A 72,089-nucleotide genomic window follows, 5' to 3' on the forward strand; every position below is an offset into this window, starting at 1 on the left:
AATTGATAATAATAAAATATTGAGAAAAAAGTGAGGGAAAACTGTTGCCCGTAAAAGTGTGTAATGAGATTAATTGAGATGTATAGAATAGGTGATTTGGCGATAATATGGCGACGATGAAGAGGTGAGAAAGTGTTCATTATTGAGAGAAACTTTAGATACGATACGTTCTAATCTATAGATTATAAATTGTAGAGAACTTTATGTTTGATAGATATTTTGAAAATGGGAAAGGCTAGGTAAAGTATGCAGAACCTATTTTAAGTAAAGCACGGTGGAATTATGTAAAGTTTAGGGAGAGATTATATAAAATTCAGGGGGAATTTTGTATGTTTATCAAATTTAAAGATTTAATTTATAACTTTTTTTTTAATATTGCAGTACCTAAGATAGGTAAAACGGTGCAGTACGGATTATTTTCCCTTTGAAAATAGGCTGAAAAATATTGAAAAACAATCACGTGAATATTTACATATGTACACATGAATCAAATACTTGTTCTTGTTTTCTTTGAGTAATGTAAATAGATATAAGGCTATTTCTAATGCTAAGAACGTCCTTAGGTGTCTTTGAGCTGTCACATCATATCCTTACAAATCCTTATACATCCTTAAAAATCCTTCAAATCCTATAATTTTATCTCCAACAATACAAACATCCTTAAAAATCCTTCCATATCATTTTATCTCCAACTAAAAATAAAAATATATTAGGTAAGGACAAGTAAGGGCATGCTCTTAGATAAGAGAATCTTTCAAAAAAAATTTAGTTTTGAACAAGCTTCAATGACAAAGGATTTCCAATGACACCTAAAGGCACCCAAAGACACCCCAATTGGAGATAGCCTAAACAGATTCTTTTACCCAATTTATATACTCAAATGTCTTTTACATAGTTTTATTACTGATTTTCACATTTATAACTAACTATTATATATATAGACGGTATAATATAATACAATAAAAATATTGATACATGTATCATTCCTTATTAAAATATAGGTAGACATTAGAGACGAGTATATGACCTGAAAACTTGAGACCTTACCCAGACTCGTCCGAACCGATTCATCCATAAGGTAACTAACGGGTCGGGTTATGGGTTCAATTTTGTTGCATTGTAAACTTCGTTTTCGGTCGAACCAGGTTTTGACACTTGATGAACAAATATCTATTAATTCTGACAGAGCCGAACCCATCCAAACCCGAACAGAAATCACCTACCCGATAAGATAATTGGCCAAGTCAAGAGATCAATTTTATTACACTAACGGTGTCGGGTTTGCACTGGTCATGCCGGGCCGGATCGAATTTTGACTGGTGCTGATGTCAATGTCTAATACACATTCGTTAGAGGGTACCCAATGGTTAGTCCCTGGGTTCGTTTGAGGTGGACGGACGAGTACACACCATTGGGTGGGACTAGTCCTCCACTCGTCCGCCTCACTAGTCCCTGCAGGGATGAGTCTTTTGTGTGTGTGTATGTTTTTTTTTTAATTTTTAATCTTATATATACAAAGAAAAAGACAAAAAAATTAGTGGGTCCAAGACTAGTCCTTGGAGGATGAGTGCATTGGGTGTATTTTGGGGGATTAGTCCTTAGAGTGTTTTTTTACTGATGTGACGCTGACAGGGACTAGTCTTTGGAGGATGAGTGGTCACGATTAAGTACCCCTTAGGTAAAATGTTTACAAAAGATAAAGGACAAAAGGGTTATTTTGAATGAGAATTAACAGTAGAAAAGGAATCCAAAGGTGATGACCAAATCAAAAAAGAATGACACGCCAGCAGACGGTGGGACCAGCAGTAAATAAGTTAGCACCATACCCATGTGGGGGTCACCGTGTCCCCTTTTTCGCCCTCTTGTTTCCCCACAATAAAACAATCCACTTCTATTATCTCTCTCTTTTTCTACTGCTTCTTTTCAAGAGTAATTATACAATTTTTAACCTTTTAACATGAAATAGTTTTTGTATTATAACGTATCTAAGATTTTATAGGACACTATTATATATCAATACATGCTAAAAAGCGTTAAAGTTATATATTTATATATATAATATATAATTATTCTAACAATAAGTTAATAACAATGAGTATGTTATACACAAAGAATCAGGATTTCGGGTAACTCGTAAAACAAAATTTTTTAGCATTCATGTAAAGTAATGTTAATTACTAGATTGTCAATGTTCAAAAACAAAATTACTAGATTGTTACAATTTTTAAGCATTTCATAAAAATTTTTGCTCTTTGAAGCATTTCCTAAGAGTTTTAACATTTTTGTTAGTTTTTATTTTTCATTTAGTTACTAAAATATATCTCTATAAACTTGTTGCTATAAAAATATTTCAAAAGTTTAAAGTCATCTACATTGACCGGTATCCCAAATTTCGTTAACTCGTAGCACTAATAAAACAATCAACGTATTTTGGAAAAATTTACACTACAACGGTAGAGCGGACCCGTAGCTCGGGCTACCCCTCTCCTTAGTGTAGTTCCACCCCTGATTATACATAAATAATAATCTTAATTTAACATAATTATTATATATCATTATATTCTTACATGCATGGTTGTTAAACTCTTACGAGTCGAGTCGATTTACACTGAAAACGAGTCAACTCGTTAGGTGACTCTTACGAGTCGTTGTTTGAACTTGGACCGAGTTAATACGAGTCATAAACTTATGACTGTTGTAGTTAAATACTATGGTTATATATTAGATTATTATATTTATAGTTACATTATTTTGTGTATTATATATGTATTTTTGATACTTTTAGTTCGATTTTGGAAATAAACTGTATGTTTATGACTCAAATTATCGAATGTGTAATATTTTATAAATGAATTAAGATAATCAACTTATATTTTATTTAAAAAAACATCACATATATAAAAGTATACAACATTATGTACTATATAAAAATATCCTAACTCTTACGAATCAACTCACGTTTCGAGTCATGAGTCAAAAAATCATGTTTCTGAGTCAAGTCAAAAGTTACAAATCGACAACTATGCTTACATGTACTAATGGTAACTTTAAAGATTTTCAATTTTGTCATTCATAGCACAATGGGTTGCTAGTCTTTTAATTTTGACATCATATTGATCTGGTACTGATCTCATATACACTCGCATTGTTTGGATCGGTGTGTATGTATAATTGAGAGAGAGAACCGCCTTATGATCCGATAATATGTATCCACTTGTTACAAACAATTTAATTAAATCATTTAAGTTTCTCAACCGTTTGCGAGTTTTGCAGAAGAATTCAGGATTTTTATTAATTTTGATTCATGGTCAAATCTATACGTACCTCACCTACATTGAATATATATGATTCAATATCTTGTTACATTTATAGATACGTTTGTACAATTCTATTCTTACAAAATTACCATTCTAACTTGGCCGGATGACCGATCAACTGTCTAGAACATCAATATTATATATAACCTCTTATTGAGGTCAATTCTTACTTTAAAAATATAAATATAATACGAATACTAGTACAAATGGTATTCACGATACACACGTATCAACCGGTTCGATACTAGGGAAATCGATTTTTGATATCGGAAAAAGGTAACTAGCTTGGTAGTTATTCGAAACATAATTAAAGTTGATCTATAATATCTTTACGTGTTAACAATTTCATCCGTAAAGAGCCTCAATACTAGAACGAGTGTAATAATGAATATTGCTTTAAACTAGTATTAATTTGGCCGTGAGAAATTCTTGGTTTGAGAAAAATGTCAATGAACCTGTGAGATCGAGTATATTACCAAGTTATCAGATTGTGATAGAACATTAGAATTGATAAATTCTTATTGATGTAATGATGTTACCATATATTTTGCAATATAATGGTGGAATTGGATTTATGAAAAATGGATAATTCGGTAGCAACCAGTATATGGAACCAAAATATACCAGTAGGGATGTGTAAATGGCCCGTCCTGGCCGACCCGTGAATGCATGAAAATCGAAACAGTGACCCGGCCCGTGAAGGTCCGGGCCGGTTCGGGTCGGGTATGAACGGGTCGCGGCGGGTTACTAGTTTCCTTCATTTTTTTTTGGTTTTTGCTTTCACCCGACTCGGCCCGGCCCGACCCGCGTGACCCGTGACCCGTGACCCGCGAAAACCTAAAATGCGTGACCCGTGACCTGACCCGTTTGAACTTCGGACGGGTCGGTTCCGGGTCGGGCACGGGTCAACGGTTTTTTTGCTCATCCCTAATACCAGTATCATATTGGTGTGGTACCATATATTATCTCTTGATCCACCTCAACACTTTTAAAACTAATTTAATTCAAACACATATTATTACTAACAATATTTCATGACTTCCTCTTCATATTTAAATAACACAATAAAAAAAAAAACCCACAAGCTCGTCGCTCTGACGTCAATTTATCAACAAAGCAAATCGATTTCATAAAACGTCGAGACATTGACGAGCTGAAGCGTCGAAAATGAACTAGCTAAACCGTATTCATTGTTGATATCACAGATAATCCCTAATTTCTATGTAGACAAACTTTGTTTGATATCTCTTATTTGTTTGACATCTATTATTACTTATTCTAATAAAAGAATAGGTTGTGAATAGTGATTTTTGTCTTTTTGTGTTAACAAACATTACATAAGTTATATATTTAATGAACAGTAAACAAAACAAAATTGAAGATAGATGGAGTGGTAAGCTTCCTTCTCAACATATAAAAGGTTGTAGGTTTGAATTTTAGTAGCACCTACACTTTTTATTTTTCCTTCTTATTTTCTGAAATTACCTAAAGCCCCCTCATTTTTTGGGTAATGTTTACCAGCAGCCCTCTTATACTTTTTTATTCATTTTAGACCCTTAAAGTTTATATCTCATGGAATGACATGTACTTTGTAACTTTTTTACTATAAGTTTTATAATTCATAAAAATGACACATGAGTTGTAACTTATTTTTTTTCTTCACATTTATTTTATACATTTAGTCTGCTTTTTTGGCTTGTATTTTATAATTTTTTTTATACCTTATAACATTATCTTTTCTGTAGCATTTTTTTCAAAATTATGTTTTATTTAATATTTCATTTGTATATTCACAGTTTTTAAATTTTTTGTTTTCTACAATGTTTTTAACAAAGTTTTAGCTATTTTTTTTTTGCAACGTTTTGTTTTACATATATGTTATTCAATTTTCTTTTTGTTGTAACTTCTTTATTCTCTTTTGACTTTTGAGTTTTTTTTTTTTAAAGTTATTTTATAAACAAATAGTATTGATATGTGACAACGTTATATATGTTACCAATTGTTTTTATATTGAATTAAATAGATACCACCTGTTTTTTTGAAAAAGTTTATGGTTTCATTCCTGACACTCAGCACATGCCTTTGATCAACACCGGTTCCGTCACTTTTACCCATACACATAAACGCTTTTCTAAAACCCGATGCAGCCCGGGCTACCTAGTTATCACTATACCTCCTATATTTTCTAAACAAGTTTTCTTCTATTATGTATAGTTTGCGTCACTTGTTCGCCAACTACCTACATGACTTCATTTACTACCATTTTTTTTTTTTTTACTTTCACTTTGGTTTATTCCAGTCAACACTTTCACATTTTCACAACCCCCAACACCTCTCCCCAAAACACATAAAATTACACAAACAACGCTCTTTCCCAAAGAAAAAAAAAAAAAAACTCAGACAAACCAGAAGAAAAAAATCACTCTCTTCACACATACAAAAACACACTTATCAAGAAAAACTCTCTATGAACATGGATTCTTCTCAATCCCATCATCCTCATCAGAATCAAAACAACAACTGGCTTGCCTTCTCTCTTTCCAACACTAACAATAACAACACTACTACTTCCTTCTTCCAACATCCACATGCCTCTCATTTTCATCCTATCCATAGTATGTTTATATATAAGTGTCTACATACATATATATATATAAAGATAAAATTTATCAGAATTTTTAAATTATAACTTAATGTTCATATATATTAAAAATATTAATTTATATATGAACAATCAAAATTATACTGAATTTACTTATGTTCATATCTGAATGGTTCTGAAATATTCTATATACATATACTATTACATATGTAACTTTTTGATTATTTTGCAGATGAAATAGATACAACAACAACAACCAACAGCCACCATGAGTTATCTATTCTGACGGATGGTAGCCCAAAGCTAGAAGACTTTCTTGGTGGCTGTTGCTCCGCAGCTTCAACTGGATCCGCTAACTGTCATTTCTCATCAGATGATCAATCTATGCAACGACCGGCCCATGACACTACTACTGCTACTCCTACTGCTGTTGCTTCTATTAATTATGATTCTGAGTTGTTCCTCCGTGGATTCTCAGCCGACACCCACCAAGCGGCGGTAGTTACTTCTCCACCGCCGCCGCAACAACAGCAGAACCAAGATAGCCCACCTGCCAAGAAAGCTGTTGATACCTTTGGCCAACGCACTTCCATTTACCGTGGTGTTACAAGGCATGTATCTATCTATCTATATATATATATACACTTATATAAACACATATATAAGACTGTTACGTATCTAAGCTTAGGTTTGGAATACTTACATATTGTTTTTTTAATCCATAAAAATCATGACGCATGTGATTTAATTAAAACTCAAAACAAATATTAAAGAATTAGTACGTGAGGGTTACACACCTAAGCTTAGATGCCGGACAACCTTATATTCACCTTTCCATATACATATATATAATTTATCTTAAACCAATTTTCTATATTATATACATAAATATGTTTATCTTTTGGTCGGTTTTTATAAAAGCACTCTTTTTTTTTTTATCATTTGGTCAGTTTTTATAAAAGCAGTCTCTTTTTTATCATTGGTTAACGATAAGACTGTATCCAGAGGCGTGCCTAGTAGGGGAAAGGGGGGCTAATGCCCCTTCCAAATTTAGATTTTGTTATGTATTTTTTAATTTTTCATAGATTTTAAAAATTTTACTATAGGTTTTTAACATTTTGCCCCATTCTAAATTTATATTTCATGAATTTTTTAATTTTGCCCCTTTCGAAATTTTTTTCTGGTATCGCCTCTGACTATATCGTTATTGTTTTCTAGAAATGGAAATGTCTTATGTTAATGTCTATCTTTCAAAATTAAGATGAACACTTTTGACGTGCAATAATTTTCAAGATTGTGTTTTGCAAAATTCTTGTTTTAAAGATTATGTCAAAAGGATTTTGCTAAAATTACTTGATCACTAATTAATGAACACCAAACTTTTCATGTTATCTAATTATAATGAGTTTCAATGCACTTTTTATTGACATTGGTGTTTTGATATTTTTATCTATATATCGTACATAGGGTACGTGCATATTAAGGATCAAATGAATTATTTAATTATCATTATTATATGGTTTAACGATAGCCTTATAGAACTATGATTTGTAAAAGCAAATTTTGTATCTTTTAACAATTGTGGAAAATCATAAAGTCAAATTAAATTACGCAGTATAGTTTGTTGCTAATGTTGTTAATTAAAGTTATTGAATATTGAAGATATTTTTGCTAGATGTGACTAGCAAGCAAAACGTAATGAAAAATATTATAATTAGTATGAGTTACGACTAATAACAAAATTTGACATGGTTCAGTGACCTAGCTAGTTTAATTTCATGTAAGCTAATTTTTATTGTAAAAAAAATTATTTTAGGCATAGATGGACAGGGAGATATGAAGCACATTTATGGGATAATAGTTGCAGAAGAGAAGGCCAAAGTAGGAAAGGAAGACAAGGTAATTAATAATTTATTATTTTATAACTAACGTGTCCCGTTATTGACACCAAAGATATGACTCATGGTTTGATATATCGTTTATTTTATTTTTATAAAGAAAATGAAAATCTTATCTCGAGGAAAAGAATGTATACCCATCAATGGGTCAGATTTTCTGGTTTCCATAAAACTACAGGCTAATTATGAAAAGAAGGAAATTCTTGTATAAGCTATTTATTTTTTCTTTTATAAAAGAATAGTAAATATAATGATGCGTTTACAAATTATTTACAAACAAATTTTTACAGATGCACATGTTGTATGAGATTTTAATTAGCTAATAGAATGATCATGAGTTAAACAAGTACTAATTTAGTAAAGTTAATCAATCGGTGACACGTGTAATTAAATAAGGATTTTGTTGAACAATTTGTTCAAATGTTTTTTATTTTATTCTTTTTCTTGATTATGATGATTCTTTTTGTTTGATCTTGTTACATGTTCTGCTTGATGGATGAATCTTCAGTTTACTTGGGTGAGTTTTCAACCTTCTACTCATGTAGCTTTCTTTTACAAATTATTATTTTTATTTATATATATTATTTGCATGCAATGTATCACTACTTTATCTTTTAGATTATTTTAATTGAACAATCTTTTTTAAATTATTAGTATTGTCAGTTATCTTGTCGAATTTGTTCAAGTGGACATGCAACGCTTTCTCATTATTTATAATTTGCGTTTTCGAGTATTGATTTCTAAATAAAGTAAGCTTATACCTTAGATTACATAGTCATACGATATTAATTATATATCTAATGTCTTGATTATTAATTAGGCGGATATGATAAGGAAGACAAGGCAGCTAGAGCTTATGATCTTGCAGCCCTTAAGTACTGGGGTCCGACCACCACGACTAACTTTCCCGTATGAATTTGTATATAAACTTATAGTAGTGTTGAAGGAACCTAGCTTCATATACTACAAAAAAAACAGGCCTTCAGAGACTGAAAATAGAGACTGATTTTTCAGTTTTTTATAGGATGTTGCTTTCTACGACTAAGCTTCAGTAACTGAATAATCAACAACGACTGATTTTTCAGTCTCTGAAGACCTCTTTTTTTGTATCATGATTTTCATAAACATGAAATCAATGATTTACATATATATATATACATAGGTTTGCAACTATGAGAAAGAGCTTGAAGAAATGAAGAACATGACTAGGCAAGAATTTGTTGCTTCACTTAGGAGGTAATTAAGTTAAACTCAAGTTAACATTCCGTATATAAACTGTTGTTTAAGAGTGTTTATATTACCAGGCAGACCGTTTTGACACCAGATTTCATGCGTTTGTATATTATCGCATCCCTGATTTTAATTTAAGACCATATGTTTGATCTATCAAAAAATTTGCAGGAAAAGTAGCGGTTTTTCTAGAGGAGCCTCTATTTATAGAGGTGTCACAAGGTAATACTCGTATCTGTATATTTTTTTTTGTTATAGCGTAACAATTTGATTTGCCATTGATTAATTTGCTTGTGAGAATTCTATCTATACAAATAAGAAATTATCTATAGACACGATGAATTAATGGTTTAACATCATGATGTTGTAAGATTAATTATTTTCTTTAATTATTTAACATACAGGCATCATCAACATGGTCGTTGGCAAGCTAGAATAGGAAGAGTAGCCGGTAATAAAGATCTTTATCTCGGAACATTCAGTGAGTCCCTTTTGCTCTACTAATTGATTAGCACATACAATTATATTATTAAGTCGAACTTATTTTTGCGTATTCGCGTTGGTAAATTTGAATTATTTTTTGAAAGGGTCGTTACGACGGGTAAGATTTTGTTTATATTAGGTACACAAGAAGAGGCGGCCGAGGCTTACGACATCGCAGCCATTAAATTTCGAGGGTTAAATGCCGTCACAAATTTTGACATGAGCCGTTATGACGTTAACAGTATCGCAAACAAAAATCTCCCAATCGGTGGCATGTGTGGAAAATCCAAGACCTCTACAGACCAATCTCGACCCGACACCAACCAAAGATCCGACGGACAAGGTCTCTCCTCAACATCCGAACAACCAACACAATCAAACATCCTTAGCTTCGCGTTGCCAATGAAACAAGACCCGTCAACCGACTACTGGAATTCGGTCATAGCGTACAACCAAAACTACCAAGGTACAACACCTTATAGCATGGATTACCCTTCAAGTACAACTAACAATGGGTACTACAATGGGGGAGGATTTATTCAACAAGAAAATAATAATGGTACTACTAGTGATGTTACTTTAAGTACCATATCAACAATTCCTATGGCTACCCCTATAGGTTTGAATGGACCTACTTATGGAAACTGGATAGAACAGTCTTTTCACTCAAATCAACCTGCTAAGCAAAATCTATCAGTTTTTCAGACACCCATTTATGGAATGGAATGATTTGAATAAAGGGGGAGGGGGGTAAAGTGAAGAGTTGAATGTGGGGTGGGGGTTACTTTAGTTTTGGTAGCAGAAGTGGACAGAAGATAGTACTACTAACACCAAGTTATTTGTATCATTATTTTAGGCTATGTTTTTTTGCTTTATTTATATTTTGCTTCTTCATTTGGTTTTTTGCTTTCTTTGTCTTTAATGAAGTACCCGTATGATTAAATAGAAAATGTTCTCCATATCCATATGTATTTTTACATGATTGTCCACATATAAAAATGTATTAATTATATATCTCAAATTGTGAAACTGGATATCGATATGGGATGATTTATGGTTACGATTTTTTACCATAGTTTCTTGACATTTAAAATTTGTTGTTTTGGTCTTTGAGCTTGGGTAATAACAGTTTTGTCGTCTATTTTTCAATTTTAAACCCTTAACTTTGATTTAGTTTTCATTTTCATCTTTCAATTGTGATCATTTAAACGTGATGATTTAATTAATAATTAAATATTCGATAAACCTTTGATTCCTTGTATTTTCATTTTCATCTCAATCACCAGTTTGATTAGCGGTGGCGGTGATTAGTTTGAACCAATCTACGTTTTTTGTCAAGAAAGCCTACTCGATATAGACTATGGTTCGTAGTGTTTTTCTTATCATACTTTTGTCAAATCATGAGGTTAGTTTTGCTTTAAACGCAACAAAGTTGAAGATCAAACAGGCTTTTACGCATACGTACCTTTATCTCTGTATAACTACTATTGAAACATCGCATTCTGAAATTTAATTCGTACATTTGTGTTCCTGGAGTTTTAATATATTATGAAAAAAATCAATCAATCTAACGTTTTAAAAGGAGAAAAATGTTTAATGTAACTATAATACTTGTATGGATATGTGTTGGTTTTGCTTTATGGCTTTCTGGGTGTACTAGATTATTCTCTACATAAAAAACCTTTGACCAATTTACTTTGACTCTATCAATATTCATGAAGCACGGGGAGTTACCTTATAAGGAGTCTAACTCAAATAAGAGAAGATGGTGTTCCTTATTCAATCATTTTCTTTTGCAGCCTTTCTTCAAACCCATAAACACTAGCTACTTTTCTTTGTACATAAAAAAAAATAAATAATAAATATATAAAAAAAGAAGTTGTACGTGCTAGGCATAACATAGGCCTCTTCTTGTAAGGAACTACTTCTAACCCACTTCTAACATTATTCATCACTTCTAGACACATCAAGAACACCCCCTCCTTATAATCCTGACTTCTAACCCGCTTCTCACACTATTTAAACAACTTTTACATTCATTCAGGCCCACATGTCTACCACTTTCGTGCGTCTAAAAACAGAAGTAAGCACCAAGACGCAACCAAGAAGCGGATGGTGCTTATAGTGTCTGCTGCTTCTGGTGCGTCGGACGCGGGCTAGAAGCCCTATAAGGAACGGCCATATAACCGCATATTAGTTTTAGACAGGTATGCAAATATCGTAGTTTCAAGTTATATGACTAAAAGATACTATAAAAAGTTTTAAGAAAATTGTTAAGGTTAAAATTGAAAAATCAATTGTTTAGTTATAGCTTATAATAAAGGAAAGACGGTATTTATTTTAGGACGAACAAATATAGTAAGAAAGAAAATAAAAGTGAGTCGGGTATACGAGGTAAGCTAGCGAGTAACATCATAATATCTTTTTGAGAGAGGTTTTAAGTTCAAAACCTAATGGCTACCGTGAAAGTAGCTTGGGAAAATTCAGAAACGGCTACAAAATTCATAGTTAGGCAACACACATCTAACTCAAAAAAGCTTTACTTCGCCGTATAATAACTAAAGAAAAAAAAAAAAACTCTTCCGGCAAGGAAAAAAAAAGTTTTTGAAACAATTCTTCGAAACTATTCTATTTTAGGCATATATGTATTAATAATTGTAGTTCCTAATGTCGTAAGTTTAGAGTTGCTTTGTTTATAATTTTATGTTAGTGTTAGAATTGTTATAATCGCATCTTGCTTGAGGTTATTTATTTATGGGTTGTATTCACTTGGATACTTTAAAAATGGTGGAAACCAAGGTACTAATCTAAGTCCTTGGATTAAACAATCATCAAAATCCAATCAAACATGATTGCTTACTCCGATGAATTACTCCGGCGACTGTGCAATCATATTTGATTGGGCAAGCCAATCAAACTTGATTGGTTACTCCCACGGATTACTCTGGTGAATTACTCTGGCGACATTTTCTAATCATATTTGATTGGCCAAGCCAAATCAAGCTTGATTGGTAATCACTAAGACACTAACACCGTCGAATCTTCTCCAACGACTTCTCCGGCTAATCAATTTCGTTTTCGGGTGGATAGGGAACGAGCCAGAGGCCCTTATCCGTTCTAAACTGATCGTCAAGGGACGCATATGAGAATGGTATGGATTTGACGGACGGTGATCCAAGAGATGGGGGAATGTGATTTTTCCGGCGAGCTCGAAAACAATGTTTATTGGCTAGGGTTTGTGCGGAATGTGTTTCTGAGTGATTTGGTACAAGTTTCATGCATTACTTCAAAGAAATAACAAAGCTATAGTGTTTTTAATTTTTCCGGTGAGTTTTTCAAGTTTTCCGGCGAGTATAGATCGGATTAATTTCTGGCCAGGGTTTGTTTGCGGTGTGATTGTAAGTGTTTTGGTGTAAGTGTGATGTTCTAATTCGAAAGAACGAAGGTTTTATCGGCGTTTGAAGTTTTTCGGCGAAGTTGTTGCATTTTTCGGCGGTTGTATCGCCGGAGAAAAAGGAGGAGGAGTTGGCCGCCGTCGCCGGTCAGAGATAAAGTGTGTGTTATGTGTGTGTGTGTGTGTCTGGGAAGAAATGACGGGAGGAAGGAGGGAGGGAATGAATTTGAGGTGAGATCTAAGCCATTGGATGAAATAAAATCAACGGCTAAGATTTAGCCTTTAATTTCCAAGCAAATAAGAGGATCCAAATGAACAAACTCTAGATACTATAGCAAGAATTAATTGTCTTCAAAACGATCTAGATAACTATATATATTGAAACACTAAGGTCCATTTTAAAATAGACTATATATATATATATGATGAAAAAAGAAACGTATATATATAGTAGCAAGTAAAGACCAAGTAATAAAGCAATAATAAAGCTTAGAATAGAATGAACGAAAACTAACTCTAAGCCCTGAATGGTAAATGTATCTAAAGATCGAAAATTAATGACGACTGATGAGTCCCTATATATAGTTGTCTTTTACATCATATGTCGGCCTTGCATATAGTTGATCGATATATATAGGTTTCCAACCATCACCCGGCTCGTGACTATACATTATTATTGGTATATATATATATATATATACTAGTCATAATACCTGTACGATGTACGGTTGTTATATAGATTGTATCATAAAAAAATTTGAATATGCCTTATACATGATTAAATAAATTGTGATAAAGTAAATCGATAATCGAAACTAAATTATAATAAACAGTAATGATAAATATAGTATATTTTTAGTTAGAGTTTTAGATTTACCTTAAATTTTTATAATTACATAAAATCGGAATTTGTAAGCATAGTGGATGACGAAAAATAACATTGTGATTTCGAATTGTAAATTCAAATTTTTTAAGTATCCATGTTAATAACTTATTATAACTATTAGGAGTTGAATAATAGAAAAAAAAAAAAAAGATACAATTTATTAATGAGAAAAAATGGTCAATCAAATAAAGTTATAATGTCTTTTGTATTAATAATATTAATTATAATAATAACAATAATAATCAACATATCAATACTAATAAACATGACCAATTTAGAAAAAAAGATTAAACTTACCAGTTATAATATGATTCATAAAGCTTCATAATAGCTATGATTCATAATAACTGTTAAAGAGAAATAAGCAACTGAGATGATTCGTAATATATGTAGGTACTGGATTTATAAAACTTCTAAGAACTTTAGATAACTAATAGATGTAAATATCTATACATATTTGAAAACTAGATTAAACCCGGACGTTGTTCGGGCCTGACCGAAAACATAAATAAAATATTTATTGACAGTTACAATATTATTCATTTACTTGTCATGTAAAATTACATAGAATTTTTAAAGATATATAAAAAAGCCCAAACTATATATTAAAGATATATAAAAAAATCTCAAACTATATATTAGAGGTGCTAGTTGAGTTGACTCATTTTAGCTATGGATTGAAAGTTGAAAAAAAACCATAAATACATTCATATATAGCACTTTAAATTTGTTTCTTTCTTGTATGTTAAGTCTATCGATATAATCAGTTATGCATATATAAAATCACATTTTAAATATAAATAAATATAAAATCACATGCATATAAATAAATTTGTTTCTTTCTTGTATGTTAAGTCTATCGATAAATGATTACTTTGTGGAAAACGCAACGTACCCGCCATACTTCTTTAAGCGCCGATTTCGAATGCGAAAAGAATTGTTCATACGAATAGCTAACGATATAGCTTCTTTTTCCCCAGGTGGTAATGAGCTTGTCCCTCCTCATTTTATAGAGTTGTAAATCAGCGTGTTCCTCCTCATTTTATGTTTTTTTATTAAAAAATTAAAGTTGTATAAATTAGAGGGTTAAAAGTGTATAATTAAATCAACAGTAGAATATCGGGTTTAAAAAGTAAATAAAATAAATTGTGAGTCCTAGAACAATCCTGACATTATGGGTATTTTTGGGAATTAGTCCTTGGGCTGATGTAGTGTGGACAGAGACTATTCCTTGAAGGATGAGTTCTGGACACTGTGAATACTCTAAGTTAGAGGGTGGTGAGTTATTAATCCGTAGACAAAGAAAAAATAGGAAGAAATAAAAAAGATGAGGACAAGTAGAGATGAGTGATAACTGATAAGGTCCCTTATAAGTCGAGTCGCAATTGTAATTTCATGATCCTAATAACAAACTTTTGTTTTTTATGTTGTTTTCTTTTTTCTTTTACATCATTATATACAGGGAATGGGTTATTGGGTATGACATTTTATAGTTCAATATCAGTTGTGATATAGTAATCATAGCCTCATTTCAAGAAACTAATTTAGATTCTTTTGAGATACAGGTGTATGTTTTTGTAAAAGAAAAGATAAAGATATAATTATTTCGTCGTGTAATGAAGCAAAAGGTTGAATTCAAAGGTAAAAATGCTAGTGGTTGACCGGATGGATCAGCGGAGCGTTGCGGTTGAATATTGCCACGTTACTAATACAGTGCCGGTCCTGAGTTTTTTTTGTTGTTAAGGGCAATATAGACAAAATATGCCCATACAAAATAATGAAAACCAAAATTTATCGTTGATCCGGTCGAGTTGTAATTACAAACATAAACTAGATGGTCTTATTAAGTTGAATATATTACTATCTTCCAAAATTTCAAATTCTAAAATAACACATTTACACACCGATTGCTTAGTCTCTCATTGGTTTTATTTAACAAAAGTTTAACGGAGATTTATATAAATGGGTCGTTAATGAGGTAGTTTAGTAAGTAAAAGATGTATGCTGTAAAAATTTTTAATAGATTAAGAGATTTCAAAAATATAATATGTATTTTGGTTTATAAGTAGTTATAGATTATTATAATTAAAAAAATAAAAATAAAGATGACAATATGTTTAGGTTCATTTAAGAACATATTGGAACATATAAGTATATAACACTGTGTTTAAAATGAAATTTTAGTCTGCAGGGATGTATTTAACAAATTCAAAAGAATAGGGTTGCTAGAAAAATGAAAGAGAAAAAGGCATCATATTGATTATTGACTTTGTCTTCCTCACGCCTGCAAATCTGCAATACGTAACCGACACTCCGCCATTGGAACTCAGACTTTTTTTTCTTCTCAATATTAGCCTTTATAATGTCTAAATGAACCTTATATACCAAAGTTTTGATGCCTAAAAAACCTACTATAACATAACTTCGACGGAAAGTTTTATGCCCTCAAGTTTTTCGATTTTTTGGGCTGTCACCCTTTTCGCCCGGCATCAGGGCCGGCCCTGCACTTACTAATCCTTCAGTTATACGAATTACGAACCACTTTATCGAGTTTGCTAAATACAGTCCTTAGGGTTATGTTTAATGTGCCTAAATTATTTATACATTTACCATAAAAACTAGGGGTGAACTTTTAATATGGAAGGTACAAGTTGTTTTATGTACGTTAAATACAGCTATTAGGGCTGTATTTAACATTTTTCTATCTGTATATCTATATAGTACTTGGATATTATAAAACAAGTATTATTATAAAATAAATAGGACAAGATCTTGACTTTAAATCATGGTTAAATTGATGCACGAAGATTCAGGAAGCAGTTGATGCACGATGATTTTTATGACGCACGGTGATTTTCAGTGAAAAGAAACTTTTGTTTTATTTGTTTCACCTTAATACTTGTTTTATTTTACCTAAAACCTAAATATATATATATATATATATATATATATATAAAACCTCTTTTCTTTTTGAAATACCTAAAATACCTTTAAATTTTAACACATTCTCTGTTCACATACTAAATTTACCCAAAATATCTCAAAAATATTTTCCAACCATATTTATCCAAACTATCTCTACTTTATTCATTAATTCAAATATTTCTACCTAATATCTCTAAAAAACTCTTAATAAAATTATTTACAATAGATACATCCGTTAACATAGTAACTACACTAACATTTACATCAATTACTTTTAGATTAATAACCCATTGTTACCACCACCACCCGTTGTCACCGCCACCGCCGCATTGTGTGGATAACCATCTCGTGTTACAATAAACTTATTTGGTCCATTTTTATCTTGGTTTCATAATGCAGAAGAATCTCAAACACAATTATTAATAGGTAAATAAAACAAATTATAAGTTTATTTAGTTCGTTTTTATCTTATTGTGAATTTTTACAATTGTATCCTTGTAATATTTTCTATGAACTATTTACAATTAATGTAAAAAAGTTATATGTGATTATATATAGCTTGCTTCTGAAATAGTTAACTTGATTTATATTAATAATAATGTGATAGTGGTTATGGCAACAACAGTATGGTGATAGTGGCGAGTGTTGGTGGTGGAGGTTTCGGCGAGTGGTGTAGATAATTAATGTAAAAGTAATTGATGTAAAGTGTTAATAGTCCAATGACCACTAGCCATCACTTTCTCGGGTATCTTAGGTTTGAGTTTTTTCAAAAGCAAACTTGAGATAATCAGATATTATTAAATGGTTGAGATTTGACACTAACCTGGCTGAGGATTTAATGAGTACCAAATGATACATTGGGTTAGACTTAGATAGCATAAAATCATAATATAAATTGTTACATAAAGTTTAGTCGATTGTTATAAAGTCATTACAAAATGATTCTTGCAAAACCTTTTCTTTTAAATTAATTTTAAATTAATAAATGAATAAATTTGATCATTTAGCTTAATGTGAATGTTTAAATAAATTCTTTTTCCTTTAAGTTCTATATGCGGCCATATATACAATATGAAATTAAAAGAATAATAATTAACCGTTTTATAATATTTTTTTAAAAATTAAATGAATGCATCATTAATACCCTTACTAAATATAAAAAATAACATATTTATCAACTCTATTTATTATAATATTACCAATAGTTATGATATTATTGTTTAACGGACGAATTTAATTTGGTATACAATTAAAATGTGAGAATATATTACTAGTAATTAACTTTTTAAAATTTTGAGAGTAAAAGATAAATCTTTTATTATTGTATTTTAGATTTATCTTTCTGATCAATAAAATTACAACCTTGTTTTTGAAAAACATATATTAACAACTATTGTTATACCTAATCGTTGGTCGGAGAAACACCGGACATAAGACAAAGATTTGAATGTGGATCGATAATTTAAATATGCAAACCACTAACATCGGACCAAAGGAATGCATCTTTAAACAATAGAACGGAAATCTTAGAACACAAAACTTTAGCTCGAAATCAAAAACTGCAATCTTTTTTTTCAAAGATAAAATTAAGAAAAAAATTCTGACGGTGGAAAAAAAATATTAAAACTGTAACACCATGAATATTTAAAAATAAAACTTTAATAATAAAAATAAGAATGTCTGAAATTATTTAGTGGCTAACGTGTGAAACACTAAAACATTAACACCCTAAACGTAACGATATAAATCAAAAATTAAAAATAAAAACTCAAAAAAGGTCAACGCAGACATGTATCTACACAACACTGAAAAGAAAACCAAAAAGACAGGCTGGACTAAATTGGGCTGAAGATGAAGATAAATATTACCAAATGAACTATGGGCTTTGTAAACACTACCCAAAGGAAAATGACGAGACATATAAAGGAGAGTGAATAACTTGAGCAATCTACTTTTGGCCAAGATGATGAATCCATAACTTTTAAGCAGACAGAGTCATAGAGATTTCAGTATTTTACAAGGACTAATACTTAATTTATGCACAAATTCATATTTTTTACTGGTTTTGATAACTTGTCTTTCTCGGACATAAGTTATGATGCAAATAATGAACTCACACTTTTGTAAAATGCGAAATACATAAAATGATTCATATAAAATCGGTAACTCTTGGAGTGCATAAATGAGTATTAAGTGCCCTTGTTGAAAATTTATAAAATACAAAGTTAATCACATATAAGATATATAGCTTGTGTCGCAGGAGACAAGTTAATACAATAACTTTATCTACTTTCGGTCACAAAGTTTTTCCTAATCCTAATTCTTATCATCTTTTGTAATTCTTTCACAACATCCTCATGAGTCAAAAGGTGTTGCGATAACATAATATGTTTTGCATCCCTCATCTCCTTGGTCCCATCTCTTCTATTTATTTACTTGATCATTAATCAAACCGTCTTCTTAAGTGCGATGTCAACAAGGTTGTAATCATGTGCCAAAAGTAAAGAGTTTTAAGTTGAAATATTTCGTCTTTTGTGATGTTTAAACTTTAAAGAGATAAATCCTAAAACACAACTACAAAGCAATCAGAAAAAGTCTTTTGTCCATGACTACACCAGCTATTTTTGATGATTTCGTAGGTAACAAAAATTTTGATAATCTTCACAATTTAGATTTAAGTTTATGTTTCATACCTAGGCATGTGTTTATTTGACAATAAGTATTCACTTATGTTGATATAGTGGTAAAAAAGAACATCATCATAAATGAATATAAAAAAATTGAATTAAAACAAAAGTTTTTTGGTAGAGACCAGTTGACCAATGAGAGCACTCTTTCAGTGGCAATCATTCATCGGCATGGCATCTTTTTAGATTATTGCACGAATTTTATATTGGTTAGAAGATTTTATTATTTTTTCTTTTACTCTTATTAATTATACCACACCCACTACAATTGTTCAATTTATAAAAACATAATAATATGAAAGATACGCCACCCATAGGCCATAATTCCACAACAATCTTTTTAGTTAGTTTGTGGCCTATTTGGACCCATCAGTCACTATATAGTTACAATTTTGCCTTTTCCCTCAAGCCCATAAAAAAAGAAATTTGCGTAAATACAAATTAATTGATAAGTACATGCAATTTCCTTAAACCGTCCGGTCTGACCGCGTATTAACTTTCATATCTTTTTGGTACAAAAACGGATCGGTTTGCTTGTTAACGGGCCATTTAAAACCGGACAAAAACCGGAGGCAATTAACTGGTTTGCTTCGTCATATGGCTAGCTAATAGATCCCATTCCCAGTTACATCATTACTGACCGAAATCCTTGGATCTCTTGTGTTGAAGTTCAAGTTTTTGCAATATATTGATGATGGAAACAAATCAGTGATCTAAAACAAGAAAGTTGTGAAGAAAATAGTCCACCGATTGTGTGCGATTTTGGTGTGTAAAGGAAAAAGATGGATAAAAAGATAAGAGAGATTGAATGATCAGAGAAAAGAAAAAGAAGGTAAATTAGAAAAACTGTACTTCAACAATTTTTGCACAAACCATTCCTTTGTGTGAAAATAACATAAACCATCTATGTGGTGGTGTTATTATTAACCTAACGACATAAAAAAGAAGTTATTTAACATCCTACATTAAGGGTGTAGTGTCAACTTGTCAAGTTTTTAAGCCAATAAGTTGCCAAATGTCTGTCAATTGTTTTGTCAAAAAGTGTTAAAATGTGCCAAAATGAGCCGAATTTTATATTTTCTTAAACAAATTTATTAAAGCATATAAAAATTAACATTACATTATTAAAACATAATACAAACACATAATTAAATTAAAAAGATCACCAAACATCAACGTGTAGATTTAGGCTCGTGATGTGCCAAGCATTATCACGACGCAATGTGTAATGCATATCTTTGTTCGTTACTGATATCGGAAGTTAGGGTTGATATTACTAGCTTTGCTTAGAGAATCGCTAATGTAAACCGGTGATATCGTGTTGTCCTAGTTCTTGAGGATCATGTTATGTAATATAACACATGCATAGATGGTGTTAATGATCTGATCTTTTCTTCTTCATCCGTGTTGGTCGTCCTATTCTAACCTACTTGTTTTTCAGAAGACCAAATGCTCGTTCAATGTTTTTTACTACAACCTCTTGGAGTCTTTTCATTATCTTGTCTTTATGAACAATCAGGTATGCATATGCTTTGAGAAAAAATGACCAAGTGTGGTAAATAGCATCCCTTAGATTGTTTAGCTTAACGCGCCAGGAAAATGATATTTAGCTTCACGCGCCTCATATAAACATGCAACATTGTGGCTAGCGGGTGAACATAGATACTCCTCACCATCTAGTTGAAGTCTAGCGCTGCAAAAATAGCCTTGACATTCATGAGTAGTCCTAGTAGAGAGTGACAACTTTCATCATAATTATCGGTTATGTTACCGTACAGTAGTTATCGTAACGCGCATGTGCACTTTTAAATTGCCGAGAAACCTATTTCACCGGTCGTGCTCACTCCATTCCGAAACCAAAGGAATCTGGCTGTCATATCCTAAACAGTTTCTAGAAATAGTACGACTCAGACATACACCTCGAACGGAAAACCTTATCATCAAACATCAGGTCATCTACAAAGTACATCCTCGTCAATTTCTCACGAGTAGCTTCCTGGTCTTTCCAAATATATTTTCTTGTTACAGAAGATGAACCAGTTTCTTTTTCTAAAAGTGAAAGAGCAACCGAAGCCATGAACTCGAACTCGCAGAATCATACGGCCATGATTCATCATCCGAATTTGAGGAATCAGGAATGATCTCTTTAAAAAGTTGTTCGCTGTAAGACATTTTTGATATGAAAATCAGTATAGAAGTGTATGTGTTTTGTGTATGGAATGTATGTGTTTGTATCTGGTTTATATAAAAGTTTTAAAAAAGGATATTCCTCCAACCCAAAAAAGAAAAAGATGATCATGAATATGTGGTCCCACATGTCCCTACGTTCAAATGCATCGCCACCCTTAGGTCGATTATACTTGGGATGCTCGCTCCTTGCCTCTTTTTGCCAAATAATAGAGTGTAGGGGAACTGGTTAACAAATCGATAGAAAGAACCGATTATACCATTGGCCCTAAATTCCCTTTAAACATTACTCATTTGATCGAAAAATAATAATTGTACCACCACAAGTGATATATCCACCATACATAGAACACTGAATTGTTAGTATGTTGAAAAACGTATATCTTGTGGTAGATTAATACTCCTTCCCTCTCATTTTAATTGTCTCATTTTTTACTTTCAAAGTCTTTTTTCTTTTTTTGTATGTAATTTATAACAGTTGATGAAACTTTATCATTGAAAAGTACAATAATAAAACTTAATTTGTTCATATATTTTATATTAAGTGTTATATAACACAACAAAACATAACTATAATCAAATATGAAAGAAAAAAACTTTAACCATCAAACTAAAACATTTAAAATTAGATGAAAAAAATAAAAGACAATGATACAATTATCATTTCTCATATGAAAATGAGTTTGATATAAATTGGGAGGATATAATTTTATGAAAAAATGATTAATATAGCCTAAAATTTCGTTTAATAATAAGATGATGATAAGTGGCAAAATCGAAAGATAAAATCAAAATATATAAAAAAAAAACAAATGGACATGTTTTAAAATTGTTAAAAGGATTATTAGGCTAAATATTTAGAGGGACATATCACTTTTATAAGTTTATTCATAAAAATATATCTATATCTATCTATATGAATAAAGAATTTTAAATACTCCTAAAATTTAAGCTTTGTGAATGGCCATGAGCCCATGACATGCAAAATGCAACCGCTTTTATCTCTCAACCCAACTAACACTCAACCTCAATTCTATTGTGTACTTTTCTTCTCTCTACCCTTGTTTTTCAGATCAAAATAGCATTACCCTTTCAGGACCCCATTTCATGGATTCCTTCCTATTTGCAAAACACTTTCTTTTACACCAGTTGTTTATTTAATCATTAACTTTCTTTCTATTATATAATAATAGCATAACATAATATAATACAATATCCAATAATATATTATATACTCTATTCTATTTCATTGGTCCTTCAAATTCTATAAATATTGTAGGATTTGTTTTGATAATGTAGTGATGTGTTTCTGTTCTTCAGGAACATCAGTACTATACACACATCATGGATTCTTGCTCTTTTGAAGGTAACAAATCAATCAATCAATCTATTTTCTGTACTTATATCTATCTTTTTCTTGATGGGCTTTTTGATTCTTTTAACTTATCTATATGGGGTTTGTGTTTTGTTTATAAAGATTTGATTTTTCACATATGTCCATAAAAAAGATCATGTCTTTACATATATTAGCTTAAATATTTGATTTTTATCACATATGCCCATGACAAAAACTTGAGTTTTCACAACATATTAGCTTAAAGTTTTGATTTTTATCATATGCCCATAAGAAAGATTTGATTCTTTTCAACATATTTGCTTAAAAATTTGAATTTTATTATGTAACCATGAACAAATATTTTTTTTCTTGATTATATTTCAAAGATTTAATGAAGAAATTTTACCTTTTGTTTTTATTGGATCTATATATTATTTTATAATTTTTGAACTGCATGTTTGTTTTATATGACCTCGTGATTCACATCATATCCACCAGTTAATTATGATCCCAGAAATTATTGGTCCTTTTTTTTTCTGGTTAAATTGGCCCTGTTTGTCTCTGTCCATCTAACTACTATGTGTACGGACCCATCTTCCATCAACTGATCCAAGTTCACTATGACACTAGATTTAGCATGGTCTCATTAGTAATTTTTGTTGCAAAATTTTCATTAGTTAATAATGGCTAGACATATAAATAATGTACAAGTCATCATTGTGACGTAAAAAATCAAAATGATGCCATCGGAATATTTGTTGATTAAATTCAGCAACTTATATTTCCTTCGTTAGAAAAATGTAAGTATCGGTTGCTTAGTTTAATCAACTGATTATTTGATGTTTGTCATACTGATTCTTTACGTCACAAGAATCACTTAAAAGATGCCATCGAAACACCACCGATGTTGAATTTTGACATAGTTGAGTTTAATCAGGTGATTATTTGATGCGGTTATTTTGATTCTTGACATCACAATAATCACTTTCAACTCTATCCAAACACCAACAATGTTAGTTTTTAATTAATCATTTTAGGGATATTTGAGTTATTATGTTCTTATATGGTATGCTTTGTGAAAGTTATTGACATGTTACTTGTCATGATTTGTAAAAACCATATATTTTATTATGGTTTTTACTGCAGAATATTGTTTATTAAGAACAAGAATCTGTCCTCCCTTTTTTAGTCATGTGAACTTATGATCATGCATTACTGGTATGACAATAGAACAGTGTTCTGAAAGCTATTTAAGTGGGATTCTAAAGGCAATAAAAAGGAAGTAACAGCTGGAAATACCTCTTCAAATTACAAAATTTTATTGGTCTTCTGAAATAAAAAACTGTAAAGTGGTAAAATATATAAATTTACATGGTAAAATCAACAACCCTGTTTCTATGGAATAGTACAAAATGTACAATGCATGGTTAGGCTGTCTTTATCAGTTTTAAGTCAGAGCTATTTATATTTATGTTTTGATGTAACCTACCTATATTTTAGCCTCCTTTTTTTAAGTAATAGAATACAGGCATAAACTTGTGCAATGCATATCACAACTGGCATTGACATAATAATGCATGTATTTTATTTATTTACATTTAAGCATTTTTGTGGTATTTGAAAGTTGATTTATGGTGGTTTTAAGAGACAATGACAGAAAGTAAACAAAATGATTTCACATGCCAGTCATATTTTGATTTTAAAAAAGCCTTCATTTTTAGTCAACTATATAATGTTGTTGTAACAAATCTCCATTTGGTTGACATTTTCTTGGTCTTTGACTTGTTTTCAGGTTTTGTACTTGATCCATCAAAGTGTAGCAAGTTAAGTATGGAAGAAAAAAGAGAGCTTGTATATGAAGTATCTGAATGGTCTAAGGGTGCACCCGAGCTTCTACAATCATGGAGCCGTCAAGAAATTCTTCAAATTCTTTGTGCCGAAATGGGAAAAGAAAGAAAGTATACCGGACTTACAAAGTTGAAAATTATCGAACACTTACTTAAAATAGTAGCCGAGAAAAGATTACATATTGATGATGATAATGATATTATGATGAATCTTGATACATCACAAAGTGATCATACAACATCTACCAAAAGACATAGAAAATCTGAGAACCCAAACCGTTTAAACGTTGCATTGGATCATAATTGTGGTGATTCGGGTGAGAATAATGTTGAACTTTGCAAGAATTCGGCTTGTAGAGCTAAGTTGATTCAAGAGGGAGTATTTTGTAAAAGGTGTTCTTGTTGCATTTGTCATCAATATGATGATAATAAGGATCCAAGTTTATGGTTGATTTGCAGTTCGGATCCCCCATTTCAAGGTACTTCTTGTGGGATGTCGTGTCACCTTGAATGCGTGTTAAAACACGACAAATCAGGTATTCCAAAAGATGGGGAAAGTAGAGGACTAGATGGGAGCTTCTATTGTGTATCTTGTGGTAAAGTGAATGATTTAATTGGGTACGTTTCATCTGTTTTTTAGTTTATAGCCTCACTTCATCATCGATGGTGGATCTAGAAATTCTACTGGAGGTGGAAAAATGGACAGGTTAAGGTCAAAATAATGATTATTAATCACAGGTTGAAACGGGCTGGGTCAGGCTTCCAACAAACCATTATTTTGTATCCATACAATTACAATATTTCATGAATAATTATTGTGATAATATGTTAACGAACCTATGATGTACAAAAGTAATTATGAATACTTATTTATGAAAGGGATTTAGGAGGCTTTTATGTGTCTTAATACACATACACTGCGGATGACTTTCAATCCATTGGACAATTAACTGGTTTGACCCACCCAGTATGTATGGGATGCCGTAGGCCCATAAGTTGCTCATGCACCATTGCGCATTTTTTATGTGGATCTAATGCTCTAGGTGTATGCAGATGTTGGAGAAAACAAATGATAATAGCAAGGGACACTAGACGGGTTGATATCTTGTGTTATCGTGTCTCTTTAAGCCAAAAGCTTTTAGCCGGTAGCATACGTTACCAAAAGCTTGATGCAGTTGTAAATGAAGTACTGGAGAAACTTGAAGCAGATGTAGGCCCGTTGACCGGATTGCCAGTCAAACGGGCCAGAGGTATAGTGAACAGGCTCTCTTCAGGACAAGAGGTTCAGAAACTATGCTCTTCTGCGATTGAATCCTTAGATTCAGTCCTACCGAACACAACCCTTGATGGTATACTGTCTCCTCTTCTATGATTTATATATACAGTATATTTTTATTGATCTTAATAGAAGTGACAAATGGTTGGGTCATGTTAATGGGTCAAAGTGGATTATTTTTGACACTTTTCTCCCCAATAGTTTTAATTTCTTTGTCAAATCTAATCACAAAATACTATCTTATGTCTTGTGATGTAGCGTTTTGTATACAATGATCTAGGAGGTTTTGACCATCTAAAATACAACCCGTTTGATATGTTCAACCAGTTGGTCTTTTTTCATAATAAGCAACTTCATTATACTTATTTGGCTAGTTAGAGATGAAACGTAACCCTGAACGACCTATTGATTTTGATAATTAAATCGGTCGACATAGTTACCTCTAGATCTAATCCATTAAAAAGAAATCAGAGTTTGACGTTTCAGGTCAAATCGCACTAACATCAACCCCAAAATGTTAATGATTTTGCTTCTAGTTTCAGACTCTCATCTTATTGTTTATGGTATGTGTCACCAGGCTTATCGCATGGGAATGTGATGAACTTTGACTGATTTTTCATTGTATGAAATGAACTTTTATGACGTTCATTTGATGTAAAGAACATATAAGTTGTTACCATTTGATGTATAACTTAACAAAAACTCCGTTAAATTAGTTACTCTAATGCATCTTTTTTGAATTCACTTTTTATTTCCTTTAGTTTGTTAAGATTCAATAATACTTGCAAACGAAGATTTTTTTACAACAGACGTCACAATGCAACTTTAATGGATTTTTTTGTTAAGTTTGACACTAAATATTAATGATTTGTAAATTCTTTACATCAAATGAACATTTTGAAAGTTCATTCTTACAAAGAAAATTAGGTCAAAGTTCATTATATTCCATGCAATTAGCCCTTGTTATTAGTCTCATTTGTTTTCTGAGTTCTGACGGACAAGTATTAGCTATCCAAATTTCAGTCTTTTCTCGTGTATGCAGATCCCAGCATCTCGACACCTGTTGTTGGATTTGGAGATGTCTTTCCAACATCAATTTATGTCATTTTGGGTTCCAAAGATCAACCTTTCATGGAAAACTTTAGAACGAACAGATATATTATGTGGCATAGGAAAGCTGAAGATAAAGACTATCCTACAATTCCGACGTGTACATTATTTGCACCAAGTGATACCAAGTTCTTACTTTCAGATTTAGCTCCATCAACACAATACATATTAAAAGTTATCAACTATGAGAACACCCGCGAATTGGGAAGCAAAGAAATCTCATTTCAGACGATCAACGACGATGAGCAAAGCCCTCAAACCAACTCAAGTAGCCTTTCAGACCCCTTATCTATTCAAGATGAAAACAACAATATTGTTAATAAGCACAAGGACAAAGAGGTTGCGATAAACACAGATGATGTAAACATCAACAACAACACTTCAAGCAACGACACAAACAGTGAAAAATATTCTGACCCATTTGTTCCTAGCACGTCTGCTAAACTACCCATTACACCTTGTAAAGCGGAAAGCATAAAAGATTCAAACTTGGCAAGAAAACGCCGACGGAAATCTTCAAAAATAAATCTTGACACTGTGTCTGATGAGGAACTGAATGAATCAGATGACCAAGATTTTGGGTATTATGTAAAGGTAATCAGACTTTTAGAGTGTGAAGGACATATAGATACCAGTTTCAGGAAGAAATTTCTCACATGGTACAGCTTGAGAGCGAGTCAACAAGAGGTTCGAGTTGTCAAAGTGTTTGTGGATACTTTAATGGATGATCCAGCTTCACTTGCAGGGCAGCTAGTTGATACATTCTCTGATGTGATTACAAACAAGACATGTTCTTCATCAGGGCTTTGCCTTAAGCTTTTCCATTGAATTCATATTGAATTCCACGTTAGAAAAGTCTAACCTCATTTATTTATAAGCTACATTATAACTACTGTATTTATTTATACTCTTAATATATAAACTGTAATCATTCAAATTCTATATCATTATTGTTGGCTAGTCTTCAATCATATTTTTTATAGCCAAAATTTGTGAATATTGACTAGTTCTGTTTTTGAAGATTTTTTTGGAGGCTATATCTCTTTTCATTATGTCCCAAAAACATCTGGTTAAGATATACAATGAATATAATAAGATTATATATATGGTGAAAGGAAATTAAAAATTACTAAATTTTACAACTTCTGAACAATTTGTTACACAAACAACCATACTACCTTCTCAAGATTTACATAATATAAATATTACAATAGACTAGCATAGTGTCCGCGGTGGTTTAATAGTTGAAAAGATAACGTAATTTGTTACATTACTCTTTTCGGGAAGAAAAAAAGAACGAATATCTTACTTCATGTTTTTTGACGGTGGGAGGACTGGCAGCCAATCGTACCAATTCCACCAAGTGGCTCTCTTTGATGATGACAGTTTCCAAAGCTCTAGGAGCTGATTGCTGGCTGGATAACCGAGGTGATGTATTGAGCAAACGAATACCCTAATCGCTTTAGCATCCAATGGGTATTCGTGACAGAAGAGAGTAAGCGAGGAGCAACATTTGAGTAGAACCAGAAGAATATCATGAACACATTTAACAGAAGAAATTGATGTCAACAGGTGATGAATTAGGCCTAAAAAACAAACTTATGATATCTTTATGAACCAAAAGCAATTTTTATTCTACCTTCTTTTGATACACCATTGGTATCTGTTGATTGTATTTTCAGCACAAGTTATATTACAAGTATAAAATATAGTTATACATTCCTTTAATCATACAGAAAAAATCAGAGTATTTTCCAACCATGTTCTATTTGTGGTTAACTCCACATAAATTGTGACAATATTTAAAGCATACAAGTGTTTCAATCAGCCCTGCTACTACGACTAAGAATTACCCATTTTGAACATGGTGTAACACAAATACCGTACATATGATAACTGAAGAAATTTGTTGATGATATCCCACTCTTCAAAATATAAAAAGAGAATTATTATGTTTAAACAAAATAAACGTAGTTGATAATGTTTGGAATAATAACACTGACAGACTAAAATATATAGTAATGCTACCAAGTTACAGGAAAGAACATGTAATTTCTTTTGCTGTTTGAAATATTACATTTATTTACTTTGTATGTATCATTAGAATCAAAACAGCAACACACATATTGGTGATTAAACGCGCAAACAAAACAGCCACACACTACACATAAAACAAAAAACCCAAACCCAAGATTATCTAATTGAACACCTTAGATAGTTGATGTGCGGCATTACTCCATTAGCCAAGTTTTTCAAGGAATGCGAGTATGCGACACATTATAGTATAATACGACGCAGTGTTCAAGTCAGAAGAAATCTTGGATATGAAGGATTAGTTTAACGCGACGCACTTTTAAAGTATAATGCGGCGCATATTTGAAGAATTAGTTTAAAAAGGCCTAACGTGGGCTTAAGCCCAGCCCGATCAGATACAGGCTAACCCGTTTGAACATTAAAAACCTTAGGGCGCGTTTAGTTTAAGAAAATGTTTTTAAGTTTTCCATTTCTAGTTTTCTAGAAAATGAAAAGGTTTTTCATTTCTAAAAAACCCTTGAAAATTTTGAAAACGCGTTCAAAATAAAAGATGGAGTTTTCATTATTTATTTTAGAAAACTAGAAAACATGTTCAAATTCACTTGTTTTCTAATTTTAGGTTTATAAAAGGTTTAGAAAATAGAAAAATGAAAACAAAAACTGAAAAAACAGTTTTCTAATTTTAGTGCAAAAGTTGGAAAAGAGAATTTTCATTTTCTAGGAAAAATTTTCTAAAAAAATAGAATTTGAATGCGTTTCCTGTTTTCTATGTTTTCTTAGAAAATAAAAATGAAAAACAAAGGAGTTTTTTTTTGAACTAAACGCACCCTTAATATTTTATAAGGTCCGTTGTTAACTGGACTCGAATTGTTTTCATTAAATAAAAACATGGGCTTTTAAGGTCTGGGCCAAAGCCAGGTCCGGCTGAGGCTTTGTACACCTCTAGTTGTGCACATGTGAGTTTGATGATAATTAGCAAAAAAAAGTTAAAATGTTTTGCTAATTGCATTACTAAGCCTATATTCTTGAGTTTTTTTACGAAGGAAGAGGGAAGAAGAGAAGAGAGATGAATGGAAGAGAAAAAGTATATTTTCTTTCATTTCAAATCATCTCAAAATTGGGAAGAAAATATCCTTAACAAAATCTATTGAATTCTCCTTTCATATCTTTTACTTTTTTTTCTCTTCTTCTTTTAAATAAAACTAAGAGTAAATTATACTTTTCGTCCTTGAAGTTGTCACGTTTTTCGCTTTTCGTCCCTTAAGTGAAAAAATTACAATTTTGACCTTAAAGTTGACATATTTTTTCAATCATTGTCCTTCGCCAAACGTCGTTAAGTTTCAGTCGTTAAGTCGGACACGTGCAACACACGTGAGGGACTAAAACTGCAAAAAATGACAAGTTCAGGGACGAAAACTGAAATTTACTTTTCTGTTGTCAAAATCTTCATCTTCTCTGGCTGACTTTCGTCGGAAAATTCACCGGAAAACTTAAAATGCTGATATCTCACACGTTTCTTCGAATTAGACCACGAAACCACCACCAAACTTCTCAAAATTAATTTCCGCACTAATCCTAACAAAAAAAAATCTTAAAATGTCGATATTTCATGAAATGTAAATGAAAAGTATCGTAAATGAAATTGTAACCAAGACCCAGTTGACCAAAAAAAAACAACAAACTAGCATAGAACTTGTACGAACTGGCAACTTTAAGTGCGAGTAACTTATAATCGAAACGAGATCCATGGAACTTGTTACTTTTTTTGGTCAACTGGGTCTTGGTTACAATTTTATTTACGATGCTTTTCATTTACATTTGATGAAATATCGACATTTTAATATTTTTTTGGTTAGGATTCGTGCGGAAATTAATTTTGAGAAGTTTGGTGGTGGTTTCGTGGTCTAATTCGAAGAAGCGAGTGAGATATCAGCATTCTAAGTTTTCCGGTGAATTTTTCGATAAAAGTCAGGCAGAGAAGATGAAGATGATGACAACAGAAAAGTAAATTTCAGTTTTCGTCCCTGAACTTGTCATTTTTTGTAGTTTCAGTCCCTCACGTGTGTTGCACGTATCCGACTTAACGGCTGAAACTTAACGACGTTTGGCGAGGGACGATGATTGAAAAAATATATCAACTTTAAGGTTAAAATTGTAATTTTTTCACTTAAGGGACGAAAAGTAAAAAACGTGCCAACTTCAAAGACGAAAAGTGTAATTTAAAACACAAAAAAAAATTAATATCCTTCTTAATCCTTTCTTTTCCCTTGTAGAAAAAACTCAAGAACATACCGTAAAGGTTCGAGATAGGGCATCTCATTATTATTATTATTATTATTATTATTTATTATTATTATTATTATTATTATTATTATTATTATTATTATTATGCCATTTTGCCTGTCATAATAATCCCAACCAAAGACAATTCAAAGATGATTAGAAATTTCACTTTTAAGTAATCATCATTCGATCAGAACCATCTTGTTCTCATCCTTGATCTGCTTCACTACTACAAAACCTGTATAAGAAAAAAAGGAATAAATAGAAACCAAGCCTATAAAACATCACGTTTGTAATTAAAACTCAGCATTTTATCTATAGCAAGATTCGGCTAATCATAAACTTCATAGCTATAGTTAACACGTGTGTAAAATATATGTGTATGAAAATAATCGTATCTAAAAATAATTTTATTTTTGACCAACATGTACGATACTTATTATTTTGTTAACATAATAATAAAGTCATGTATACGGTCCCCTAAAATTGTTTTCTTTCGGATTCAGAGCTATGGGGCAAGTCTATTGCTCTGCAACGACAGAATATACCAAGATATGGGATTTTTATTCAAAAACGGGCATATATGCCCCTCATTTTGAAAAATAAAGAACAATAATTCGTAAAACCAGTATGCCCGACACTGCTAGTGATCAGTTTGTCCAAATCATCCCAATTCGGCAGTGAGAATGTTGGTTGAAGGCGACTTGTACATGCAATTCTTGTTGCGAAATGCATTTCTTGTTGCGATATGACATTTCTTGATGAGATATGACATTTCTTGTTGCATCTTTTCATTTCTTGTTGCGATTTCAAGTATTTTGTTGCGATTCTAGGAGTTTATTGCGATTTACTCAACTATTTTGTGATAATTTAAAAAAAACTTAACTATTGTGGTACAATCACAACGGAAATTGGCTACTCACGTAATTTTTCTCAAATATATATATATATATACTAGACAGATGCCCACGCGATGCATGCAGCGGTGATGGTGGCAGCGACGAAGGTGTGCGACGGCTGCAGTGGTGTCGGCGATGTGCGGCGGTGACGGTGGTGGCGGCGTGGTAATGAATGTAAATTAATTGATATAAGAAGGGTTAATATGGTTCTTTAAGGGTTGAAGGATATATGTTGTAATTTATTTCATCAAGAGTATTATAGGTAAATAGGTGAAAATGTTTAAATTAGTGAATAAAGAAGATGTGTAATATGGTCATTTTAAAATCATAATTACTTGAAGGAAAGGGAATAGTTTGTTTTATAGAGTAGTATAGATATAGATACACGAAGATAGGAGCCGCCTATCGGCATCACTGGGCCGATGTGCACATTCGAAATTCTCCTATCTATTTATATGTAATAGAACCTAGGGAAATGATCAGTTTTATGAAATACAAGAAATCATTTTCCCCTATTCAGTGTGTGTGTGTGTTTAGTGTGTGAATCCCAGATTATCGGCATTCAATCTGAATAAACGATAATTTGTAGAATTCTTTCTGGTATTCTTTTGAATCAACAGGTTCGATTTGTTATCCCAAATTTCCGTCTGCGCCAGGTGGTATCAGAGCCTAACTTCAGTTCGTGATGCCTCCAAGAAGAAGAAATCTTAATGATATCAATGAACAAGCATTTGAGCAACAAATTACAGAAAGGTTGGAGGGGCGATTAGAGGAACGGTTGGATCGATTTGCTGATGATTTAATTAATCGGATGAATGCCTTGATGAATCCAAGGGGGCGTCGTAATCGTAATCATCGGGAAGATGAAGAGGAAAACCCGTTTGGTGGGGGTGACGGTTCATCTTCTGATGAACAATCAGAAAGAACTCAAAGGGGTGATAACAGGCGTTAGGAGTCTAGAATGAGGATCAATATCCCTGAATTTGATGGGGATACTTTGAATCCAAAAAAGTTTATTGATTGGTTGGTTGGTGTTGAAGAAGTTTTCGACTTTAAAGAAGTTCTAGAAAACAAAAGGGTTCCATTGATTGCTACCAGATTACGTGGGAGAGCATTTGCATGGTAGCAACAATTGAAACTGACTTGACAGAGGGTTGGAAAGTCAAAGGTCACATCTTGGAATAAGATGAAGAAGTGTATGAAAGTCAACTTTATTCTCCATAATTATTAGCGGTTACAAACATTGAAGCAGGGAAGTCTGTTGAAGATTACACGACTGGATTTTATCAATTGATTGCAAGGAATGATATTCAAGAAACTGATAAACAACTTGTCTCTCATTATATTGGTGGCCTACGGGTTCAGATCATGGAGTTCGTTAATATGTTTGATTATGTGACACTTTCTGATGCTTAACAACGTGCTTTAGCATTTGAAAAATAGAATCGGCGTGTTGATGGTGCATCTTCTGCTATGACAGGAGGAAGTTAAGGTTATGGTCCCTCGACATCTCGTTTTGCCCCTAATCAAGCAAAACAAGGTGGTGGCAGTACTGGACCAGTTTCAAAAAGGTTGAGTACTAGTGGCTTGAAGTGTTTTAACTGCGGAGAGTCTGGCCATCGTCAGTCTGTATGTAAGAAGGCTGGGGAAAAAGAACTTGTTTGTTGAACCAGATGAGTGGGAAGATGGTGATGAGGCTGATGGTGATTATGAAGATGCCCCAGTATTTGATGAAGAGCCTGAGTATGACGAAGTAGAGGTGGCTGGAGATGTGGGAGTGAATTTGGTGGTTAGGAGATCGTGTTATACACCAAAGGCTAATGAAGATGAGTTGCTTAGACAAAACATCTTCCATTCAACATGTACCATGTTGGAGAAGGTTTGCTCTTTTGTTTTTGATCCAGGAAGTTGTGATAACTTGGTTTCTGACGAGGCTGTCAAGAAGTTGGCCTTGAAGACTGAAAATCACCCTAAGCCTTACAAGCTTCAATGGCTTACGAAAGGAGGCGAGATAACAGTATCGAAACGTTCTCTTGTTCTTTTTTCCGTTGGTAAACAATATAAGGATGATGTCTGGTGTGATGTAGTTCCCATGGATGCATGTCATTTGTAGTTAGGTAGACCTTGGGAATATGATCGTAATGTAGAACATAATGGGCGAAAAAATACTTACAGTTTCGTGTGTGATAATGTGAAGATTACTTTGTTGCCTAGTAAGCCTAAGGTTGTAGCCACCAAACCGACTGGTACCCTGCTAAGTGTTAACTCTCTCAGTTTGAGGATGAGTTGGAAGAGGACGATGTTATTTTTGTGTTGATAGGTAAAGATGTGGTTGAGGATGGCAATGTTCCTGATGCCATGGTTCTTTTACTTGAGGAATATTCTGATGTTTTTTCAGATGAGTTGCCTTATGGATTGCCACCTTTGCGTGACATCCAAAATCATATTGATTTAGAGCGTGGTTCACAATTGCCTAACAGGCAACATTACAAGACGAGCCCAAGTGAACATGAAGAATTGCGTAGACAGGTTGAGGAGTTGGTTTCTAAGGGTCATGTTCGTGAAAGTATGAGTCCTTGTGTTGTTCCTGCTTTGTTGACTCCAAAGAAAGATGGCACTTGGCGTATGTGTGTTGATAGTCGACCCATCAACAAGATAACTGTGAGGTATAGAATTCCTATTCCTCGATTAGATGATTTGCTTGATCAGATTAGTGGTGCTACTATTTTTACAAAGTTAGATTTGGAAAGTGGGTATTATCAAATTCGTATTAGACTAGGTAATGAATGGAAAACTGCCTTCAAGACTCGCGAAGGATGGTATGAGTGGTTGGTGATGCCTTTTGGTTTATCAAACGCACCTAGTACTTTTATGCGTGTGATGAATTAGTTGCCCAGGCCTTTTATTGGCAAGTTTGTGGTTGTGTATTTTGATGATATTCTTATTTATAATGCTTCTTTTGATGAGCATGTCATGCATGCCAAGAAAGGTTTGGCCTTACTTCGTAGGGATAATTTTTATGCAGCAACAAAAAAGTGTGTGTTCATGACCCCTAAAGTCCTGTTTTTAGGGTATATTGTTTCTGGTGATGGGATACAGGTGGATGAATCTAAAGTAGCATCAATTCAAAATTGGCCAACTCCTACTACCATTACTGAAGTTCGTAGTTTTCATGGTCTTGCTTCTGTATACAGGAGGTTCATTCCCCATTTCAGTTCTATTATGGCTCCAGTGACAGATTGCATGAAGGGGAAGTCATTTGTATGGACAGAAGAGGCAGAGTTGGCTTTTCAATCTATCAAAGTCAAGCTCACTACAACACCCATTCTGGTATTGCCTGACTTTTCTCAAGTTTTTGAACTTCATAATGATACTTCAAAGGTTAGAATTAGTGGAGTTCTTAGTCAGGGTGGTAGGCTTGTTGCTTATTTCAGTGAAAAATTGACTGGACCAAAATTAAGGTATAACACTTATGATTTGGAGTTTTATGCAGTGGTCTAAGCTGTAAAGCATTGGCGTCATTATTTGTTTCATAAGGAGTTTGTTTTGTTCATTGATCATGACTCATTAAGGCATATACGCACACAAGTTAAAGTGTCTCATAGGCATGGGCGTTGGTTGGCATTTCTTGAGAAGTTTACTTTTGTTGTCAAGCACAAAACTGGTGTGTCTAACAGAGTTGTTGATGTATTAAGCAGAAGGAGCAATCTGCTTGTATCTATGAAAGTTGATGTGCCTGTTTTAGACGTTATTCGTGAGGAGCTAATGATTAACCCATATTTTTCAGTTATTATGCAGGATGTGCAATCTGGGCAGAAATCAGAATTTTTGATACATGATGGCTTTCTTTTCAAGGGGAATCAATTATGTATTCCTGATTCTAGTCTTCGCTTGAAAGTCATTACGGAGTTGGATGGTGAAGGGCATGTTGGGTGTGATCGTACTTTAAAGTTGGTGCAAGCTTCTTATTTCTGGCCTACTATGAGGAAAGAAGTTGATCGTTATGTCAAACGGTGTCGTATTTGTCAAGTTTCTAAAGGCACAACTACTAATGCAAGTCTTTATATGCCTTTGCATGTACCTTCACAACCATGGGTTGATATTAGCATGGATTTTGTATTTGGCTTGCCTCGTACTCAGAGAGGTAATGATTCTATATTTGTTGTTGTTGATTAGTTCTCTAAGATGGTTCATTTTATCCCTTGAAAGAAGACAACTGATGTTGTTAATGTTGTACAACTTTTCTTTCGTGATGTGTATCGATTACATGGTTTGCCTATTTCTATTGTTTCTGTTCGGGATACCCGGTTTCTGAGTCACTTTTGGCGTAGTTTATGGAGGATGGTGAATACTCAACTCAATTTCAGTAGTGCTTATCATCCCCAAACGGATGGGCAGACTGAGGTTGTTAATCGATCACTTGGTAATTTGTTGCACTGTTTGGTTGGTGATCATGTGAATCCATGGGACCAGAATTTATGTCAAGCTGAGTTTGCTCATAATCATGTTGTTAATCGCAGTACTGGGTTTAGTCCATTCCAGGTTGTTTACTCATCTCAACCCAGAGGACCACTTGATTTAATGACAATTCCTGTTTCTGGTTCTATTCCAAAGAAAGTTCAATATTTTGTTAAAGGGTTACATGAAGTTCACAAAGCTGTTCATGATAATTTGGTTCAAGCGAATGCCAATTACAAGAAAGCTGCTGATTAGAAGCGAAGAAAAGTTAATTTTGACAAAGGTGACTTTGTTTGGGTTGTTTTGACTAAAGATAGATTCCCAGTTGGAGATTACAACAAGCTAACCGCCAAGAAGATAGGGCCTGTTGAAAAATGTGCAGAAAATAAACTCTAATGCTTACCTTCTCAAACTGCGTAGCCATATTCATTGTTCTGATGTGTTTAATGTGAAGCATTTGTTGCCTTATCATGGTGATTCTTCTGATGATGATCCTGTTGTGAATTTGAAGGCGAATTTTGTCTATCCAGGGGGAATGATGCAGGACCAAGTATTGATGAGCAGACCATGTTGTATCTGGAAGCCCAAGACACGGCCTTAAAGGGTGCCTCACTAAAATGGGCATAACTTGAGCTATAAGGATCCGTTTTGGGCGTATGACCAGTCAAAACGATCGTAGAAACGGTTCGGTACCATTCTCATTAGTATTAGCAGTCTGCACACATTCTAATCAGTATTAATGGTTACCTTTTATCCGAAGTTTCTGACTTTTCTATTAACACTTCCTTACAATTCGATTTTAGTACCGAAAAACCAGTACCGAATCGATACTAGACCGGTACCGATATCATAATTTCAGTACGGTATTTGGTTCTTACATTTGATGAATTTACTAATTGGTTCGGTACCAATTCGGTACGGTACGAGACTGAAAACCATCCCTAGTCTATACTTAGTTGTCTTAACAGGGTTCACGTTAGAATACTTCCTCACCCAATACCTAATAGAAGAAAAAACTTCCTGATAGCTTGCCTAAAGATGCATCAAGCTGCTAACAGCCAAGGCAGTTAGGGTCGAGCTTCGAGCCCCGAAACAGCCTTTTTCTATGACTTTTGGACATTTTCTATGTTTTTTCGGTTTTTTTGGACTTTGTTTTGTTTATAAATTTTGGCCCACTTGTTTTTTGAGGTCCATTCGAAATTCTCCTATCTATTTATATGTAATAGAACCTAGGGAAATGATCAAATTTATGAAATACAAGAAATCATTTTCCCCTATTCACTGTGTGTTTAGTGTGTGAATCCGAGATTATCGATATTCAATCTGAATTAACGATAAATTGAAAAAATTTTCCTGGTACTTTTTGAATCAACAGGTTCGATTTATTATCCCAAATTTCCGTCTACGTCACCAATCCATCTATTAGTCAAGAAAAAGTGTAAAACGCCATCAATTTAGTATTTGAAAGAATGTCATAAGATTATGAAAAATATACTACTAAAAATAGTGATTTAGAAGGTTGAATTATGTTGATAGTTCTTGGGTTGAGTTCAACCTGTTCATTATTAGCAAGATTTTTAAATTTAATCTACTTCTTAGATATGAATGGATGGAAATTTCCAGCTCTAGCTATAAGACGCTCACCTTCATATTACGAATACAGGCAATACAAACAATGAATCGAGGCCGGAAAAAATATCAGAGAGATGTCAAAGAAAAAAGTTTAAGATCAAGCGTCATAATCCTTGAAACGAATAACAGTTATCTTAGAAAATTTCCTTTAGATGTATGAACCAGGAAACTTTATCAGACAAAGTGTTTCCACTTCTATGCTTATCAGTAACTATAGATTGAATACCCATTTAAAACTATAAGATGTTCAGACTTCCGAATACAATAATTTGACCTTTTCATTCTCATTTCAATAGCACGTTTTCTTTTGACAGGAGAAACAAATAGTTGTAATCACAAGTTTCTCTCTATAATTCAGCTCAAAAGGCTGATCGTAAACTGTTTAGCTAGACACGCAAAACCAGCCAACCTATAGTAGTCTCACACTCTTACTGGCAACATTATGTCAATATGTATCAACAAAAATGCTTACACAAGAGTGAAATTATATACCAGAGATGCTATGCATATGCTGATATATGTCTAGCGCCTAATAAAGTCTACTTAATATAGTGAATCTTTAAGAAAAAACCATATTCACAATAAAGATATTGTATTGCCAATGGACTTTTCGGTCAAGAATGAATCTATTTTTATCAGGTTATACATGACCATAGCGGTCGATTCAATATAACATCATAATTTCTAGAAACCTAAATCTAATCTCATCACACACAAAAAAAAAACAAATAAAACTTGTCAAAGATGTTAACCTAAAAAAAAAAACCTAAGCTTCAATCTAACAAGTAATTAAAAAAAATTCATTTATATCTTCTTCAATTATGTATAATATAGTTAAGATCTGATACAAAAAGATATTCAAATTCATAGGTCAACCAGAAAATCAAACCAAATACATTCATAGGATCGAATTAGAGATAAGCACAAAAAATACATAGCATAATTTATTTAGGTTAAACTATGCAAAAGTAAACTAATCAATATTTGAATATAAACGGAGATCCAGAAGTTACAGACTTACAGATAATAGTAATAAGTCGATAAAGTATAAAATAAATAATAAATACACGAGAAGAGTTGAGAGGAGAACATAATGTTTAGGCAGAAATTGTAGGCGATTTTTTCTAGTTTAATTACACTGTGTTGTTTAGTTTTTTTGAGTGTGGAGAGAAAAAGAGAGGAGAGGATAAAAGTATAAAATGCATTCTTAAGATTTTTTTAAGTGTGGAAAGGGAAGGAGTAGAAAGGATTCAAGGGTGGAGTTTAATTGTTTTTTTCTCCAAAAGTTTTCCCCTCATTTTTGAAGTGATTGGGAAAGAAAACTTCTCTTCTCTCTCCTCTTCTTTCTTTTCTTAAGTTAACTAAACAACCTAGTGTTAGAGTTGAATCTTTTATCCCCTTGATGTATTTAGACGACTAGTAGTAGTGTATATATATTTCTCTCTATAGATACATACTCGGATTAATATATTGCATTCAAGTTACAAGTAACGCCCTCCCTTGTACTTTGTGTATTTTCTTAAAAACTACCCAACGTTTTTTTTACAATGTGTTAAAAAGTCGATTTTGAAGTGTGTTAGAACCCGTTTTGCTGAAAACTGGTCAGTCTCCAGTTGCATCTGGAGACCGGAAGATTTGTCTAGAAATATTGAAGTCCAGTTGCAATGTACAGTTTATGCAACTGATGAATTCCTCCAGTTAAAGATCTGATAAACACCTAAAGGCATTTCAGATGAAGTCAAAGACATCATATGGAAGATAGAGAATGTCCATGGCAGCGAAGCCCAGTGGCATTCTAACCAGATCAAGACTGGAGATCGACCAGTGTAAAGTACTTACAAAGCTCTACACTGATTACGAGGAAGACCTTTTTGCTTTGGAAAATGATTAATCAACCTAACTCATATGCCTAAAAATCAACCTAAAACCTTAATAATTTGACATGTGAATTCCACTAATTTTGTTTCTTAATCTTGCCCGGATAATAGATATTATCCTTATATAAAGTACAAAGTACATAAAGCAGGTTGGATAAAGTGACTTTATGTCTTACTTTATCAATCATTTTTTAAGAATTACATCTACTTGCTTAAATGCTCTCAACCATATTTGTACGGAAAGGTTGACATCCCAATGTCAACCTTTGCCTATAAATAAAGGCCTTTGCACACACAAGAATACAACCTTTGCATAATCGACTTTGCAATATTCTTGGTGAACTTGTGCAATATTCTCTCAATCGCTAAAAGGAACATTTCATAACTCTAAGTGTTTCGATTGTTTAGGAGAATTTTCAAGTTTAGATCAATTGTATTTCATAGGTTATTAGGATATTTCCATTCGTGTATTATTTTGGTTCTGCAACAACATTATATTTTATTTAAAGTTAATAAATAAAATATACCTGAAAAATACATATTGTCTCACCAATTTACTTTACAAGTTATTTACTTTATTGCATTGTATTTACTTATTTATATTTGTCACCTTTAAATAAGTAGACTTCTTGTTAACCTGGTATACATCACACTGAACTGGTCACGTCCAGATCTAGTGTTATTATAGATGTATAAGCAGTGTTGACCTGTTTTACACGTTTAGTATTTACATCACAATTGATATCACTATAAGCAATCATCATAATATTACACGGGTAGTCAACTGGGTACTTAAGCTAGTGTATAAATAAAATAAAAAAGAAAAAAAGTTAAGTTAATTGCAAGAATGGTCATGTTTATGTGAAAATGACTTTTTTACCCATCTCATGTTCCACATATGACTTAACTAACGACAGAAATAGAAGATCAATCACGTTTTGGATTGAGAATGCAACTAAAACTGAAAGTTGTATTACACTTGCAATGATAAATGAATTTGCATTGTGCCTCTGCAACTTGAATAATACAAGTACCAAAAATTACTCGATTAATAAAAGTAGTAATCTATATTCATTAAAAAAAAATAGTTCCCCTGTTATAAAAGTTACATAGAAAGTATTGTGAGAAATATCATACACTAAAACTAACACATCCTAAAAATAATACACTTCCACCCTATATAAAATAAATACCCGATCAGTGTCTCAACTTTTAAAATAATTATATTGATTATTATATTAATTACATTTACATCAATAGCCTCACTACTTTTCGTCGTCATCCATCAGTCGTCGCCGTCACCCGTCACCATCGCAATTGCCGCCACCATCATTGCATTGCGCGGGTACCATATTAGTAAAAATAAATATATAAAAAGTAATAAGAATAGGAATCGGATTAAGTATGGGAAAATCGATCTACTACAAATTTTTATCTTTTTTTTATCTTGTGTAAAAAATAACCTAGTTTTTTGTTTGCAACGAACATCTCCGCTATTAATTAATTACTTATATATCTGGGGTTGAGGGGCTCTCGGAGTCGGTTAAGACAACGTAAGCTAGATCCTGTTGCGAGCAAATGATCCACACCTATACAAGGGATGCTTTTAGCATATCTTTTCATATTTTTAATGTTTGGCCGATCACCTCTGCCGCTAACCTCCACCTCTCGCCGGACCAAGCGATCGGAAAAGTAGCTTCCGCTGAAGCGAATTTCATGCGCGTTGTTGTTGAACTGGAAAAATCGGAGAAAATATTGTCTGAAAATGAAGGAAATGGAGTTGAATTGTTGTGTGTGGTTAGGAATTTGTTGAAGAAGATTAAGAGGAGAGTTTTGGTAGGAGAGTTTCATGCGTTGTATGTAGAAGAATTGATATCTAAGAATTGCATGCTATCTTATTTTAAAATACAAGTAGGTCGGCTTTTGTACTCTTTTCGCTATATCTAAGAAGACCGTAGCGTAGTAGTAGTTCTTGAATGGTACGATTCACTTGATCGGTCCTTAAGCCATTTCCTTCAAGTTGTTGTTCATGGTTTCTAGCTTTATAGCCGAAATGGTTAGTGCCAAGTAACTGAACAATAACTTGTCATGAAAAAAAAGAGAATTCACTAAGGCTCTGCTGTTACATGAATATCAACCATTTTTAGGTCAATTACCTACAAGTTGTTTATTAAGTTTTAGTACCTGGGAGCCGAAATGGTCCTTGTTAACTAGTTCAAGTCGTTGAACAATTGTTTGTTGAGTGAAAACGGACTTCAGAGGATGCTGTGCAATGAAAATGGATTAAAGTTTCTATAACTTGGTTTAGAACCATACTAGATTTAGCTTGTTGAAAGTAAGAAACATAATTATGGCCCTACTATAAACATTGGTTTAAGTTTTTCATGTTTTGCTAGAGAAACATATCACTATTTTAGCTAGTTTATGTATTTGCTTAACTATATGTTAGGATATTGCTTAAGATTTTTCATTTTATGCAGATGGTGATTTCATGGAAATCCAAACTTCGCAGTTGGGGTTATGAACCGGTTTTTTGCAGTGTTGAGACCAAAACTGGACTTGATACTCTGCAGTTCAACCTGAGAGATCAAACCTCTGTAATTGTGGGTCCAAGTGGCGTTGGAAAGTCCAGTTTGATCAATGCTTTGAGAAGCAATCAATTTGGATTTGGTGCTGCAGAATTGGATGATTGGTCTAATTCTGTAAGATCTCTTCTGCTTGTGGCTCATTCGCTCTAACTTTTCAACTCGTACTTAGTGTTCTTTCACATGTACCAGATTTTAGGAAGCAAGTGGCTTGAAGATCAACGAGTTGGAGAAGTGGCAGCAAGAAGTGGCAGAGGAAAGCACACGACTCGACATGTCTCATTGCTTCCACTATCTGGTGGAGGATATGTTGCAGATACTCCTGGCTTCAACCAACCGAGTCTATTGAAAGTAACAAAACAGTCCCTTGCCCTGTGCTTCCCAGAGGTTTGTCCTGTTAAACTTTGTGCCAGCTTCATCTGATTTTTTGTGCTCAAGCTTGTTTGGCATCTATTTTGATTTAAAACTACCTATCAGTAATTTGGGTACATATCGCTATTGTTTATTTAACTATTCAACTTATTAATTTATTATAGTGACATTGTTTTTGGAAACATAATTAACACATTAATTATATATCAAATATAGACAAGCAGTGTGTTCAGGCATTTCTACTGGAAGTTGGTTTGACGTTTTGACACATAATTATATATTATGTGTCAAGTGTCAACATCCTAGAGTTTCGTTTACATCCTTGTTCTATATGCAGTGATGTCCGATGTTACCAGTGTTGACTTTCAGCTGTTTTTTAGATGGTAATTGAACAGTTGGAACTTTGTGCAGATACAAAGCTGGAGATATGGGCATCATGCAAGCTGAACCACGGTTACAGCCAAAGAAACATAGAAGAACTTCACGTAAGAAGATGAATCAATCTTTTTTAGATGACGTTGAGGCAGAACTTGAATATGACGAAGATGAAAGCTTTTTAGAGGATGATCCCATTGTAAAAGCAATGGAGAATGAAAATCAGTAAAGCCACACATACATTGTAAATACTAGCAGGCAGGTCTTTCACAGTGAGTGCAGTTCTATATTCTTTTGGTGTATGCAACTCGTGAGGATGAAGTGGCTTTAGGTACGTGAGGATTGTTAATAGTTCTAGAAGGAATCGATCATCCAAAATTTGTGACTTCTGTATATCACAGAAAACATGACTGTTAACAAGTCATGTATCTAGATTTAACTGCCCCAACTGGTATGTTGAAGCTGTTTTTATGTTGGTTAATCTTCCTCGACTACTTTACAAATGTATGCATCAGAATACTCTTTAAATGGCTTTTGACTTGTCAAACACATGTAAAACATTGAAGATGTTACAGTACTCGAATCAGAGAGATCTTGATTCAGACCAACAAATCCAAATAATTAGTCCCCGGTATAGTTAATTACAAGAACAAAACTTGATTTTCTAATGACCAAAATTCATAACAATTCTCCTTTTTGTATAATTTTCAAATTAACAAACCCAGATATACACGAACAGAATCCAGTAAGGGACCAAATTGCTTCACTTTGGTCAGACTTCGGTTTGTTATGGTTACTATGCAAACCTGAAAACCAACTTCAAGCAAATTATGACACATTATATAATCACGTTCGACTTTCCAAAACTAAAATGATTACTCCATAAAATCTTGTAAAAAATTCGTCGACCACATTCCAAAACCACCCTCATTAAAACTGCAACACACCTTAACTTTTAAAAAATAGAAAAAGAACCAAACAAGTATCTGTTAATTGCTCAACACAGATTCCATAACTTTAAATCAGAAATCTCTAATCCTTAAAAGGATTTTGCTTTCAATTTTCTGGCCGATCCATATGAAGGTATACAAGGTTTATCCAGTTAAACATTAAAAGAAATCCAAGAACATAATTTCTGATATGACTAACCTGACTAAACCTGATATAATTATCTAAGACGGGCTACTTCTTGTTGGGCTTTTTCTTAGAAACTGAACTTGCAACCACCTGTGGTTTAGGATGCTTTTCAGCCTCACTGGGATCCAACCACTTGAGCGGATGACGGTTGAAGAATGGCCAATTAGGAATGGTGATCAAAGTGGTCAAGACAACTCCCCCTGCATATATGTACAGCATCAGTTGAAATGAACCGAGAACATAGCCCGTTATGAATGCTGCAATTGCAAATGCCACCAGCATTATCTGCATCAGTTGCTCTGCTACCTTTTGTCCTTGCCAATCCATCTATTAGTCAAGAAAACAGTGTAAAACGCCATCGATTCAGTATTTCAAAGAATGTCATAAGATTATTATAAGAAATATCTATATCTATACTATATTATAAAGCAAATAGGGTTTCAACTTTCAATTCAACATTTATTTTTCCAAAATGCCCCTTCTATCAATTATATATTACCAAACACCATTTCTGTCTCATCAAATCTCAACCAATCATCTTTGTTCTCTCTCATCCATAAATCATTTATTCCTCCAATTCGTTCAAAATTTTTTATCTCACAAACCGTACATCGATAAATTATAAAAATTATATGGGTGTTTTTAAAATTTCATGCTCTTTTATTAGAGATATTCGATATACTTTCGACGAATTTTTAAATTCGAGGGCGGAGCCCGTACGGCTAAGACATTTGGCTATCACACTCTATGACCTATCACCCCCATCATCTCACCGCCGCAACACGCGGGTACTTGCTCTCGTAATACTAAAAATAGTGATTTAGAAGGTTGAATTATGTTGATAATTCTTGTCATTATTAGCAAGATTTTTTAAATTTAATCTACCCCTTAGATATAATTGGATGGAAATTTCCAGCTCTAGCTATAAGACGCTCACCTTAATATTACGGATACAGGCAATACAAACAACAAATAGTGGCCGGAATAAAATATCAGAGAAATGTCAAAGAAAAAAAATTTAAGATCAAGCGTCATAATCCTTGAAACGAATAACTGTTATCTTATAAAATTTCCTTTAGATGTATGAACCAGGAAACTTTATTAGACAAAGTGCTATGTTGTTAACAGTCAAATATCGGTTATAAGGTATTTGATATATCGATTATAGCGGTGGCATAACGGTTATCATAATATTATGCTATATATAATATATATATATATATGGGGGTAACAAGTATTCCGCTAGAAGCACCAGACTTCCATGTTCCATGATTTTGTGGAGAAATGTGTTCGGATGGGACAAAAACTACCTCAATTGGTGTAACTAGGAACAAAACTCGATATATTTGTAAAACTAGGATTTCCGGTGTTGTAGACACCGAACTTGTCCACGTACATTGAAGTTCGGTGTCTACAACACCGAACTTGTCCTACGTGTAACTAAGAAGAGATATGGACAAACTGTTGCAGCAATGGAAAAGCACCTCCACGTGGGCAAGTTTGGTGTTGTAGACACCGAACTTCAATGTACGTGGACAAGTTCGGTGTCTACAACACCAGACTTCCTAGTTTTACAAATATATGAAGTCTTGTTCCTAGTTACACCAATTGAGGTATTTTTTTTCCCCATCCGTACAAATTTTTCGATTTTGTGAGGGGGGAAGATTTTGTATTTATACATGTGATTTTCATGTGGGGGGTGGGGGGAGTTTGTGAAGGGGAAACATGTTTCCAGAAGCATATTGGTTATATATAAATCAGAAAAATATTCAGAAAATAAAAATTGAAATTAGGAAGAAATAAGCAAGTATTCTTTAATACTTGACGAAATCAGAAACATATTCAAATTAAAAACAGAAAGATCGAAGAAATTACTAACAAAATCAAAGTAAGAAAACTGTAAAGAAAAGATTGGAGCTGCTGTAATACCGATTTGCAAAAGAAAAAGAAAAAAGTCTAAATAGAAGATGTACCTGTAAAGTTTGAAGATGGCCGATTGGAGCAGCTGTGATGGATTGCTTGGTAGATGCTGTGTGTATCGATCGATTGATTGGAAAATTTAGGGTTTGGACTTGTTTTTATTTTTCTCTTCTGTTAAATAATTCAAAGGATCGCTGGCTTTTGTGTATGGAAAAACATAACTCCATCATGAAAATCACATACTTGAATATAAAATATCTTCCTCTTAACAATCATGGTGGAAGCATGCTGCTATAAGCATATTAGTTAACCTCTTTATTTAATTATTATGGACTATTAAAAAAAGTATTTATTAGTTTTTGGAATTAAAAAAAAAAAAAAACAAATCATTAATACCACCGTGAGAACCGATATTTTAAAAGCTAAATATTGGTACAATAAAGGTAAATACCACCTGTTATGGGTGAAATTTCGGGTTCCAATATCCGGAAAGTCCAAAGTCTTGACATTCCAAGATCTTGACGTAGTAGAATATTCTGATTTCTTGCTAATGTTATGTTTCAAATATTATCGTTATTTCCACATGAGATAAGCATGCAGGTTCTGGAATATTTTATATAAAGCTAAGGAAAATACCTTTAGCGGTAAAAAGAAGATTACACACATGGAATAAATCTTCAACACGCAAAGAAGACTTAGTCCATCAAGATAATCGAACTTCAAGTTGATTTCAGCATGAGGAAAATATCTTCAAACGGCTACAAAATCAGTCAAGATATGCTCCAACGATCACTTATGAAGACCAGGAAGATCCCTACAACTTCGGATAGTTAGTTAGATCTTAGGTCTATATAAACGAAGGAGGTTGATCGATTTAGGCATTCATTCTTTATCACTTATATACTGCATACAACACACTTATATTCACACACACTGCTCTCATTTACCTTACACTTAGATACATCGATCAACCAAATTCCACCTTTTGTAATCATTTAAACAATCATTAAGAAGAGAACAAAAGCATGGACGATTGTTTCCTCCCGGGGTTTTTATGCCGGCGATCCTCAAAGGATTAAGGGTTTTTCCTTGTCAACAAATCTCGGTGTTCTTGCTCTTTACTATTTATTTTTATAGTATCATTTACTAGATCTTTACTTTTATCTTGTTAATCACTATATACAATACATAATTAACATTATATTTTATTTTATCTTTGCTAATTTGTGAATTCAATCGACCTTCATTCCTTGTTTAGTCGACATAATCTTTTATCAAAATCTTTTCTTTTACGCATCTTTGAAACTCAACATATTTTACAAGCCCTTAACCTCACGAACGAAAGTTTGGTTACATTATTGATCTAAGTCTTCCTCGTAGATTATCTTAGGTAATTTTTGACCAAAACACCACCGTTAATAACGGTACCGTTATTTTGACCGGTACTTTGGGGAAGTACCGATAACCGATATACCATTGTCATACCACCGATATACCACCGTTATTAACAACATAGACAAAGTGTTTCTACTTCCATGCCTGTTACTATAGATTGAATGCCCATTTAAAACTATCAGATGTTCCGAATACAATAATTTGACCTTTTCATTCTCGTTTCAATAACACATTTTCTTTTGACAGGAGAAACAAATAGCTGTAATCACAAGTTTTTCTGTAAACTTCAGCTCAAAAGCCTGATCGTAAATTGTTTAGCTAGACATGCAAAACTAGTCGGTAAAGGATTTCCTATAGTAGTTTTACACTCACTACAACAAATATATTATTTACTCACACTTGTTTTTCCATAAGTATGAAAAATTTTGTAAATTTATTCACATTTAAAAGTGTGTAGAATTAATTTACATTTCAAAGTGTGAAAAAATTTAAAAAATCACAATATTTGCACACTTATACATGTGGAAAAAAAAAGTTCACACTTTCAAGTGTGTAAAAATATATCAATTGTTCACATTTTAAAATGTGAAAGTTAATTTGTAACACTTATTTTATTCACACATGGAGGGTGTGAAGAAATAATGTGTTACAAATTACAAATTGACTTTTACATTTTTAAGTGTAAAAATATTTAACAATTGTTCACACTTTTAAGTGTTAAAATTTTGTTTACACACTTATAAGTGTGAAAAAATTATAACGTTTAAAATTTATTTACACTTTTAAATGTAATTTTTTTCTACATACTTTTATATGTGATTAAATTCATAAATTTTTTCACATTTTTTATAACAAAGTGTGAATAAATGAACTTTTTTTTGTAGTGACTCTTACGGACAACATTCTATCAATATACAAAAAGATATTCAAATTCACAGGTCAACCAGAAAGTCAAACCAAATATGTAACACCCCGCTAAAGCGGAATATACGGGATGCACAGATAAGCACAATTGCACACAGTACAAGTCCAACACAGCCATTAACATTAATAAATAACAGAAGCACGATAGTTATTACAGAACATAAAATGAACTCAAATATTCAATGAACAAAAGACAGGACAAATTGTCTTAAAGTACCAAGTCTTGAACAGAACAAACAAGGGAGGTCTTTACAGCTCCTGAACTTGTACGCTCGAACAATCGCCAAAAAAAGATGAGCTAAAGAGGAAGACTCCTATGCTAAGAACTATGAACCTAGCCTGAAAAGCATGTAAGTTCAAAAGGTCAACTACAAAAGTAGTTGGTGAGATTCACATAATGTACTTTTAGTTTACATATACGTATATATGTATAATAAGAACAAGAACATAAGTTTTGTACGTTGAACCAATGTACTTTGTAATAAAAGGAACTAGATCAAGATCTGCACGTGGAACATAAGTACTTTATAATAGCATGGACTGAACAAGAACATGTAATCAACTTTAGGTAAGTTGTCACTGCTAAACCGATGGGCCAGAACTGAACTTTAATGTGATAGTATGCTCATATAGCTCGAGTACTTCAAATAAGATCTATGTCAAAACAGATGACATGTATAAGAACAAGTAATATGCATCCTCCTGAACTGTGGAGAATGAGGGTGGGCCTACCCTAAACAGCGCTGTCCATAATTACCTACGGTTCATTTCATGAACTGTGGGATATGAATTGATAGCAGTGAACAAGAACTGAACAAGTACATATACGAACTAGAACATAATAAAGATCAAGTACAGTAGTATGAATGTATTTTAGCTCCTGCCCATTCAAGACTTAAATACTCCTTCAAATAGTTTAAGAATCATTTCATAAGTAGTTCAAGATCGAGCTCATAATATAGTACGTAAAATAGTTCACGAACATATGCACAAGTACGAAAATAGTTTTCATGCTTTTCAGTCCCCGATAAAGAACTTTGAACAAATGTACGAAAGGGGGATTAGTGAACTCACAGTGATCTGGTACAAGCACAAGTAGTATTAGTACAGAGAACAAGCACAAAGATAGATAAGTATATCTATCGAAATCTAGGCACGTCTTGATGGATTCCTAAGCACATAATGATCATAAAGAAGTGCGTATATTAGTTCATGTGATTATTCAATCACTGAAATGTCCTTGATGAACTGATGATTTGGTCCTTTAAAGATCTTTGATCATTTTGACTCAAAAGAGTTTTAAATGAACTTTAAGTACATGAACTGGACTCAAACTGAACGTCTTTGCACTCACACATAAGTACTTATTGTGTTAATGAGTTGAACATGTCTTTTAATAATGAACTTTAGCCTTAAGAACTTGATTTAGTTGTTCGTAGAACTCGTACTTTGATAATCAAGATAAAACATGTCTTAAATGTACTTAATTAGGGTTTGCACCTTGTACGTCGTCTTAGATCGAACCATGATCTAGCTTAGATGCTAATGATCAGCCTTTGATGTGATTAATCAATTAATGATGTTGTTATGAACTGATTAGATGATTAAGGATAGAGTGTGGTGTGATTTAGAACAAGTACGTGTTGTTTTATGTTTGTACATAGTCGTCTTAGGGTTTGGAACTTCAAGACCGTCCCTCTGGACCAAGAGCTAGGTCGTCTTACTGAACTCTAGCCAGGATCGTCCTAGCTGCACATGGACAAGATCGTCCCACTTGCCAAGGGACCAAGATCGTCTTAGATACAAGGATTAAGATCGTTTCATAAACAAGGTAACTCGAGGTCGTCCCAAGGGTTGATGGCTTTGGATCGTTCTATAGTTTTGCCATCAAGACCGTCCCAAAGGTTAGTACAAGATCGTCCTAGGACCAAGGCAAGGTCGTCCTAGGGTTTGGAGGATCACGGACAAGTACAAGATCATTTCATGAACATGTGTTTGAGCCAAACCAATCCAAAGGATCAGTTACCATTAAACGTTCCAACAACACCACAACCCCACACAAGATCAAGCAAACAATGAACTATGAACAAAGGGCTGGCTAGGACGATCTTGGGCTCAAGATCGTCCCTCCAGGATCGTCCCAAGGTCCTGAACGGGCTGAACATGAACATGAACATCACACAAAGATCTAGATCGAATCCGGGACATGTTAGAACGTAAAACTTGTACATATATGCACATAAACACTAACCATTAACACTTTTAACGATTTTAAGATCATCTATAACATAAATAAGGTGTGGCACATCAAGAACAAGTTTCCTTACTTTTTCAAAATTGGGTTTTGTAGATTAAAACATGTTATGACCCAAATTTGTTCACATATATGTTATTAGACACATTTAGACACAAACCCTTCAATCATTAACACGATTTCATATCAAAATTGGACCAAATCATCAAGAACATAAAGTTGGAAAAGTTCATTTTTAATTTGATCAAAAACTCATAATTTGTTGTTGTTACCTGAGATTGATTCCAGAAACACGTTTTGATTATCACAAGGATGCTAAAAGTACAAGTGATTTTGATTTAACAATCCAAAATCAAAGGATAAATTTTGTGTGTGAAAATGTGGCTGCACTATGTGTTTTAGTGTGAGAAAGTAGAGAGAAGAAGAGAATGAATAGTGTTGTGACTCCCTCTCTCTAAGTTTCCATCTTTTCTATATATACATTTCCATATTTAATGAACCCAATAAATGCAAGGACCATTTGCGAACGTTTTGAACTAGAACTTTAATGAACATGAACGTTTATGAACCGAACTTTATTATCTCATTGCACACAATCATAGACCCGTCATATAAATCAAGATTTTAGATCAAATTGACCTTCATATAAGCACATAATGAAGGTCTAAAGTACGTCAAAAACTTAGATAAATTGAACTGTCTGGCCGTTCAAATGGCAAGTGTACGTTTTTAAGAACTTAATAAGAACATTTCTAAGACGGTTGTTACAAAATACATTCATAGGATCGAATTAGAGATAAGCACAAAAAATACATAGCATAATTTATTTAGGTTAAACTATGCAAAAGTAAACTAATCAACATTGAATATTATGAATATAAACTGAGATCCAGAAGTTACAGATAACAATAATAAGTCGATAATGTAAAAAATAAATAATAAATACACGAGAAGAGTTGAGAGGGAGAACATACTGTTTAGGCAGAAAATGTAGGCAATTTTTTTTGTTTAATTACATTTGAATCTTTTATCCCCTTGAAGTATTTAGACTAGTAGTAGTAGTGTTTATATATTATATATATATATATATATATATATGGCTACCATAGCTAAGAGAAAAAAATAAGTTTAATATGTGATCTTGACCACTCAAATTAAAATTCAAATTAATCTCAACCTTTTAAATTAACAGTTAAACATAAATATTTTAAATATAGTAACTCTTTTATGTATTTATTATACATTCTTTAATCATGGTAACTTTAAAAAAAATTATTGTAATAGATATCAATTTGAGAATGGACTTGAATTTAACTACTTCTAATATTAATTGTCAGCTCACGTATTATGAAGTAACACATTTATAAACTAAACAATATTTAAAATATGAATTAAACAAATATATAAGAAGTTCGGCTTACAGAATTTTTAACAAAAAAACAATATCATTTAATTAGGAGATCACATGTCAAGTAAATAAAATTGTTTGAATCCCATTATGATAAATTATAATATAGAAGTTTAATTAGGAGTTCATATGTCAAGTAAATATGTTAAAAGTGTTACTTTCTTGAATCTAAGTTTAAAGTCATAAGAAATAACAACTATTTGAGTTTACATTTTAAAACTTTCTATACAAGTTTTTTTTTTCTTTTTTTTCTTTTTCTTGCTATTTTATGTCATGTTTATACCAAAACAAACATATTAGTTTGGTACTATATGCGGTAACGAGGTAATGGTGATCAGCTTTGTCAATCATCCATTTTGAATTTTGATTGTTATTTATTGGTGGAATGTTTAAAAGATAAATGGTTAAGTTGAATAATTATATATATATATATATATACATAATATAAATATTAAAGCTATAAGGTAGAGACTTACTATAGTATAATGGCTATACTTAGCGGTTTAAAACTAAGACAAATCATATACTTTGTAGTAGGCCTATTAATCGGGTTGATTTGCATACGGTTGGCGGATTGAAACTTTATGACCCCAACTTAAGTTAATAAAAGTTTTAAGACAGTAACTTCAACTCGGACCTGAGTAAGGATCTATCTAAGCCATCCGATTAATATGTTGATTTCAGGTGGGTTAGTGAGTTGAAGTCATGTCACATAGGTTAATAAAGGTAGGTAGGCAGGTTAAATTGGTTGGCAGTTTGATCCCGGGTCATGTGTGTTGGTAGTTTGACAGGTTGATTTCAAGTCAAATGGTTGTGGGATAAAATGAGTTGGTAGGTCGACCTTTAAAAAACATTATTTAAATTTAAATATTTTTGGGTTGACAAGTTAAATTATTAATCCCAAAAGTCAACCTGGCCCCAACCCAAAAAAATCAAGTTGGCGGGTTACCAGATCGAGATTTCACAATCCTAACCCAATTTTGCGAGTTGGTTTCAAGTCAAAATTCGGGTAAAATCGAGTATTGACAATTTTAATATACATCAAAGTCATTAAATTTGAGTAACTCACTAAGGAGGATCTGGTTAGGACAATTAAATTTAAATCTATTTGCAGATTTTATAATGCCATCCTATACCAATGACGATTTTAATTTTAGACTATTTGTTTAAGTTTTTTATGAGATAAAGTTGATCGTGATTTGTATGCTTATCAATATACTTTATTGTTTCAAACGCGGTCAACGACCGGGTATAGATCTAGTTTCTCTCTATACATGCATACTCGGATTAATATAATGCATTCAAGTTACACCGGAAAAGTTTTCATAATCGGTTCTCAATTTGTTAGCTATTTTAACTTTAGTTATTTAGTGTTAATAAATTGTTATAATCCAAAGAAATTTATCATATAGTAGTGGGTTTTAGAGTGGTTAAAGAAATTTTGGAAGAATTTGCTCATGTTTCTGGTCTTACACCTAATCTAGGAAAGTTTACGTACAGTATACGCAAATGCATAAATATAAGAGTTAATTATTGAAATGGGCCTAATGTTTGAGCCATATTACTGGTTTCATACTTTTCCTTTCGAAATTACGCTGATCATACTTAACGTATGCAAATCTCCACTCGAACCATACCGGAGGCTAACGCAATCATGTGGCCATTAACCCCCCCCCCCCCCCACCACGTGACATGCACGTGAATGATAAAGATGTAATATCGCGTTTCTTAGTTACTTAAATAGTACCTAACATTTGCACGATAATGTTGGTTTCATACCTAATATTTCTTAATTACTTAAATGGTACCTAATGTTTAGTTATTAATTTTTTTTATTTGAAAGGTGAATTCGCTTTAAAACTGGTATTTTAGTCATACTGGTGTGAAAAAATTTCTGGTATTATCGGTATTACCGGAAATACTGGCTGGTATGACAATTTTTAATTTGTTTTATTTTTCTTTCATGAAATTTTTTCAAAACTTGTTACAATTTAACGAAAATATTCAAAATACATTTATAATCCACTTAAAAATAATAGCAAATAGGTTTTTCTAACAAAATATAAGTTTAAAGTTCACAAATAACCAAAAATATCAATAAAGTATCATAAAAACAATTTTAAAAAATTTCAAATTTTCTTTTTCAAAAATACTGAAATACCGCAATGGTAATACCGAAATATTTCAGGAATACCAGAAATACCGGTTAGTATTTACTGTGACACGAAACGTAAAACAATATTTTAAATATCGGCCTATATTTCTGGTATTCCTGGATATTTTTGGTACTACCGTTGCGGTATTCCCAATATTTTTATAAAAAAATTGAATTTTTTATAAAGTTATTTTTATGATACTTTATTACTATTTTTGGTTATTTGTGAACTTTAAACTTATATTTTGTTATGAAAAACCTATTTGGTATTATTTTTAATTGGATTATAAGTGCATTTTGACTATTTTTGTTAAATTGTAACAAGTTATGAAAAATTTTCATAAACGAAAAATAAAACAAATTAAAAATAGTCTCACCGGCCAGTATTTTCGGTAATACCGGAATTTTTCCATACCAGTATGACTAAAATACCAGTTTTTAAAAAATTGGCTTAGAACGGAATTCACCTTTCAAAATAAAAAAAATAAAAAAATTAATAACTAAACATTAGGTACCATTTAAGTAATTAGGAAACATTAGGTAGTAAAACCAGTAATATCGTGCAAACGTTAGGTACCATTTTAGTAATTAAGAAACGCGATATTACATCTTTACCCCTCACGTGCAAGTCACGGGTGGGGGTTTTTAACGGCCACGTGACGGTGTTAGCCTCTAGCATGGTCCGAGTGGAAATTTGCATACTTTGGATCGATGTAATTTTGAAAGGAAAGGTATGAAACCAACAATATGACGCAAACGTTAGGTACCATTCCAGTAATTAACTCCTATATTAATGATGATGGACAGGGCCGGCTCTATGAAATTTTGGGTCTAGGACAAGCTTAAAGAAAGACCCTCCAAGATATGAACAATGAATTCGACCTCCTAATAGCCAAAATATATTTATATTTAACATTTTAACCATCTAATCAGGATGATAAAGTTAATTATTAAAGGTATAAACATTATATCAAATATAACTTTTATATAAAATTTAAGAATTTAGGCCCTTGGAAAATTTAAACCTTGTATGGTCGTCCATTTTGTGCTATGCCTAAACCCCATGATATAGACTTAGTAATTCATTTGAAGCATAACCTTACCAAGAAAAACAACTAGTAAATTGTTGAATGTCATTTTAAAAAGTTACACAATACATACACAGTATATAATACAAGTAGTTTACATAGGATTAGGTACTTCTATCCCATTATTTTGTCGTCTTTATAAATCACCCAACACAAGCAAACTTTTAATAAAAATTATTTTTTGTTAGGTAGGTCGTTGTTGTAGTAGTTGAGATACGAATGATCTAATAAACAAACAAATAGCAAAACTTAAAGTTTTTATTTATATAGAAACAGCTAAATAAACTCTAGAAAACCTCTATTCTTAGTTTCAGTTCAATTCCACATTGTATAGTTCTGGCCCTTCATCTTTCTGAATCAAGACCCGGCCAGGCTCGTGTCGTTCCAACAACCGGCGGGGGGTTTTCATTTAACGTGAGATATATTCATATCAAAAGTCCACCCCTGAATTTTATGATTCGTATATTACTACTTTATGCATCATAACGAAACCATTATGACCTCGTTTAGTAAAACCTTATTTATATAACTTACGATACAACAAAATTACCCACCTACAATAATGAACGCATGATATAATTGTACATTGTATAATAAAGTTTTCGTCTTTATTGTCAATGATTAAATTTTATTGTATTAATATCACTCTTCATAACTAATGTGTGTGTATATAAATATATAATACTAATGTATCTATTTGTTATAGGGGTGAGTATGCATCGGTTTGGTTCGGTTTTTGGTTAAAACCGAAATCATAACCGATCCATTCGGTTTTTAGAAAATCCAATCCATTGGATTCGGTTTTTGTTCGGTTTGGTTTGTCAGTTTTTTGGTTCGGTTTGGATCGGTTTAGGTTTTTGTTTGGTTTTTATTATAAATTCTTTTTTTTTAGCTTTTTTGTTTATTATGTTATAAATTTAATTTTCAGTTGTTAACAAAAAAAATTATGATATAGAAATTAAAATATAAAGATATTTTTTATTGACTAATTATATTTTTTAGGTGTTAAAATTGATATAACTTTTATAAAATGAATTGATTTTCTTGTACGTTTTCATCTAAAACATACAATTTATATAGATTTGTATACTAAAAAGACAAAAAGTTTAAATATATTAACATATTTACAAATTATAAGTAATAAATATAAATGTAATATGATATAAATATTAAATAATTAATATATAATTGATTCGGTTCGGTTCGATTTTTGATCGATTTTGGCATATGAAACCGAAACCCGAACCGATCCGTTCGGTTTTAGAAAACAAAAACCAAACCAATGGATTTCGTTCGGTTTTTGGTTTTTTTGGTTCGGTTTTGTCGGGTTTTTTTGGTTTTTGGTTTTTCGGTTCGGTTTTTGCTCACCCCTAATTTGTTATATATGCTAGAGAGATTTTTTTCTAGAAATTTCTTTTTATAAAATTCCATTAAAAATTCAATGTGTCAAGCGCATATATTTTCTTACATGGTTATTCTAAAACACCATGATATCATCTTTTATATTCATTATTTTTACCTTCTTATCTAATTAGTTTTAAGGGCTAATTACTTGAAAAGTCCCTCAACTTGTCACTGAAACCTTTTCTGGGGCGCCAACAAAGAAAAGTTCTATTTGAGAGTATGAAAACGGCTAAAATTACTATACGTAGTAGGACCGTGACCACTTTTTGCTAACGTGTACAATATCTAAAACATGAGCCTGCGGGCAAAACGGACAATATTGTGTTGTGGTAAGGCGGGGTGTTACAAGTGGTATCAGAGCAACCCTTGGGATTTTTAGGAGTGTATCGCGCACTTGCATAACTCAATGAGGACGTTGAGTTGTGTTGAGGGGGTGTGAAAGCATACATCTTAACATACAAGGGGATCCTGGATATAAGTGACATCATTGACCTTACATAACATAACGCGTTTTGGGCGTATTGGCTGTGGATGAGAAGAGAACTCCACAGTTAAGCGTGCTCGGGCGGCAGTAATGCCATATGGGTGATGATATACCCATACGGAATCTAGCTCCGTATTCGAAGCAGAAGCAGAAAACGAAGTCATCTTCGTACAAGTAAAACCATAACGGAGCTCTGCCCCCGCTAAACATAGTTATCCCGGAGCTCCAAAGGTAGCAAATACCGAGCTCCGAGGAGATATACAACAAATATCGGATAAGATCTTTCCTATAATTAATCTATCGAATATATATCAAAGCTTCGATATAGTCAGACATAATTAGGTAACAAGATTACCACAAATCTCCTCAAGAAGGAAACAAGATATTCACAAAGGAGGAAGAGATTTACCCTAATTCTCTTACCCTCCTCTCCAAGTTATCTACACTCTATATAAATAGAGAAGGAGGCCTTACGGCAGATCATCTAATACGTGGATAAAACCCTAACTCATAACCTATTCGATCTCCGAATAAACCATTAAACCCTAAGTCGAACTCGAACGACTTAGGATCAACCAATCATAGGCGTAAAGCGGTCTCTCCGACCCTCTAACCGTAAGGGAATCGCCGATTAACACCCACAACCCAACTCACACCTCCGGTTGAGCCATAGTGCGATTATTTGATCAAACAAATTGGTGTCATCCGTGGGACACTTTCTCCTTAAAACCAAACCCCGACCACGATTACAATAATCACAACAGAATGGCTGAAGGAGAACACTCCCCGAGGACACCCAATTCGGGGACTCCAAGGACACCACAGGGAACACTGGATCCTCAAGATGGGTTCTCATTCGACACACCTGGGCCAAGTCACTTGGACCAAGTGGATCCACTTCTTCGTTGCGAGACTTAGGGTTAGGAAGTCCTACGCCACAGGGACGTAACCCATCCGGAACTCCGGCATCCCCACAAGGCCAGAGCCCGAGAGGCCCCGCAACAGAACCTCTAGGAAACAGTGGCTTTACGGCAACCCCCTTCCAGAGGCGCGACCCGGGACAGAGCTGGCCAGGATTCGTACACATAACCCAACGGACGCAGGTCCCTGCAGTAGGAAACAATGGATCATCGACATCGGCAACACATGAAATAAATGATTCATATGTACGAGAAAACTTTGACGTGCTGAGTACAATTATGAATCGTTTGAGGACAGTCGGCCAAATCCGCGGTGTCACCAGGAATCTGGAGAACGAATATGACTCCGATTCTGTGGATGAGTAAATCGAAGCAGAGCTTCCACCGAGGAGGGCCACCAGAGGAATAACTCTCCAACAAGAGCGAGAGCCTCAGACAAACATGGCCCCGCCCAGAAGAACGGAGGCACGAGTAGAGGAAAAACTGGCCTCAACGATTGAAAGGGAAAGAGCAATCCAGGAGCAACCCCGCGGACGCTCACCTACAGCCAACAGGGGCCCGGAGATTCATCCGGAAGCATGGCAGAATGAAGACAGGCCGAGAGGAAACCGACTGGGGTTCCCCCGAGGCAGAAGAAACACGATCCGACAGGATTATGACCCTTGTGAGCAGGAACATACGGAGCCAGTTGACCTCTCTCACCTGGTCAATCCGAAGAGCCCGTTCTCCCTCTATATAAATAGAGGTGGAGGCCTCACGGCAGATCATCTAATACGTGGATAAAACCCTAACTCAAAACCTATTCGATCTCCGAATAAACCATTAAACCCTAAGTCAAACTCGAACGGCTTAGGATCAACCAATCATAGGCGTAAAGCGGTCTCTCCGACCCTCTGACCGTAAGGGAATCGCCGAATAACACCCACAACCCAACTCACACCTCCGGTTGAGCCATAGTGCGATTATTTGATCAAACAAATTGGCGCCATCCGTGGGACATTTTTTCTCCTCAAAACCAAACCCCGACCACGATCATAATAATCACAACAGATTCGCTGAAGGAGAACACTCCCCGACGACACCCAATTCGGGGACTCCAAGGACACCACACGGAAGACTGGATCCCCAAGATGGGTTCTCTTTCGACACACCTGGGCCAAGTCACCGTTCCACTACATCAGGTGGTTACGGTACGGGCTTGGGTGGAACATCGAATTTTCAAAGCACCGCAAGAAGATCACAATTTCAGAACCCGGATCAAGACAGGCCTGCAAGGGCGTTCCAAGAGAGACACCAGGACGGGTCTCTACCGTATGGCCATACAGTAGGACGTTCTGCCGCGGAAGAACATGCGACAGATACGACTGTAGTGCCTGAACGCGCCCTAGAACGTTCCCCCCAAGAAGACCGTGCACCGGAGGGACCTCCACTTGGACTGAGTGGATCCACTTCTTCATTGCGAGACTTAGGGTTAGGAAGTCCTACGCCACAGGGACGTAACCCATCCGGAACTCCAGCATCCCCACAAGGCCGGAGCCCGAGAGGCCCCGCAACAGAACCTCTAGGAAACAGTGGCTTTACGGCAACCCCCTTCCAGAGGCGCGACCCGGGACAGAGCTGGCCAGGATTCGTACACATAACCCAACGGACGCAGGTCCCTGCAGTAGGAAACAATGGATCATCGACATCGGCAACACATGAAATAAATGATTCATATGTACGAGAAAACTTTGACGTGCTGAGTACAATTATGAATCGTTTGAGGACAGTCGGCCAAATCCGAGGTGTCACCAGGAATCTAGAGAACGAATATGACTCCGATTCAGTGGATGAGTACATCGAAGCAGAGCTTCCACCAGAGGAATAACTCTTCAACAAGAGCGAGTGCCTCAGACAAACATGGCCCCGCCCAGAAGAACGGAGGCATGAGTAGAGGAAAGACCGGCCTCAACGATTCAAAGGGAAAGAGCAATCCAGGAGCAACCCCGCGGACGCTCACCTACAGCCAACAGGGGTCCGGAGATTCATCCGGAAGCATCGCAGAACGTAGACAGGCCGAGAGGAAACCGACTGGGGTTCCCCCGAGGCAGAAGAAACACGATCCGACAGGATTATGACCCTTGTGAGCAGGAACATACGGAGCCAGTTGACCTCTCTCACCTGGTCAATCTGGAGAGCCTGTTCTCCCTCGCAATACAAAGCCATCCCCTGCCGACAAAGATGAAGTACCCTCAACACCTAGGGTACTATGACGGGAAGAGTGATCCGGATGATTTCCTTAAAAAGTTTATCGGAGCAGCTCTAATTCAGAGGTGGACATGCCGACTACGTGCCACGCGTTCTCGTACTCGTTAACTGATGATGCACGGGAGTGGATAGACGGGTTACCAAGAACTAGCATAGACAGCTTCGAAACACTGAAAAATAAATTCAAAGCACAATTCAATATGTAGAAAAAGCATAGGAAGACCTACATAAGCATGCACAACATTAAGCAAAAGAAAATGAGAAAACAAGAGATTTCATTGTAAGATACACAAATGAGACACAACAAGTACGAGGACTAGCAGAGAGCCAAAGGATCTCAGGGCTCATACATGGGTTGTGTGCAGTAGAGCTTATTGAACACCTGAGCACTGATTTACCCAAAACTTATGACGGGTTAACAAGCAAAGCTCACATCTGGTTAGACGCCAGGGAAACAACAAGTGGTGACTCCTCCCTGGGTAGGAAGTAGAAGGAATACGGAGGGAATGGAAGATTTTCTCGCTACGGACGAGAAGATAATCAGTGGGAGGTAGAGAGAAAGATAGCGGAATCGATATCTTATCTAACCTCACCAAAACCCCGAAGCAGATCCTCCTCACGGAGCGAGTTGCTTCAAGCTTCCCGATCCCGACGAAGCTCATCACAAAGAAGAAAAACATGGAGAAGTACTGTGAATATCACAGAGATCACGGACACGATACATACAGCTGCAGGAATTTAAGACGAGCAATAGAAGAAGCTGTAGAGTCCCGGGAAGCTAGACCACCTTGTTAAGGGAATAAGGCAAGCAGCCAGAACTAAGAGCGAACCAGACAAAACCGAAAAAACACCACCAGCACAGATCCTCACAATACGATCCGAAGTGTTTAGAGACCCCCCCGCCCGAGGAACTGTACCAGTTCCCCTCGATGAAGGATATCACCCCGTCAAGTGAACCAATTGTGATCAAAGCCAACATTGGGGGGCTAATGATGAGGAACGTCTAGATAGACGGTGGTAGTGAATGCGATATCCTCTACGAAAAATACTTCTCGGAATTACCGAAAAGTGTTAGGGAGAAATTGCACAAGGTAGACAGGCCACTGGTAGGATTCGCTGGAGAGCGGACATGGCCTATCGGAGAGCTCCGGACAAAGGTCACTATCGGAGAATACTCGAATTGGAAAACAGAAAAAATAGCGTTCCTAGTCGTCACAGCAAAGTCTGGGAATAATACAATCCTAGGAAGGGAAGCAATGCGGCGTTTTGGAATCGTGGCATCAACGATCCACACGCAGATAAAATTCCAGAGTGAAGTAGGGATAACAACATTGCCATCAAACCTACTGAAACGAAAGGTGCAAGGGAACAGATGGAGCCCTTCTAAGAACGAAGGAAAAAAGCCCCTCCAATATTCACCAGAAAGAAGATCCCAGGAGCACCATCGCTTGAGTGAAAGGGACGCAAGCAGAGCAAAAGAGCCAAGAAGAACAAATTCAGAAGCTCGGGGAGAAGAACGGAGGCCCATGGAGACCTTCGTCACAAAATAAACTCCCTAAAAAGGCAAAAGGGATAAGCCCGGATTAGCTACCCGAATAAGTCCCAAAGAAGGAAGCTAGCAGCTAGGAACCTTACTATGTAATGTCCTCCTGCCAATTATTTTTTCAATAAAATAAAGCTTTCGACAAAAAATTTAAGATCGATCAAATAATAATAAATGCGCGTAATAAAATAAAATTGAAAGACTTCGTGTAAATGTTTAAGGGGACGCTCATTAAGACATTCACGAAGCATAAAGAGCCTCCCGAAATCCAAAAAGGAAACGGCCACTCAAAGACGGACTCATCACACATGACGAAGTTAAGGGTACGTTAATATGATGCAGGTACCATAATATACAACAACCTCCCCCAACATAAAGGGAGGCCATAAAAAGAGATTGTTCAAATTGTCAAAAGGCGCACAGGCCATCGAAAGGGCAATTGTTCAACGGCTCGCAGGCCACCAAGAAATAAAGAGGTTGTTTAAAAACATATTGTTCAAATCATTTAAAGCCAGAGGAGTCAGTGAACAACCTGCAGAAGGTCAGACGGAGATGCTTCGGGATTGGAGGAGAGCTTGTGGAGGTATGCAGAATCACCATTGGCAAGATCATTAAGCGCGGAATCAAGGCGAGCGGCTGTGTTTTCTAGGATATTGCGGCCCTCTAGATTTACCATACCATCCGCAGCCAGGGCACGCATCAATCCAGCTTCTGCATCAATTCTGTTAAGGTTACAAACCTTAGACAACAGCTCACCGACTTCAGGACCATTAAGAAAGGACTTGCAGGCGCGGGGGATGACTTCGACAATCAGCCTTCCATACTTCCCCGATTTCTCTGCAAGAAGTTCCTGCACCTCCTTCAGCAAGGTGTCCTTATCATGCACTTGGCTGCTAAGGGACTCCACCTCCTTCTCCTTCTCTGCAATAATCCTCTGCGCGTCAGACCTTGCAGTACTTAACTCGGATTGCAGAGCTCCATAGTCCAATTCCAAATCAGTTACCTTGGTTTCCAGGGCAAGCTTCTCCGTCATCAACGCCTCATACTGTTCCTCTGATGACCCAGCTTCTTCTGCACTCTCCCGCAACCTTGAATCCATAGCTCTGCCAATAATGGCACTGCAGAAATTAGAGCAGTTGAAGAAAGCAGACAGCTCCAAGATCTCCATACTCATCAGACCATTTATCCATCCTGACGGAGCGATACTCTGCAAATCTCGGTGGCAAGTAGAAGCATCCAGAACCTCTTCAAGGGGATCAAAGGCTGCGCAAATATAATGTCAATTTAGGAACAATCCGATAAAGAAAGGTGAACAGCAAAAGGACTTACATGATGACTGCGAAGGGTCCCTATTGGCTTTCCCCCTGATCTTCTTCGGTCGATGGCTACCAGGTCCCTTGGACATAGTCTTCCCTTTCCTCTTCTTCACACGGCTACCAACAGTATCCCTTTGAGCTTTTGCCTCCTCAGTTGCATCCTCGCCATTGCCATCTAAAACATCAACAATAGTCTCTGCTGGATCATGAGACGCAGGGGTAGAGGCCTCAGGCAACTCATCAGGAATGGGCCCTTCCTGAGCCATAGAAGGATGAATAGACTCAGGGACCACCGGTACAGTTGGCTCAATGGGTGGAGGAGCTAGAGCCACCGGTCTGAAAACAACACCAGACAACACAGACTGCCTATCAATAAGTTGCTTGAACGACATCTCTGCAAATAGAAATCGAATCAGTGTCTACTTTGGAAAAGGATGATAGTAAAGAAGAAATACAACAGAATCAACCTACCTGACCATCGAACTCAATTGTAAAATCCAAATTCCCACATTCCCAACATCTTGCCACTTAGGACTTAAACAAAATAGCCTCCAGATAAACACACAACTTTATCCGATAAGAACACAACACCTCCACATCCGCCTGCCTAACACCAAACAGGCTTGGGGGACCTATTGACTCATACTCCAACCTATCCTTATCTAGCAAACCACTACGTGCAGGAGGAACCAAAGATTGATCAATAAAGACAAACAAATTTTTCCAATCCCTAACTTCAACACCACCAACAATAAAAATTTCATAGTCGCCGTTTTTTGAAACAGTGACCCAGTCACCAGACTCTTTCAATCTATAGAGGAGTTAAACAAAGCGACAGATGGTCGAATGCGATTCGCAAAGCAAAGTACTTGGAAAGCAATAATTTTTGCAACACCGGTCGGATGAACAGCAGATAAGTGACACTGATAGTAATCTATAACAGGAAGAAAAAATTCTGAAAAGGGGATCCTAAAGTTAACTTGAGAAAAAGCCTTAACAAATACACCAACGAACCCCACTGGAGGATCGCATATGGATTGCCTCCTTTTTGGGTATCGAACCAAATTAGGGTTCGGAGAGAAGTATTGGTTCAAAAAACTAATGATAGGCAGAATGGCTCAAAGCATTGGTAATATCTCTTATCCCTCGTTTCGACATGACGATTAACAAATAAAAGAGGGAAGAGGGGAAAAGATGATATACCTGTTTAAACGTCCGGAGAATCGCAAGAAAAAAGGAGGAAAGACGATAGTTGGCATTTATATTGGTCATAATCACGAAATAACTACCCAGTGATTAATTACCCCGAGAGATGTGACAACAAGTTGCCACTGAGGGACAGAAAGTCATTATGGCCAAAACTAAATGTGAATGAAAGATCAACGAAAAAATGAAGCAACGAAGCACGTTTCTTTTGTCTTCGAAGGTACGATTTTTATTTTGTTATTTGATTTGTTAAGTCTAATGCGATATTTTACAGATAAAACCTCCCATCAGACTGGGGGCTTGATGATATACCCATACGGAGCTCTAGCTCCATATCCGAAGCAGAAGCAGAAAATGAAGTCATCTTCGTACAAGTAAAACCATAACGGAGCTCTGCCCCCACTAAACATAGTTATCCCGGAGCTCCAAAGGTAGCAAATACCGTGCTCCGAGGAGATATACAATAAATATCGAATAAGATCTTTCCTATAATTAATCTATCAAATATATATCGAAGCTCCGATATACTCGGACAAAATTAGGTAACAAGATTACCACAAATCTCCTCAAGAAGGAAACAAGGTATTCACAAAGGAGGAAGAGATTTACCCTAATTCTCTTACCCTCCTCTCCAAGTTATCTACCCTCTATATAAATAGAGGTGGAGGCCTCACGGCAGATCATCTAATACGTGGATAAAACCCTAACTCATAACCTATTCGACCTCCAGTTAAGCCATAGTGCGATTATTTGATCAAACAAGGGGTGACCCTTCTAGGAAGTTTGCCCGAGCAACCAGAAACAAAGCCGTTAGCCTGCAGGCAAAGCGGACAATATTGTGTTGTGGTAAGGCGGGATGTTACAGTTTTAGCAACCCTTTTCATAACAAGCCCACTACTAAAATCAAAGTCCGTACTAGCAGGTCCGCCCAATAACTTAACACCATGTAAAGGTCTTGCAATATTAGGCGGGAAAACACCGCCAAGTCTACTTCTAGGGTCCTCCTTTGGCCAAAAAACCTCAGTTTTATCAACAACGAGGTCTATCCACCATAATGAGCTCCAAAACTTTCCCCACGACTAGAGTATCTCCAATTATAGTACCATCGTCCAGATACCAAGCTTGAAGAGAAAGATTAAAAGAATCTCTAATTTTGAATACCAGGGGATATAGCACTAAGGAAAAAAGTAAAGGCCCAAGCGGGTCCCCCTGCTCCACCTTGGTGTGACCATGAGGTGTGTTGCCCATAATACAATCTAGCTGGTTTAGAGTAACAAACATCACGATCTACCAAATTGAAGACATTTCTAAAATCTACCAACAATATCAAAAGTCCCACCTCATTTCCACGATTCTCAATCAACCGATTCACGGCATGAAAAATAGCCTCCCCACCTCTAGATACCCCAACACCAAACTGTAATTCATCCAAATAGTTATCCAAAAAAAGTCCGATCATAGAAGCACAAACCTTAGAAACCAATCGCCTCTAAATGGTTCCCACAACAATAGGACAGATACCACCACCTGGCTTGACCAGTGGTGTAAGGGGAGCACTAGCAATATTATTATTTGGACGGATTTGATTGATTAAGGTAAAGACATTTGAAGATAATTGAAATCACACTTCTAATCTCCTCCTTTGTTTCTTCTTGAAATCAACCCACACACCACCACACTCACTTTTAATTTCAATCTTTTCAACCTAAAGTGATCATGTTGATTATCACTTGTGATAGAAATTTTGGTGTAATTTAAAACAAGAATAGAAGATTCCAGAAGAGAAAATGAAGATAGAATTTTAGGTGAGAATGTGATTAATATTGAAGAAAAGAGGGTGAGTCATAAACAAGAAAATGGCTGACACTTTCTCTAAGTGCCACGCCCTCTTTCACCCTTAGATAGGTATTATCTCCGCTATCCACTAAAGTTTCAACTAAATTAACCTCATATCCAAAAATTAAATAATAGGAAACTATTTTAATGTCAAAACTACAAAAAAGGGTTAATTTATTTATTTTAAAAATCTTGGGATGTTACAGTCGGGGTTTTGGCACATCACTAACTAGCTAGGCTTTATTGTTTGGGGTATTTGTGTTGACTCAATACTTCTGAAGTAGGTGGTGATCGTTGTTGAACTTTTGGTCTTATCTACTCATCCCTGGAAGCGGTAAAATTTGTTTAGTCGCAACATATGAGTTTCGTAGCCTTTATCTTTGAAAACTTTGGGGGTGAAAATTGTACTGGGTTCCATAAAAGCTAGTATCGATATCCTTTGGATTACAATATGCAGATTATAATCGAATATATGTATGCCTTCGGGAAGCTCCGCAGGTATAGTGATTATATTGTGAAACGCGATTGTTGTGGGTTGTGTCCCTGATGGTCTTGCGGGTTGCGTCCCAATATTGATAGAACCATGTGGTTGTCCTGGGTTGCGTTGCGTCCCAAACAATCTTACGGGTTGCGTCCCGGTGATTGCTATGTATGAAGTTGTCATGAGTTGCATCCCCGATAACTTGGTGATGTTGGAACTATGAGGTTTTATGATTTATGGAGATTGATTATGTTCTTGATGATTGAATGACTTGATTGTTGTTGACAACTATGTGTTAGTGATCCTTGTTGTGAATCATGTGTGCGGTGTAAGGTTTTACTGTAAGTATCCCTTAACTCTATAGTATTGTACTGTCTTGTTTATATCAGCACAAAATGATTTTTGAAATGCAACCTGCTAACTCACAAACCATGTGTTGACTTGATTTAATACACTTATCAGGTAACCAAGTTAACGCCAGGAACCAAGGTTGATTTGGAGGCTAGCTTGGATTGGATCAAGGAAACGGTGCTTCTTTTGTTAGATTATATCAGGATTATGCACATTTGGTAACGCTTTCTCGAGTAGACTTGTTTCTTGTTGATGATCCGAATGCTCCCTATTGAGGGACGAACAACTATTATTTTGAAACGATTATACTAGTAGCATTGGTTAATTTGTTGTGATTTGGATGACTTGTATGCTTGATTCTTAGTTCACTTTTAAACATTGTATTACATTTAGATCATTGTTAGGGTGTTACAAAACACTTTTCCCTAATATAAATTTGTCAAAATAACTTTTATTATACAGAAAAAATAGAATAAACAAGCGGGTTATGATTGACAAACTTTGTTATAAAATAAGTCTGTTTCTTACGGAATGCGTGATAGTAACTAATCTATTTAACTATTTAAATCTACTTTTAGTCAAGTTTTGAGGATGTTTTTAAATTATATTTTGGCTATAACGAAATAAAGGTTATGGTTTCAGGTGCAATTAACGTGTTTGTGATTGGCTCTCAATATCTGGGTTGGGTCATTGTCATAATGAGATAGATTGCCTCAATCTCTTTTCTTTCATTATAATATTAGTACTAGCTAATCAATCCGGGTGATTAGCTAGATATGATTAAAAAAGTATAATTAAAAACACTCTAAAAGATAACAAAAAAATCAAGCTGCTTTGTTTCGTATTAAAATATATATAAATAGTTGATAGTATTGTACTAAAACTATATAATTAAATATATTTTGAAGTTCTATATTTGATATTACTTAGTCACCAACATCCATTTTGTCAAATTCATCGATGCAAAAGATGCCATTGTGATCAAAGCATTAGTCACCAACCTAAAAACACAAAAACAATATTTAATTAATTAATAGGTCAATCATAAACTGGTTCAAGATTAAAAAATTCAAAACATTATCATCAACCAAAACACACAATATAAACTTGTATCTACACGACATCTTAACTGTTAATGAAAAAGGTATAAAATTATGATGGAATATAAACTTACCATCCGCACATTTCATCAAACACATGTGGTATGTGGCTTTATCAAACACAAATTTGGAATCACAAAATATCTATAACAATTAATTTAGAATCAAAATCAAGAAACCAAAAAAATTACAATAATATCAACTTGTAAGAAGCCAATAATAATCATAAATATATGCAACCATATCTGAATTTAATTATGAAAATAGGTATTGGCCAAAAAAAAAGAAGAAGAAATCATAAAAAGAACTCTAACAATAGAAACATTAAAAAACCCATAATTTAGAATACCTGGAATGATTTGATATGATTTTATTGGGATGAGGATGAAGAAAGAAAGATTTAAATTCAGAGGAAAAAAATTCTCTTGTTAGAGTCTTTTTTGATTTGTTAGCCGGGAATTTTCACAAAGTTTTTGAGAGTTTGTATATAGAAAGAAATAACTTTGATTATTGTTTGTGTATGTAAATTTTTAAACAGGGGAAGAACTTTGATTTTCATTGGTATTGGACAATTCTTCTTTCTTTGTTAATAACTAAATCTATACTCGATCGTTGATCAGGTTGGAAACAATATATATATATATATATATATATTGAAAAGTTATTTTGAGAACCTTTTTTTGCGAGAACTTTTGATAACTTTTTAAATCAAGCCCAACCGATTATTATTTACATGAAAATTATTTTTTGATTGTTTTCTGAATAACTTATATGTAATTTTGAAGTTTATAATTGTGTGGAGGCATGGATTATCATCCGTTATACAATTATGTGGAGATTTGGATTCTTGATCACATGTGTACGAATATTGCTATGATTACATGTGATTGACTTGCATACATGTGATCATAGCAATATTCGTACACATGTGATCAAGAATCCAAATCTCCACATAATTGTATAACGGATGATAATTCATGCTCCACATAATTATATACTTCAAAATTACACATAAATTATTCAGAAAACAATAAAAAAATAATTTTCATGTAAAGAACAATCATCGGTTGGGCTTGATTTGAAAAGTTCTCAAAGGTTCTCGCAAAAAAGGGGTTCTCAAAATAACTTTACCCTGTATATATATATAACTTTCCTTATTTTGAAAATCATTTTTTTGTATTGGATTATATGTTTTCTTTTGTCCATTCACATGTGAAATAATATAAAAAAGTATGTTGTTAAAGAAACTTTAAAAATCATGGGGGGCCAAACATTTATTCAAAATAATAAAATATTGGTATGTGAGGGTTTTTTCACCCAAGTTGGGTGCATAACAGCCCATATTCCTTCCCCAATATATATATATGAAAGTTATTTGTGGTACATGTACTTTTTATAGTATATGTGTAAGTTAACTTACACACTTCTTCTTCCTTTTTCCTTCCATTTGTAGTATATGTACTTTTTATAGTACATATGTAAGTTAACTTACAAACTTCATCTTCTTTCTTCCTTCCATCTCCGACCACCACCATCACCACCATGATCATCTCCGACCACCCCAACCACGGCGCCGACGCCGGGCAGCAAGGGCTTCGCCCGTACCGTAGCAAACTGCCCTCCTCCTTTTTGAAATATGGACAATATGTATTATATAATTTTTTTTTTCCTTATAAAACAAACTGTCCCCTCTTTTTTTTTTCTTTTTTTTTTCAATTTTCAATCTTCAAAATATTTAAACTACCCTTAATTTTCAACACATTCTTAACTCACACACTACATCTAACCTAAAAAATCTCTAAAATATTTTTCAACCCTAATGATCTAAACTACCTTTTTTTTCCCCACTAATTTAAATATATTGTCAGTTAATATACCTATAGTATTCTTAATGAAATTTATTTACAATATACATTCTTTTACTTTAATCCTTAAAATAAATACACTACCTCCTTTTACATCAATTACTTTTACATTAATAACCACACGTTATCGTCACCACCACCCATCGCTACCACCACCGCTGTATTTTAAGGGTACACCACTCGTATAATACATATAATCTCTTGGTTAGCATGAAACTCAAATGTTCACCATACATATCACACATTAAGGTTGTTTGCAATATTTTAAAGTGCTCGACTCACTCTAAACTGTTGAACTTCAAAATATTTTCAATCCATTGGTAATTTGTACATGTCGTTCTATATAAAAATATAAAACATTAAAATTTGCTAATTGTACGTAGGTAAGTAACTTATTTGTATATAGTATCCATGATTCAAAAAGTGTAGATTAAATAGTATTTAAATGGTTACCATATATAAAATAACTAAGTTGACTTTTAATTTTAAGGGTTAAGATTGTTTTGATTATGAATTTCAATGGTTTAAATCAATAGTTGAAATTATTTTTTTCTCTAAGTTCTGGTAGCCATTAATATATATAATTAGCTTTTACGGGATTTTTTTTTACTTGTTAATTTTTATGTTAGACGGAAATCGGGTGAAACAAAGCAGAGGCCGCCACCTGGCAGCTTTTTAGAAGTAATTAGTCTTAGGGAACCTTGCTTTATTAGGGAGAGAGATTAATTTTGGATAAACACACATTGAAAAAATATTACTTTTATACATAAAAAGCTTTGTTTCTTTATCTTGTTTTATGTTAAATTATCCCTACATTGTACGGGAACGTAAATAGAAATAAATAAATAACAATCGTAGTGTTATTCGTAGTTTATGGTAATCAATAAAATTTGTGAGATTTTATTTGAATATATGATATATGTCAAATATGTTAATTGACGGAATGATTTGTTAAGTAATATTAGATGAAACAATATTCTTGTAGTAAATTTAAAGGTTCTTAAATTTGTGTTTTTGAATTTTGAAAATCATTTTATATCAACCAAAAAAAAAACATTTTTTGAAGGTACCAAAACAAAAAGATAGAAGACTCATTCAATGGTAAAAGACCAGACTAAGTTTTAACTTACTAGTGATATGAAGCACCTTGAGTGATAAAGTGGTGAGATCAACTTTACATTGATAATGAGAAATTAGTTTTGCAATTTATCTAATATATTACTCTGTCCATACCTCGTAACATAAATGTTTGTCAAGTTCGAAGACACATTCCGAGTGACGCATGACTTGAAAAAAATTGACAACACAATTTAAGAAATTGAATGCAATTGGTGAAAGAATTGATTAATCCTCTTAATACAA

The 72,089-nt window shown here is 34.1% G+C and overlaps 4 protein-coding genes across 5 annotated transcripts; 3 read left to right on the top strand and 1 right to left on the bottom strand.

Moving 5' to 3' along the window:
- The first annotated feature begins 5,784 nt into the window (after window positions 1-5,784).
- On the top strand, window positions 5,785-10,259 carry LOC122600963 (AP2-like ethylene-responsive transcription factor AIL5). The gene is made up of 9 exons (XM_043773742.1): window positions 5,785-5,932; window positions 6,161-6,530; window positions 7,736-7,818; window positions 8,326-8,334; window positions 8,638-8,726; window positions 8,980-9,053; window positions 9,219-9,269; window positions 9,452-9,528; window positions 9,670-10,259. Exons 1-9 carry the CDS (start codon window positions 5,785-5,787, stop codon window positions 10,257-10,259), a joined length of 1,491 nt encoding a protein of 496 aa, XP_043629677.1.
- Window positions 10,260-22,574: 12,315 nt separating this feature from the next.
- LOC122600508 (VIN3-like protein 2) lies at window positions 22,575-28,125 on the top strand. The gene is made up of 5 exons (XM_043773236.1): window positions 22,575-22,649; window positions 22,930-22,975; window positions 24,738-25,410; window positions 25,846-26,141; window positions 27,111-28,125. The coding sequence occupies exons 1-5, from the start codon at window positions 22,584-22,586 to the stop codon at window positions 28,004-28,006; spliced, it is 1,977 nt and encodes a 658-aa protein (XP_043629171.1). The 5' UTR covers window positions 22,575-22,583; the 3' UTR covers window positions 28,007-28,125.
- A 13,814-nt stretch (window positions 28,126-41,939) lies between these two features.
- On the top strand, window positions 41,940-43,922 carry LOC122601087 (small ribosomal subunit biogenesis GTPase RsgA 1, mitochondrial-like). Its single transcript, XM_043773859.1, has 5 exons — window positions 41,940-42,272; window positions 42,842-43,063; window positions 43,139-43,333; window positions 43,535-43,551; window positions 43,730-43,922. Exons 1-5 carry the CDS (start codon window positions 41,940-41,942, stop codon window positions 43,920-43,922), a joined length of 960 nt encoding a protein of 319 aa, XP_043629794.1.
- A 369-nt stretch (window positions 43,923-44,291) lies between these two features.
- On the bottom strand, window positions 44,292-52,327 carry LOC122600462 (probable signal peptidase complex subunit 1). 2 transcript variants are annotated; one of them, XM_043773178.1, is made up of 3 exons: window positions 46,804-46,959; window positions 44,843-45,157; window positions 44,292-44,499 (listed from the first exon to the last, which is right to left on the bottom strand). In XM_043773178.1, the coding sequence occupies exon 2, from the start codon at window positions 45,155-45,157 to the stop codon at window positions 44,876-44,878; it is 282 nt and encodes a 93-aa protein (XP_043629113.1). In that variant the 5' UTR covers window positions 46,804-46,959; the 3' UTR covers window positions 44,292-44,499; window positions 44,843-44,875. The 2 variants fall into 2 exon arrangements, with proteins under 2 accessions (XP_043629113.1, XP_043629114.1); XM_043773179.1 differs by lacking the exons at window positions 44,292-44,499; window positions 46,804-46,959 and adding an exon at window positions 52,298-52,327 and having other exon boundaries at window positions 44,710-45,157.
- Between the last annotated feature and the right edge of the window lie 19,762 nt (window positions 52,328-72,089).

This window comes from Erigeron canadensis, chromosome 5 (assembly GCF_010389155.1).
Source record: "Erigeron canadensis isolate Cc75 chromosome 5, C_canadensis_v1, whole genome shotgun sequence".
NCBI classification, from domain to species: Eukaryota; Viridiplantae; Streptophyta; class Magnoliopsida; order Asterales; family Asteraceae; genus Erigeron; species Erigeron canadensis.

What these genes read in the sequence shown, in the direction of transcription:
- LOC122600963 (XM_043773742.1), top strand. Translation starts at nt 5,785, where the DNA reads ATGAACATGGATTCTTCTCAATCCCATCATCCTCATCAGAATCAAAAC. An exon ending in CCACCACGACTAACTTTCCC is followed by an intron (nt 8,727 to 8,979) that starts GTATGAATTTGT and finishes ATATATACATAG; the next exon opens with GTTTGCAACTATGAGAAAGA. An exon ending in ATTTATAGAGGTGTCACAAG is followed by an intron (nt 9,270 to 9,451) that starts GTAATACTCGTA and finishes TTTAACATACAG; the next exon opens with GCATCATCAACATGGTCGTT.
- LOC122600508 (XM_043773236.1), top strand. Translation starts at nt 22,584, where the DNA reads ATGACATGCAAAATGCAACCGCTTTTATCTCTCAACCCAACTAACACT. An exon ending in GGATTCTTGCTCTTTTGAAG is followed by an intron (nt 22,976 to 24,737) that starts GTAACAAATCAA and finishes ACTTGTTTTCAG; the next exon opens with GTTTTGTACTTGATCCATCA. An exon ending in ACCGAACACAACCCTTGATG is followed by an intron (nt 26,142 to 27,110) that starts GTATACTGTCTC and finishes TCGTGTATGCAG; the next exon opens with ATCCCAGCATCTCGACACCT.
- LOC122601087 (XM_043773859.1), top strand. Translation starts at nt 41,940, where the DNA reads ATGATCCACACCTATACAAGGGATGCTTTTAGCATATCTTTTCATATT. An exon ending in TATCTTATTTTAAAATACAA is followed by an intron (nt 42,273 to 42,841) that starts GTAGGTCGGCTT and finishes CATTTTATGCAG; the next exon opens with ATGGTGATTTCATGGAAATC. An exon ending in TGGATGATTGGTCTAATTCT is followed by an intron (nt 43,064 to 43,138) that starts GTAAGATCTCTT and finishes CACATGTACCAG; the next exon opens with ATTTTAGGAAGCAAGTGGCT.
- LOC122600462 (XM_043773178.1), bottom strand. Translation starts at nt 45,157, where the DNA reads ATGGATTGGCAAGGACAAAAGGTAGCAGAGCAACTGATGCAGATAATG.